Source organism: Urtica dioica, chromosome 5, assembly GCF_054948205.1.
Source record: "Urtica dioica subsp. dioica isolate 48M chromosome 5, U.dioica_male_clone48M_v1_H2, whole genome shotgun sequence".
Classification (NCBI taxonomy): Eukaryota; Viridiplantae; Streptophyta; class Magnoliopsida; order Rosales; family Urticaceae; genus Urtica; species Urtica dioica.
In genome coordinates, this window is record NC_142760.1 from 29,450,554 (window position 1) to 29,522,642 (window position 72,089).

Genomic DNA, 72,089 nt, shown 5'->3' on the forward strand with positions numbered 1-72,089 from the left:
CCTGAAGATGTTGATGCCATTCCTTCACCCGTTTACAAAAGACAAGCTGGAAGGCAAAAAATGAAAATGTATTGTTCCGAGTTTGAATTACTTCACCCATACCATTCATGATGCATCAGTTGTGGAAATGAGGACCACAACAAGAGAAGATGCAAGTCTTCAAGAAATGATTAAGGATTTTTTTTTTTTTTTTTCGTTTTAGAGTGTTATTTTTTTTATACAAGTTTTTCCTTCTCTGTTTCTCAGTTTGATTATATTTGTTTTCATTTTTACTAGTAGTCATTTTGCACTTGTCTCATTAGTCCTTTTTCCTATTCATACACATTAACATGCATTGAACATTATGAATTATAAATGTCACTTTCGTTTAGCACTTTGATTTTTTATTAGTTTTGCAATATCTTTAACTTTTTAACTTCTTACATAGAGTGCAAAATTCATAAACATTAACCTCTTTTGATACAATTGAATTTTGTATTCAATTTTTTTAGATTATTCATACATTAACTTTGTTTTTAAGGGACTCATTGCCGATTATAATCAAATATTAATAAATATATTTCAAGTTTAGAAGCGAAATTTTCACAATACTGAAATTTTCACAAATACTTTATTAATAAGAAAATGCCACCAATTCTGAGTTTCTTAAACAGGAAATTAAAAAACTATGATACCAAAAAAACATGAAAATAAGTACTAGAGGTTTTAGCATATTCTATATGCCCAATGAGAAGCAATACATAAAAAAAACATCTTGCAAATCATGCTATAGTACCAAAAAAACATGGGATAAAGTACTAAAAAATCATGCTATAGTACCAAAAAAACATGGGATAAAGTTTTGATTTTTTAGCATATTCTATATGCCTAAGTCGAAGTTGGGCTGGCTCCTGGTTTGGATTATCGGGGGGCTACTTGTTTGGCTTTTCGGCAGGCTGGGTGGGTGGGTTGTTAGGTTGTTCATCACTGTCTTTCTTTGCCTTTTTCCCTGTAACGTAAGGCTTTTTTGTAGCAGGTGACCTTTTGATTTCCTTTGAGGCGTCCATCTACTGTTGGTCCCGCAATAGTTGTTTTTACGGTTCCTTCACACTTCTTCCTGGCCAAACGTTGTTCGGCTTCCCCTTCTTGAACCACATGCATATGTTGGTTATCCATAGGATCATTATCATCAAAGTCTTCGATGTTTTCTACCAAAAACGCGACATCATTGTTGAGTCACTTTAATTGGATCGGACTATATTCCGAGTTCTTTAGGTTTTCTAATATCAGGGAAAATTCTTGTTTATATTCATACTTACAAAAATCATGTTCATATTTACAATTATTTACAGTAATTTATGTGACGAATAAATAAATACATTGATTTTTACGCACCACTTCTTTGACTATTATGTTGTTCCTTTTAGTACGACAGATCGATATTTTTTTGGGTCCTAATAATTACTAGTAGTGTTGGCAATTGGCTGGATTGAAGCCTACACATATAAATTTCAGTTTATTAGTACAGTCCTTGTTTGAAAATTGTAAACTAATTCACAAGTTAAACTAAGTTGTAACTATAACCATCACATAATAACAATCACATAAGTAATGATTTTTTGTGCACATTATTTATTGAAAATCTGTTCCGGAACTTTGGTTGTGTTGCCTGGCGAATAGCCGGTATTGAGGCTACACCATTAATAATCTTGGCAATAATTGGCAGGGCTAGAGGCTTCACATGGGAACAAAAGTTTAGTACATCACAAACTTAATGAATCTTAAAATAAAAAATTATTTTATGAGTACTTGTTTTGGAACTTTTGTTGCATTGCCATTAGTTAGGGATTTGTACATTGATGTTGTAGGCTGTATTTCCTGAAATTGAAAATCAACAAATTCAACCATTATAATTATTTTCAATAACTTATAAACTTACTGAATTTTCATCATCGTATATGTTCGACAAACTGTTTATAATGCATCTTATCTACAAATTTGAAAATTGAAAAGATAATTGCTATTTTTTTTATATATTATAATGACTTAAAGACGTTTACCATGGCTGTTAATTTATTTGCTTTTCCATCTTCTTTGCTTTTGCCATACTCACCTCTCGTTAACATTCACGAAATATTCCATTAATTAAGAGTAATTTCCATAAATTACTAGAAATTTGAAAATACCTTTACAGTTTCCATAGTTGTATCTAGAGGTGTAGCAATTGATGTTTCTATGACCGCCTGTGTATGTATAGTTGTTACAAAATGTTTTAATTAACATAAATTATTGATTTGTAATATCACCTGCTGCAGTGTTTTGTTTGCATTTGATTACCTTGTACGGCCTTCATTTTGATCATCATGTTACAAGTATGATTAAATTAGACTTTTACAATAATAATTGGGAGCACTGAAAAAATATTAAGAGCTTGTTACAAAAGTTACCATCATTGAAGGGTATGTCTCACGAATGGGCATTGTATAATTAGTATTTGGACTTTCCTCGCTTCTTGCATTGTTGCTATCTTTAATACACTTTGTAAAAAATATTTCAAACGACTCAAGCTTGCAGGTCACCATGCTAAGCTCATATTCTAGAGCTTCAATTCTAGATTTTGCGTCTCTTAGGTATGAAATTAGATCTTGAATTTGAGATTTCATTTCTGACTCTTCAAAGGTTGGTGATCTAGAGCTGTTGGCGACATCTTTTCCTTTTTGTGTCCACAATTTAACACATAAATATATAAGTAAAATATAGTCAATAATAGTAAATTATTGTCTATAAGTAAATTATTGACAATAATAGTAACAGACGTATCAAGTGTACCTTTGCTTATGGGCATTTCTTTTGTAGTTCAAGTCCCTTGATATTCCGGGATGACTAAATTTATTGTAGAATAACTCCCATTTTTACTCCTTGAACTCGTACTTTCATTACATTTCGCCCCCTGGACTCGAAAATGTTGCAAAACTCAACTCAGAACTCAAACACGTGTTACAAGGACCCACTTCCGTCAGTATTTGGACGTTAAGTTTCACGTTTTGATGACGTGGCAAAATTTAAAGGGTATAACAGTATTTTCTATTATTCTAAATACTTTTAATATATAAATATTGTTATCAGATTAAATAATTAAATATTTCTATTATTCTCTCTCTCTCTCTCTCTCTCTCTCTCTCTCTCTCTCTCTCTCTCTCTCCTTTCTTCTTCTTCTTTTCTTCTCTGCATCGAGTAGACTTCATAATGGGTGGCTCAAAATTTTGTAGCAACTCGGTAAACTCGATCAAAGCTCATCAGCGACGACTGATGAATAAGACCACCCGACCCGGGGTAGAACAAGATGTCCGAATCTCGTTCCCAGAAAGTGAAGCACCCGGGATAACAGACCCACACGACGATACGCTCATCATTACAATCAACGTGTCCAAATATGAGGTCGCCAGAGTCCTGATCGACGAAGGGAGTTCTGTGGATCTTATCTTCAAGGACACTTTAATGCGAATGGGGATAGAAGAGTCGGATTTCAAAAGGGAATAAACCCAACTCACATGTTTCAACGGGGTAACCACTCCTTCCATAGGAACCATTAAGCTACCCGTAAAGATAGAAGGAATAAAAAAACATTAGTAGAATTCCAGGTTCTGGAATGCCATTCCCCCTATAACATAACACTAGGAAGGCCGTGGATACACAGGATGAAAGCAGTGCCTTCAACGTTCCATTAGTGTATCCGGTTTCCTACATCCGAAGGGGTGAACGAAATCAGAGGGAACCAAGCAACTGCTCGCAGTTGCTACCTCACAAGCCACATGATAAAAACAAAGACGTCCGGTGAGAAACAATAGCGATTAATGAACATTGAGCTGGCTCACGAAGAAGACCCAAAAACCAGGGAGTTGGACTCCCCAAGCACCGAGATAACAGTACAAGTGCAGCTCGATGGCGTTGATCCCATCAAGTGCGTAGAGATCGGAGCCGGGCTCAAAGGAAATAAACGGTGGGAGTTGATTTGCTTTCTAAAACAAAACAAGTCCACCTTCGCCTGGATGACATAAGATATGCCGGGAATTAGCATCGAAGTTACATCTCACCAGCTCAACGTTGATCCTAGTTTCAAACCCGTTAAACAAAAAAGACGCAAGCTCGGCGCAGATAGAGCACGAGTAGTCAATGATGAGGTAGACATGCTCCTAGCCGCAGGCTCCATCCGTGAAGTAAAATACCCGGATTGGTTGGCCAACACCGTCGTCATAAAAAAGAAAAATGGAAAATGGAGGGTGTACATCTATTTCACCGATCTAAACATGGCATGACCAAAAGAAAGTTTCCCCTTGCCACACATCGATAGACTAGTCGAAGCAACAGCGGAACATAAAATCCTGTCGTTCATGGACGCATTCTCAGGATGCAACCAAATCTTGATGCATCCCGACGACCAAAAAAAACAGCATTCATAATAGACCGAGACACATATGGCTACAAGGTCATGTCATTCGGACTAAAAAATGCTGGCGCCACCTATCAAAGGCTAGTCAACGAAATGTTCACCGAAAAAATAGGAAAAACCATGGAAATATACATTGACGATATGCTCGGAAAATCCCTAAGGAAAAATGACCACATCAAAAATTTGGAAGAATGTTTCAAAGTACTCAACAACTATCAAATGAAGCTTAACCTAACCAAATGTTCATTCGGAGTCTCATTCGGTAAGTTCCTTGGGTACTTGGTGACCGAGCGAGGAATCGAGGCAAATCCGGATCAATTGCATGCCCTAAGAGAAATACCATCACCTCGCAATAGATGCGAGGTGTAAAGATTAACAGGCCGAATCGCCGCCCTCAATCGCTTCATCTATGCCTCCCATTTTATCGACTTCTTAAAGGAAATAAAAAGCTTGAATGGGATGAAAAATGCGAAGAAGCATTTAAAGAGTTAAAAATATACCTGTCGACTCCCCCCATCCTCGCAAAACCCGTCGAGGGAGAACCACTCTACCTATACATCGTCTTGTCCCAAGCGACAGTTAACGAAGTGCTTGTCAGGGAAGAGCAATGGACCAACGACCAATATTTTACGTAAGTAAGTCGTTAGTCGATGCAGAAACACTATACCCTATTATGGAAAAATTGGCGCTGGCCGTTGTTTACACTACACGGAAACTCCGACCATACTTCCAATCCTCCACCATAATAGTAATGACAACCTAACCGCTTAGGAGCTTCCAACACAGCTCCAATCAGTCGGGGAGACTGACCAAATGGGCCGTGGAACTAAGCGAATATGACATCGAGTATCGAATTACGACATGCACCATATCACAAGTTCTAGCAGATTTCCTAGTCGAACTCCCCAGAGAAAATCCCGCCGATGCAGAAATTGACGACACTTGGGTACTAAAAGTAGACGGGGCGTCATCAAAACAAGGGGTAGGAGTAGGAATCCACCTAACATCCCCTCACGGCGAAATAATCAAACAATCATTTAGACTCGACTTCATCCGTCTAACAACGAATCCGAATACGAAGCGTTAATAGCCAGGATATGATTAGCCACAACTGTCGGGCCAAAGCAAGTCCAAGCTCTCTGCGACTCGTAACTCGTAGCTAATCAATATTCCAGTTAATACGAAATGCAAGACGAGCGAATGGAAGTCTATCTGAAGGTCGTAAAAGACCACACGGCACAATTCAAGCAAGTCACTCTAACACGAATCCATCGGGGTGAAAATACCTCCGCAGACATTTTAGCCGCATTAGCATCCACTTCAGATCCAGACCTGAAAAGAGTTATACCAGTCGAGACAATCAAACAACCTTCTATAGCTACTATCGTCGCGGAAATAGTAACTATAGAAGAGGGGGATTAAAGAGATGAAATCATGCATTACATCACCACTGGTAGAACCTCGACTGAAAAAATGACGAAACGCAAGCTCATAATACGAAGTGCAAGAATTTGCATTATAAGCGGAAACTGTTCAAAAGAAGCTTCGCAGGACCATACCTCAAATGCGTCGGATTGGCTGAGTCTAAACGAATCCTCGAAGACACCCACGAGGGGGAATGCGGAAACCTTGCGGGTGGAAGAGCACTCGCCATAAAAATAAAATGATAGGGCTACTTCTGGCCCACAATGTTAGCCGATTGTGTGGCACATTCACGTTACTGTGACCAATGCCAACGAAACGCCCCTAACATAAACGACCGCGGAAGAGTTATCCTCTATCTCGGCTCCTTATCCATTCATGAAGTGGTCTATGGATATCGTTGGACCAATGCCAGTCGCCCTAGGCGCACTAAGATTCCTCTTAATCTTGACAGATTTATTTTTCAAAATGGGTGGAAGCAGGCGCCTTCGTCATAGTAAAAGACGTTGACGTGGAGGCCTTTATCTGGCAAAACATAATATGTTGGCATGGGACGCCTCACGAAATCGTGGCGGACAATGGCTCACAATTTATATCTAAAAGACTAAGGAAATTTTGATACAACAGCAAGTTGAACTGAGGATGTCGACACCACGGTATCCCCAAGAAAATGGACACACTGAAGCAGCAAACATGACAATCGTGAACTCCTTCAAGAAAAGGCTAACGGCTAAGAAAGGACGATGGGCGGAAGAGCGACCAGGCGTGCTCTGGGCCTACCAGACTAGCCCAATAAGGCCGACTGGGGAAACCCCGTTTTCTCTAACACATGGAGTCGAGTCAGTCATCCCGATCGAACACCAAGTGCAAACTCTTAGAGTAATGCACGCCCATGAAGATGAACAAAAGAACGAGCAGTCACGATGTGACGCATTGGATTTCATAGATGAAAAATGGGAGCTAGCGTTAACACGACTATCCCAATACAAACAGGCTATTGCTAGGTTCTATAACAAGAACGTCAATCCAAGAAAGTTTGCGATAAGAGACCTAGTTCTCCGAAAAATATTCCAGAGTAATGCCGAGGCAAACGCCGGAAAACTTAGTCGAACTGGGAAGGCCCCTATATGGTCATCAAAGTAGCACACCCTGGGGTCTATGAACTCGAAATGCTCAATGGAGTCCCCGTTATGAGATCATGGAACATGATCAACCTAAAAAAGTACTACTGTTAATCCGGTAAGAATTGAACTACGTCCGACTTGATCCCTACATAAGGGTACGTAAGCAGCCTTCCTTTGGTAGAGACACAGTCCCCAACCTCTTAGAACCCTCAACCTTCCTTTTGGAAAATAAAAGGCAAAAGGAAATATAAAAAAAAAAGGTTTTGAGCTACAGAGCTCGCACCTCGGCCAACAATCCCGACCCCGGACTAGGCCAGCAGTGCAAATACCTCACGACGTCTATGACAAGATCCGACATTTCACAACGTCATTCCTATAAAACACCTGAATTAGAGGTCGCACTCCGACAAGTTCGACCTCATCCAAGATTCTTAAAGGAAACTTTTTAGATCTCGAACGATCTGAAAGACTTAACAGAATCTTGATTAAATTCGTTTGTTTGCTTCGGCTTTAAATCTTAAGGGAAACGTTTTGGAACATCGGCGATCCAAAAACTTAACAGATTTTGAACAAAAGCCGCTACAAGACTTCGGCGTAAGGGAAGTTTTTTAGATTTCCGACGATCTAAAAGACTTAGAGAATTCTTTAAAAAAAATTCTCGTCCAAAGACACGTGTTCTTCGATCCACACTCCTCGCCAAGGCTGAAGTCGTCCGAGATCCGGTCTTCGCGGCGTGGTCTGCTCTTTGACTGACCGATCCTTCTGACCAGGAAGACGTGGCCGAGCTGGAGTTCTTCATCATGCCGAAGAGTATTGCTGGACTTGGGCCGATCTGCCGAGAGCGAACTAGGTCCATAATTGATTTTGTGGGCCGGTCTACAACTGGATTATGGGCTTTAGTCGAGCTAATATTAAATATTTGAATTTTTATACCCCCACAATTAGCCCCCAAATATTTTGAAAATATTTCGAATATTTTGAAAATATTTAGCGCAGAGAATTTGAACTATTCCGAATAAAAAGGGAGGAGATCGAAAATTCGGGACAATGTGGCATCGTGTCAGAGCGCGTCCTCTTCACACGTGGCGTGACGTAACCGTATTTCCCACGTCGAAGTCGAAGAGTCGGAGAATCTGTTATCTTTGTAGATATCGAGGGAAATATCTTAGATTTGATTCGATTTGATTTCCGAAATCATTAGATTTTTTTTCAGGATTTTGGGTAATAATGAAACATATAAATAAGCGGACCGAAGAGTCGCTTCTTCTCATTTATATTCTCGTCATCCGCGGTTAAAAAGGTAATTCCTCATCTCTTTCTAACTTCTCGCTTTCTTTCTGACTTCGAGTTCTCTCTCTAAGTTCTTTAGCTTACTTGCACTTCGGCTATTATCGACTATCAGTTCGACTAGCGAACTCAAACGAATTTATAGATTTAAACACTTCATCCGTAGAACACATTAGAACTAGATGTCGAACTCAGGACTTCGTCCATCGGGGTCTCAACCTCTCGGGAATGAGGATATTTTATTACCCTCTGCTGTGACCTCGACCGACCTTAAGAGGATCCGTGAAAAATACCAGATTCCCCCAGAAATTAATATCCTTCTTCCTCCTCCTGGGGCTACAGCCGATACCATAGTAGAGGGTTTCTGTTGTATATACGAGATCTGGCTAGAGAAATGTGGGCTAAGATTTCCTATTCACCCTCTCCTATTCGACTTCGCCCAGACTCTAGGGTTGACCATTCCCCAGATGTGTCCGAACTTCGTTAGGATGGTAATGGGTCTGATAGTCGTAGCCTATGAGGAAAAGGTCGAACTCACTCTGATGGATTTAGTCCGTTTCTGTGTAGTTAAGACAAATTCGAAACACGATCCGAAGTGTTTCTACCTCTCGAAAGCTGCAGGCAAGGGTGTGATCTCGGGTCTGCCTTCAAAGGACAAATTTTGGGGACGACGATATTTTTACTTCGCCGTAAACGAGCATTCACTCTAGGATCGAGCTCGTTCTTTCTCGTCCAAATGGGCGAGCTCGCCGAGTAAAAATTTTATTTACCCGTCTATTTATATTATGCGGGCAAATGAAATAGACTTTAACGCTTTTTTTATAGGAAAAATCAAAGCGCCATCCCAAGGAGTGGAGTTCGCTGAGAAGTTAACATTACTGCAGTTGGGGGAAGTATAGTGGTCGAGCTTTGCTCCTTACATATTCATATCGGCCAAAGTTTGGCCTTTCCCACCAAATTTTTCAGAACACTTAAAGGAAGGTTAGTTCGACAAATTCGATCTCATCTTCTTTTCTCTCTTTCAATACTAATTGTCTCCGTTTCTTACTATTAATTATTATTATTTTATTATTTTTTCTAATTTTTTTTTTAGTTGGAGACAATATGAACACTCCGATCAGTGCCCGGGAAGCGAGGAAACAGAAGAAGGGGGTTGTCGCTTCGACTTCGACCCCGACTCCAGCAGCTCCCGCGGACACTCCTGAGGTCGAAGTGACCGGGGTTCGCTTGGTATCTGAGATTCCGGTTGTTTTGGTGCCTTCTGACGAATTACCTGAGACAGCCGAGGATGCTCCAATAGGCGTCCATGGAGCCGGGGTTCCTGAAGACGAGGAAGATCAAGCCCTCGGGATCGAGGACGACTCCCCTGAGGGGGCCGAGAGAGTTCGAGTCCCAGAGAAGGCCGAGGTCGCGGGCGCGGCCAAGAAAAGGAAGACGCCAGCGAACCGAGCCCCTGAGGGGGGTGCTCCTGGAGAAAGGAAGAAGAAGAAGAGGAAAGAGCCGGCTTCAGAACTCGTCGGCCGGGACGGGGGAGAGCCCACCTCCGAGGCTCCTGTGACCGCGGTGACTCGGGCGGACAAAGGCAAAGCCGCAGCGGAAGGAAGCAAGTCTTCCTCGAAGTCGAGGTCCGGTGGCCGAGATGACTCCGCCCCACTCGCATCCCGGAAAAAGAAACACGTCGTCAACTTTCACTACGCGCGGGATCATCTGTTGTGCGACGATATTTACTCATCGGCGGGGTTTCTTCGTCAGGTGACGTGTTTCGGGATGGAACTCCCAAAGGTTCCTGAGCTCGCCGAAGCGGATTGGAATATTTTTTTTATATAACCGATATGTTATACTTGTGAAAAATGATTATTCTGTTATGATCGAACTGATGAGAGTTGGGTTGATTTCAGCTGTCCACCCAGCTGAACCGAGGTGTTTTTCGCTATGAAAAGCGCCTTCATGACGCCAAGGTCGAGCAGGAGAAACTTGCCGAGGTTCATAAGGGGACGGAATCTCTTCAAGCCGAGCTCCAGGGGATGAATGACAAGATCTCCACCCTTCAAGACGACCTCCTGGCCAAAGATGCCTTATTAGAGAAGTCGTACGGCAAGATTGAACGCCTTACCGGCAAAGTTCAATTCTTGTCCGTCGATCTCGATGAAATGAAGGAGAAGGTCAAAGGGTGGGCAGCTTGTTCTGGCGACTTCGAGAGGGAGAGAAATAAGCTAGCGGCCGACCTGGGGGCTCGGGATAAAGAGCTGAAGGACGCTATGGAGGAGATCGCCCGGATGAAGAGGACGACAAAGGCGGAGCGAGATCGGGTGGTGCATGCGGCGAGGAAGGCGACCTCGCTGAAGTATTGCGAGCAGATACTCAAGCACCGTGTGCAGAAAGAGAAGATGGACGAGGCCGTTCTCATTCTCAAAAAGCTCGAATAGTGTCGGGGGAACAAGGAATTGATCTCGGAGGCCTTGAAGGGCGAGATCTCGGACTGGACGGCCGAGATGAAAGATACTGAGGACGACATCGCTCAGTGCAAAGCCGATTACTCGGCCATCCCCATCCCCGAGATCGAAGACGTCCCTTTCACCCCGTACTCTGACCGATCTCCCGCCGATGCACCTACGACCGATGGGGAGACTTCTGTCATCAATGAGCACGGCTCCATGCTTGGCCGTGCCGACGAGGTCCTCAACTCTATCCCAGAGGGGAATGAAGAGGCGGCGGCGTTCACACCTACCCCGGAGCATCGAGATGCCGAGGTCGAACCCCGCGACCAAGCTTAAATCTTTTCGGCCCATTCTCTCGTCTTTTTGAATTTAATAAATTGTTTATTTTGTTTTTTTTTTCTTTTTTTTTTGGGCCCGTGTGATTTGGGCGAAGTTTTTATTGCTTTTGATACAATCACAGGGGGCTTCGGTACCTCTTATTTTATATTTGAATTCTTTTTCTTATCATTTTTAATGCAATTTTATGTTTTAGAATTTGTCTAAGCTGTTTAGCTCGTCAAATTTTCTTTTGCATGCACATATGCCTATGTTTCGTCTTTTATTCAGCCCGTCCCATCGATCCGAATACGTTCAAAGATATTATGTCGTTCACTCCTGAGATAGCTCGGATTCGTATAGTCTGCTAAGTCTTTTAGGTCGCCCATATTCGGCCTAAAATATTTCCCTTAAAGATTTCAGATAATTAGCCAAGTCTTTTAGATCGTCACAGAATCTAAAAATTTCCCTTTGGCCGAGGTTTTAAATTGGTTCGTCGTTCAGAATCTGTTAAGTTGTTCGGACTGTTGCCTGTCCGGAGCGTTTCCCTTTAGATATGAAGCCGAAGTCCGCAAATAAATTTGGCTAAAGTTCTGTTAAGTCTTTTAGATCGTCGGGGATCTAAAGAGTTTCCCTTAATCATTTATGGGCGAGGTCGATCTCCAATGTTGTTGTGAGATGTCGGTTCTCGCCCGAGACGTAGTGAGGTATTTGCACTGCTGGCCTAGTCCGAGTTCGGGGTTAGTGGCCGAGATGCGAGATCTGTAGCTCAAAAAGGTGGGGGACTGTGCCTTTGTGGTGAAAGGCTGCCTACGTACCCTTATGCAGGGATCAAGTCGGACGTAGTTCGATTCTTACTGGTTTCAACAGTAGTATTTTTTTAGGTTTGAGACGTTCCATGATCTTAAAACCGGGATTCCGTTGAGTGTTTCAAGTTCATAGACATCGGGGTAGGTTACTATGGTGACCCTGTAGGGGCATTCCCATTTCGCCCCGAGTTTTCCAGCATTTGCCACAGCAGTATTTTGGAAGATTTTTCGGAGGACCAAGTCCCCTACGTCGAATCTTCTTGTATTAACATCTTTGTTGTAGAATCTAGCGATGGATTACCTATAACGGGATAACCGTGCTAGGGCTGAATCTCGCTTTTCCTCCACAAGGTCTAAGGCATCGCATAGGGCCTCGTCATTTTTTGGCTCATCCTCATGTGCGTATGTTACCCTAAGGGTTTGCACCTGGTGCTCGATTGGGATGACAGATTCGACTCCATGGACGAGGGAAAACGGAGTTTCCCCCGTCGACCTCCGTGGGCTGGTTCGGTATGCCCATAGCACACCTGGCAACTCTTCTGCCCACCGCCCTTTCTTGGCATCGAGCCTTTTCGGTATGGAGTCAACTATGGTCTTATTTGTTGCTTCCGCGTGCCCATTTCCTTGAGGATATCGTGGTGTTGACATTCTTATCTCTATATTGTTATGGAAGCAAAACTTTCTGAACTTTTTCGATATGAACTGTGATCCGTTGTCCGTTATGATCTCGTGGGGAGTCCCATGCCGACAGATTATATTTTTCCAGATGAACGTTGTGACATCGACATCCTTTATCAAGACAAAGGCGCCCGCTTCCACCCACTTTCAAAAATAATCTGTTAAGATTAATAGAAATCTTAACCCGCCATGGGCGACCGGCATCGGTCCCACACTGTCTATAGACCATTTCATGAATGGGTACGGTGCTGAGATAGAGGAAAATTCCTCCGCGGGTCTTTTTACGTTGGGAGCATGGCGTTGACATTGATTGCAGCAGCGCGAGTGCGCCTCGCAGTCTGCCAGCATGGTCGGCCAAAAGTAGCCTTGCCTCTTTATTTTGATGGCAAGCGCTCGTCCGCCTGCGTGATTTCCGCATTCTCCTTTGTGTACGTCTTCCAAGATTCGTTTGGACTCCTCCATCCCGACGCACTTGAGGTAGGGTCCTGCGAAGCTTCTTTTAAACAGGCTTCTATCTATGATGCAAAATCTCGCGCTTCTCAGCACGAGCTTGTGTTTTTCCATCTTATCGGATGGGACCGTACCAGCCGTAATGTAATGTATTATTTCATCTCTCCAATCCCCCCCTTCTATTGTTATGACCGCGGTAGTGGTTATGGCAATGGAAGGTTGTTTGATTGTTTCGACTGGGATGATCCTTTTGAGGTCCGGATCCGAGGTAGATGCCAAGGCAGCCAATGCGTCGGCCGAAGTATTTTCACCCCGAGGAATCCTAGTCAGTGAGAATTCTTCGAATTGTTTCGTGAGATCTTTTACGACTTTCAGGTAAGCTTCCATTCGCTCGTCCCTAGCCTCGTATTCTCCGGAGTATTGGTTTGCCACGAGTTGGGAATCGCAGAAAGCTTCCACTTTCTTTGATCCAACTGCGGTAGCTAACCTAAGTCCGGCGATTAGTGCTTCATATTCGGCTTCGTTGTTTAATGCGACGAAGTCGAGCCTGAACGATTGTTCCATGGTCTCACCGTGGGGGGATGTCAGGTGTATTCCCATTCCTGCCCCTTGCTTCGATGATGCCCCGTCCACTTTAAGTGTCCAGGTGCCTTCGACTTCGGTCACAGTGGGAATTTCCCCCGGGAGTTCGATGATGAAATCCGCTAAGAATTGCGATTTTGCGGATGTCTTCACTCGGTACTCTATATTGTATTCGCTCAGCTCCACGGCCCACTTAGTTAATCTTCCTGATTGATTAGGGCTATGTAGGAAACTTTCTGAGCGGATGTGATGTCATTACTTTTATGGTGTGAGATTGGAAGTATGGTCGAAGTTTTCGCGCGGCGAAAATGACGGCCAAGGCCAACTTCTCCATAATAGGATATCGAGTTTCAGCATCGACTAACGACTTGCTTGTATAAAAGATTGGTCGTTGGTCCCCTTGCTCTTCTCTGACGAGTACTCCACTAACTGCTGCTTGAGACACTGCGACGTATAGATAGAGTGGCTCCCCCGCAACGGGTTTTGCCAAGATTGGGGGCGTCGATAGATACTCTTTCAATTTTTTGAACGCCTCTTCGCATTTGTCGTCCCATTCGAGCTTCTTGTTTCCTTTAAGGAGCCGGTAGAAAGGAAGACATTTATATGTGGACCGAGAAATGAAGCGGTTGAGGGCAGCGATGCGTCCCGTCAACCTTTGAACTTCACGCCTATTACGGGGTGAAGGCATTTCTCGCAAGGCGTGTAAATGATCCGGATTAGCCTCAATACCTCGTTGGGTAACTAAATACCCAAGGAACTTACCGGATGATACTCCGAATGAACATTTGGTGGGATTGAGTTTCATTTGATACTTATTCAGTACCTCGAAATATTCCTCCAAATGCCCTACGTGGTTGTTCTCCCTTAGAGATTTAACTAACATATCGTCGATATACACTTCCATCGTCTTCCCTATCTTTTCTTTGAACATTTCATTGACTAACCTTTGGTAGGTGGCGCCAGCGTTCTTTAGTCCAAATGGCATGACCTTATAGCAATACGTGCCTCGGTCGGTGATGAAAGCTGTTTTTTCTTGGTCATCCAGATGCATTAGGATTTGGTTATATCATGAGAATGCGTCCATGAATGAGAGGATTTTATGCCCCGCGGTTGCTTCGACTAGCTGATCGATGTGAGGCAGCGGGAAGCTGTCTTTGGGGCATGCTTTATTTAGATCGGTGAAATCGACGCATACCCTCCATTTCCCATTTTTTCTTTATGACGACGGTGTTTGCCAGCCAATACGGGTATTTCACTTCGCGGATTAAATATGCACTGAGCAGTCTTTCGACTTCGTCGTTGACCACCCGTGCCCTGTCAAGACCGAGCTTTCGTCTTTTTTGTTTTACAGGTTTAAAGCTGGGGTCAACATTAAGTTGGGGAGACGTAATGTCGATGCTTATTCCTGGCATATCTTCGGTTGACCAGGCGAAGGTAGATTAGTTTCGCTTTAAGAAGCAAATTAGTTCTCGCCGAATACTACTACTGAGCTTGGTCCCGATTTCGACGCACTTGGAAGGATCGGAGCCATAGAGCTGTACTTGGGTCGTTATTAAAGTACTTGGCGCATCAAGGGAGTCGGGTTCTTTTAGCGTAGAGATGCCCTCGTCCGATTCCACGTTCATTAATTGCTATTGTTCTTCTTTAGTTGTTTTAGCGCAATGTTTGTGGCTAGTGAGATAGCAGCTGCGGGAGGTCGCCTGATTACCTCAGATCTCTTTTATCCCCTCAGGCGTAGGGAAGCGAATACATTGATGAAAGGTTGAAGGCACAACCCGCATCCTATGTATCCACGGACTTCCCAATATAATATTGTATGGGGAGAGACAGTCTAGTACTTGGAATTCTACTATTTTATTCTTTCCATGTATTTTTACGGGCAACCTGATCGCTCCTAAGGACGGGGTAGTGGACCCATTGAAACCTGTCAAATGGGTTTGTTCCCTTTCAATCTCGTCTTTGTTGATTCCCATCCTGGCCAAGGTATCTTTGAAGATAAGATCTACAGAGCTACCTCCGTTGATTAGAACTCTCGCGACCTCGCAGTTAGACACGCCGATCATGATTACGAGTGCGTCGTCATGCGGTTAGGTTGTCCCTATTGCTTCTTTTTTGGAGAACGCGATTTGAACATCTTGTTCTAATCTGATTTTAGTGGTTTGGTTACTTAACCGATGTTGATGTGTTTTGATAGAGTTAACCGTTTCGTTGCAAAACTTTGAGCCGCCCATTATGAAGTCAACCCTGTGTTTCGCGACAGTCGGCGGGGAGTTTGGTTCCCCTTCCTCATCGGGTCTCGCTCTCTTGGGGGAGGGGTTGCCCCTTCCCCTGTTGTTGCTATTGAAGACCTTCTTCTTTGGCGGGGGTCCCAGATCAACATCTTTTAGTTCCCCCTTTGCATATTTCTCGGCTAAAGCCTTACGCATGGTCTCACAATTAACTGTGTCGTGGCCGTTAGCCTTGTGGAAACTGCAATACGCATTGGGGTCCCGTGTCCATTTCTTTGCCTGGGGACCTCCCTCCTTAATGTCATCACCGACATTGAACGTATAATTAGGAGGGGCGTGTTGCTTTTTGGTGTGAGGTGCGGCGTCGTGGGGATTAATTCTGCGAAGGTTATTCCCAACATTTGCGGGCATCACCCAAGTATTGGGGGGTGGTTTCTTTTCAACCGCGCGTTGCCTCTCGTAGGAAGCGAATTCTTCTTCGGCCTTTGCGTAATTCGCGGCTTTGTGAATTGCATCCTCCAGTGTGAGGGGGCGGTTAACAGTCATCTCCAATTTCAGCTTTGAGTCGTGCCTTAAACCGTTCCTTAGAGAGATTATGGCAGATTCGTGGCATACGTTAGAGATTTTCAAGAGTACGTCCTTTTAACGGATCATGAAATCCTTCAAGGATTCGTTCTCTCTCTGCTGGATACCCCATAAGTCTGCTATGGTCAGATCGTCCTCCACGAACATCGAATAGTGTTTTAGGAATGCGGCCGATAGCTTATCGAAACCATCAATGGAGTTTGGTTCGAGTTTGGAGAACCACTCTAAAGCGGGTCCGGACAAACTTTCAGCGAATAGTTGGCAGTATCCTGCCTCTAATTCTCTCTCAGCGAGCATAGCCCGTCCCATTGCCACTATGAAGGACAATATAAAAGCTTTCGGACTTGAAGTGCCACTGTACCGCAGAAGGCGAACCTTTCCGGTATCTCCCAGTTGCACTTCAGTGATATTTCTGGCGAAAGGAGTTCGCCTTGTTTCTTCAACGAGATGATCTATCTCGGGAGCCGAGCTGGTCGCAGAATGAAATTCTGAACGAACAGCTCTCAGCTCGGCCGTTATAGATTCCTTGAACCTGTCCAGTTCGGTCATGCTGGGTTGGCCACCACGAAAGAGGCGAGGTCCCGAGTATGCCGGACTGATCGCGATTGCACTTACCGGGCCAAGACGGGTCTGATTCATCCTGCCAAAACGCTGGGGGATGAATGTTTGATAGGTCGCTGGAGGGCGAGGTCTCGAATCAGTTGGGAAAGATCCGAACGGTGCTCCCCCGAGCGGAGGCGGAGGGAGTCCGAAAGGATCGATCGTGACTTCTGTTGCGACTTCGCCAGCAGTCCCCCCAAGCTGAAAGCTTGTGATGGGAGACTGGTCTGTTCCTTGGGCAACCTGTATCCCGGAGAAATCCAGACGGACTCCGGGAGGGATAGCTCAGCTTGTTTGCGCAACCGAGGTTGCTTGGCGAGCTGACTCAGAGGCGGTCATATCCCCGGGTCCCACTTGAGGATCCGGGGTGTTTTGAGGAGTCGATAGGGTATTTAACCGGTCGTTAATAGCACGGTTGGTCTCGGCTTGCTCGTCTAATTTTTTGGTCAGCATGTCCAGGATTACCCTGATCCCCGGAGGGATCTCCTCTCCGGATTCGTAATGAGTCGGAGTGGAAGACATGGTAATGGATTGCTTTTACGAACTGCTTCTTTCGAGGTTGGTCTTTCTGAGCTTTCCCACAGACGGCGCCAAATTGTTGACGTCGATTTTTACAAGGATCAACAATCACAAATAAAAATGGAATGATAAAATATTTTTAAAGGGGTTTAGAAAGACGTCGTATAAGAAACAATTTAATAATAAAGAACTATAATAGTATGCGAATATTAATTAATTTTATTGGTTAAGAGAAGGTTACAAATGGACGAGGTGACGAACTCAACTGGACGAGCTCAAGACTGTAAATATAAGAGCATAAAATATATTCAATTGAGAGCTGGGGTTCAAAACTAGCAAGTGCGAAAATTATCGTCTCCTCTTCTATTTATAGGCGAGATGGAACCTTCTGGCCAAAGACACGTGTTCTTTGATCCACACTACTCGCCAAGGCTGAAGTCGTCCGAGATCCGGTCTTCGCGACATGGTCTGCTCTTTGACTGATCGATCCTTCTGACCAGGAAGACGTGGCCGAGCTGAAGTTCTTCATCGGGCCGGAGAGTATTGCTGGACTTGGGCCGATCTGCCGAGAGCGAACTAGGTCCATAATTGATTTTGTGGGCCGGTCTACAACTGGATTATGGGCTTTAGTCGGGCCAAGGCCCATCCGAAATAATATTAAATATTTGAATGTTTATACCCCCACAAATATCAACAGACGCTCGTGACTCTTCGACTTCGACTTCTGAAGTACAATCATATCGCAGTACGTGTTAAGAAACGCGTCTCCACGCGACGCCACGTGTCAAAAAATATTTAATTTCCCTCCATAAATTCAAAGTAGTTCAAATTCTCTGCGGTAAATATTTTCAAAATATTCGGAATATTTTGGAAATATTTGGGGGCTAATTGTGGGGGTATAAAATTTTTCAAAAAATATTTATTATTTATCAGGCCTTGGTTCAGCCAAAGCCCAATAAATGATACAGCTTAGCTCTGAGCAAGAAGCCCAAGCCTAGGTCGCCGAAGAGAGCAGATCACCCGCGTTGAACCAGTCGAGTAGCGAAGTCGTGGTCAAGATGAAACTGAGTCGAGAAGACCGGATCTGAGAATTGACTAACCTACGACGTGGCAAAGACGAGCTGATCAACATGTGTCCGAGAGATTATCTTTTCTTCACATATAAATAAAAACTGTTGTATCCATTTTCACACACGTACAAGCTTCGACTCAATCTTTAATATCTGTATTCAAATTCTCTGGTCTTTGTTGAGTTCGCCTTCTCGACCTCGGCACTTCGCCCAACTGTAATTATTTTATTATTAATAAAAGCTTATTCCTCCTATATTTCGAATCAATATTCCTTTTTAATTAAATTGGGATTGCATTTATGTTTCTTATACAAAGTGTTCTGAGACCAATTATTAAATAAAGCAAATATATTATAGAAATATTTGTGATTGTTGACGATCCCGAAATCAGCATCAACAATAATCACAAAAATCATAAATCCTTAAAACAAAATATCCATATACTTGTAGAATGTAAAGCATCGAAACCCAAATTATAAAAACCCTAAATCTCTTTCTAAATAGACACATCCATAGAAATACCAAAACAATTAAATCTATAAATCAACACATCAACATAAATATATGAAAATACTTAAATAATTTTTTTATTTATGAAATCAGTTTTTGGGTTTATGGAAATAATTTTTTCTTTTTCGAAAATCACCCATAAATCATGAATCCCTAAGTTTTTCCATTGACGTTCCTGGAAACTACTTATTATTTCCATAACCCTAATGTCCTAATCAAGAATGAATTTTGCCATGAAAATATTTCGATTAAATACTTATGATTTCTAAAACCCCAGATTTCCAACATAGTAAATTCGTAAAAAAAAACCCCTAAAATCGTTGCTTCTGCGAGTACTTATTTCCAAAACTATAAAATCGTAAACAGAACTAGAGTTACTTACCGGCATGACACTCAGTTTTCTCTTAGTCTTCTTCCTTTGCATTTAAAATTTTAAAAGTAAAGACTTAGCTATGTTGGAAATAGTATCTCAAAGAAAGAGATAAAAATGTTGGATATGAACGATATTCGGAAAGGTCGCATGTATTGTTGTTAGAGTAATTCTAGAATTTCGCGTACCATTACACTGGTCTTTAATGGCCGAGTTTTTATTTATTTATTTATTTTTTTAATTTTATACGTTTTATTTCCATCAGTGAGTAGTGCCTAAACGTGCAGGTAGTTTTGTAAAAAATAATTGCCAGTTTGTGCCGTTTGACTATTTTCTCAAACGTTTGGAAACGTTGGCTAGAAACAAAAATTGTAGTTTATTTTTGGGAAAATAACACATTTATACCATGTGTTTTAGTGAAATGTCGAGTTTAACCTTCGATTTTAAAAAATGTCGAGTTCATACCCTCTGTTTAACTAAAATGATGAAATTATACCATCTGTTTAACTAAAATGACGAAATTATACCCTGAAATAGACAACAGTGTCACAAATATTATTTTTATTGACTTTTCATTGACGTTGACTGTAATATTTATATATAAACACGAATTATATTTATTCATTCACACCATATATGTAATTTATTTAAAAACTAAAAAATAAACAGCAGTCTCTTAATCGCGAAGAACACAGAAAGATACAAATGGGTAAACATTGATAGTTGATAGTCATCAAAATCGCATATTCATAAAGAGAATTCAGGATTTAGATGTAAATGAAATGGAGATTTGTGACGCTTTTATTCATTTCAGGGTATAATTTCGTCATTTTAGTTAAACAGAGGGTATAATTTCATTATTTTAGTTAAACAGAGGGTATGAACTCGACATTTTTGAAAACCGAAGGTTAAACTCGACATTTCACTAAAACACAGGGTATAAATATGTTATTTTCCCTTTATTTTTTGCCACAAAGCTACAATGCCCTTTATATATATTATAAACATATACACAACACAACCACATAAAAAAAAAACAGCGCATGCCCATATATATATATATATATTTGTGTATATGTTTATACAAGGAGAATAATAAAGAAGAACATGTGTGTATAATTGTGTATGTGTATGTGTGCACCAGGTGACGATTTTTGTCCTAGTGGATCATCTCCAACCCACTTTATAACCCTTAACATAGTTAATAAGAGGCACTCCCTCTTTAACTTCAATCCTGGTGCCGCCACGTGACGCCGCCAGGAGGCGACACGTGGCGGCCAGTTTTGTTTTTTGTTTTTTTTTTCTTCCGATTTTGGTTTTGAATTTTTCTTTTTTTCCTTCCAATTTTATTTTTTTTCCCCTTCCAAACATTAATTTTTTTATGTATGTTATAATCATAATTACTAATACTGTATTATACTATATCAATAACATACATTATCCTTTATTTTTTTTCCGACCTTAAATTTTTTTTCCCTCTCTCATCAATATATTTTGTATATCTTTTTATTTATATTATTTCCTTTTTTCTCCCTCTTTAATCAATATGTTTTGTATAATTTTTTTATGTATATTATAATCATGATTACTAATACTATATTATACTATAGCAATAACATACTATACCAATAACATACATTATTATGAGTGCATGTTATTATACTATACCAACTATATATATATATATATATATATATATATATATATATATAGTTGGAAAAACTTTAATTTCTTTTATCAGAATTCAACTTCGACTTTTACTTACCTAAAATTTCTTTTTCCCATAATACTTCTAAGAAATCTGACAAATAGGAAAACATTCAGTATTTTGAAACCTTTGAATCATAAAAGAATTTTTTTTTCTACCTTTTGTTATTTTTTAAACATCCTTGACAACGATTTTGCTAGATTTAATTTAATACAATTAAAAGTCTTCAACTTACTCTATTTTACTTATTTTTATTTTTGACTTAAAAAAAAATAAAAAATTGCTAACTCGCGCATCGCGCGTTTATAAAACTAGTGAAATGAGAAGTGACAAAATGAGGTTGGATTGCTCCAACCTAACTCTATTTCCCACTCCACTATAGAGTGAGTGAATAGAAAAACTTTAAATATGGAGTTTCTCTATTCATTTCACTCCATACTGAATTGAGAATTTAATCATATTATAATAATTTAAATAATTATAAAATGACCCAAAAATTTAATGTATTTGAATATTTTACATGTAGTTATATTAATGTATCACAAAATCATTTTAGTATATAAGAATATAGGATTTCTTATTTCTAAGTGAATTTGGTATAGAAGAAGTCCCTTGTTGTTATTGAGAAAAATATATCAACCAATAAGACTAAATAATAAGTAGTTTTTGTATTTTTGTTACCTAGTTTATGTTTTTTTTAAATTTTTTTTTTAGGTAAGTCTTAGTTAGTATTTTTGTCAACAATTGACTTTATAATTGTTTGCCGAGTATTTAAATGTTGTATGTAATGTGTGTTTTTTATTTTTAAAAATATTACTTTTTATTTTGTACTTATTGCAGAGTCATATAATTCTTTTAAATTTATATAATGTGTATAAAATTGTATAACATAATTGGATTCAAAAGATATAAGGTAAAAATATATGGACTGTAATGTAATAACTGGAAAGTTAAAATTATTAAAATATTAGAAAAAATGGGGATTGTGATTTTTTGGTGTAAAAAATAGAGTATTGAGTTGAAGATGAAATATTGATATAAATTGCATTTTGGAGTGTAAGAAACCGTATTGATAGAGTTTTGAGTTGGAGATGATCTTATATGTTTATGTGTTTTTTTTTTCATTATTATATGTGTGTGTTTATTTAAAGACCAGAGTTTTTATTTTTTTATTTTCTAATAAAATAAATATAAATTATATAGATAAATAATACACAAAGGAATTTCGATAATTTCATTTTTTTTAATGAGTCCTATGATAAAAATATGCCTATTTAATTGACGGCTTGAGTTTAAAATACACGAAATGATTAACGTGACATCCTTTTCTAAAAAAAAAAAATGATTAAGGTGACATAAATTATGATATCGACGAGCAAAAATCGATTTTTTACATTAAAAAAAGTGAGTTGTTATAAGGGGTGTAGTTTTTTTTTTTTTTTTGAAAACTATAAGGGGTGTAGTTAAGGGATAAAAAATGTCATTTATACAAATCTTAATTGCGAATTTATTGATGAACCAAATCTAATTTTAAAATTATTGGTGCGAATCCTTATAGGAGTTAGAAATTGGAACTAATTTGTATAGAAGATATATATATATATATATATATTTTCCTGACTTCCCTGATTATACGAGTTGTCGGTGCCGATCCTGTTGTTGACGTGGGTATGTGAAAAATGGAACAAAGCCAAAGAGCTTCGTCAGCTTCGAGGGCTTGCCAGTTCCACCCAGCCCGATCCTCTATCGTCAATCTCTTCGACCTCTACTTGGGAGTATATTTTCCCTCTCTTTCTTCTTCCATTTCTTTTCTTCTCCGCCGAAAATAATTCCACTGATTCCCTCTCTACCTTGTTGTTGTTGTTTAATCGCAGCGAACTTCCAACCAGAGACCTGAAGATGCAGTGCGCGAGCCTCCGTAAGTCCCTGATTGCTTCATTCTTTCATTTCATATATGTCATTGTTTGATGCTTCATAGGTTAAGAATATATATATAATTTTTTTAAATTTTTTTTCTGATTTGCCTATGTTCTGTTACGAGAATTTTGAACTATAATGAAAACCTTTTCGCCGTGCTTCTGAACTCTCATAGCAAAAACTAAGTAAATAAAAAAAATTACTGGCTCTGCACATATGGGTGGACTGAGCTTGAAGGATTAGTTTTTCCCGTTTACTTGTTTTTTTTTTTTTCAGTAATTTTATACGATGATACTTATGAACTGTAAGGTAAGCTTTTGACCATGTTTCTGAAACCATACAGAAACAAGACACAGAAGCGTGTTGTTGCTCTTAACAGAGATGAACCCCCTAGAGACGAGCAGTTCATTTTGGATTTCGAGCAAATTCAGAGGCAGATTTCTGTAAGCCACAATGCTATTTGAATTTCTTTTTCTGTTGATCTTTTCATTCTTTATTTATTACTTCCGTGTCCTTTATTTTGTAATATAACATCGAAAATCAACACGATCATGGTTCAGGACCGAGAGCAATTGCGTGCCGTGACGGAGTCCGTGATTATATCTCTGGTCGTGCAGTTCAGCGGTCACGGGCCACGGGCCGAGTTTCTTCTCTTCGCTCTGCACGGCTTGTGCAGCATCGGGTTCATCAACTGGGACACTTTTCTTCCGCCGCTCCTCTCTGCCGTCTCTGCGGCGGAGATGTCTCAGACAAGCGCCGCCGGAGCTTCGCTTCCGATTTCCAACCCCGTCGGTTTCCAGTCGAACCCGGCTTCGCCGTTGCCTTCCATTGAATCCGCTTCTGGTGTGGCTATGTCGCCGGCGAAGTCGTCTGACAATGCCATAAGCAGTCTACGGCAACTCTGCTGCAAGATTGTCTTGGTGGGTCTCGAGTTCAGCTTGAAACCGGTGACTGTCGCGGACGTTTTCTCTCAGATGTTGAATTGGCTGGTTAATTGGGATCATAGGCAACTCGGGGGCGAGGATTCTCGTGGACCCGACAAGGCTCTGACCGAGTGGCTGCATATCTGCTTGGATATCATATGGCTTCTGGTTGATGAGGAAAAGTGCCTGGTTCCGTTTTACGAGTTGCTTCGTGGTGGATTGCAATTCGTCGAAAATTTACCCGAGGACGAAGCCTTATTTACGCTTATTTTGGAGATCCATAGGAGGCGGGATATGATGGCTATCCACATGCAAATGTTGGACCAGCATCTTCATTGCCCTACTTTCGGGACTCAGCGTTTTATCTCAAACGTTGCTCCCACTACTCCAGGAGAAGCTGTTGCAAACTTGAGATATTCGCCGATAACATATCCAAGTGTTCTTGGTGAGCCATTGCACGGTGAGGTGATGACTTTTTCTCCAATATAATCCTGAATGAACCATGTCCTTTTTTTTCCCTTTCCATTTGATGAATGAATACGAAAAACTAATGAATGAGGTGTCATATACTTTAGCTTTTCCTGTTCATTTCATTGGGAAATTAGAATTGCACAACCATGTAATCTGTTCAGTCCAGCTTATCATGTGGGCTTGAAGATTTGTATGTCTCATCGGTATAAAAAAGAAAAGTGATCTCATATAATGAATATTTGATTCCACTTAGAACTGAGCACTTGGGACCATCGGTGGGCTTAGTCGGGCGAAGCCTTGATGGTATTGCTTGAATATGATCTCTTTTAGAACTGATCTTAATCAAATCACTTGAATGGTTGTCGGTGATATATTGTTATAGAGTTATATTTTTTTTATAACTTTATATATATATATATATATATATATATATATATATATATATATATATGTGTGTGTGTGTGTGTGTGTGTGTGTGTAAAATGCTATAGCATTATCTATCTAGGATAAAGTGAAAGTTATCCATTAGAATTTTATCTTATGTCCTTTTATTAATTTGTTTCCTCAGTTCAGATTCCTATTTTCATTAGCGTCTAGATAATATTTAGTTCAATATAATCAAATGCTATATACAGCAGAAAAAGTACTGTTTTACCAGTGCTTCTGGCAGAAGCTTCTCATCAATGCTAGAGAAGTTCATGGTTTTCTTACTTACGTTTAGGATACAGATGGTATTTCAATTTCATGCACCCTAAAATATAACGCCAAAGTGAAGCTATAGATGGATTGCTACTGGTTGAGATGCACATTGTTTGGCGAGCTCATGTGGCTGTGTTTGTGAAATAATAAAACTTCAGCATTCAGACATTCAGATTGGACTGTTTTTTTTATTTTATTTTTTTATGTTATTGGTATTTTATTTTTTGGGCTGTTGTAGGATCTTGCGAATTCTATACAAAGAGGAAGTTTGGATTGGGAGAGAGCCTTACGTTGCATTAGACACGCTTTTCGAACTACTCCGTCTCCTGATTGGTGGAAGCGTGTACTCCTTGCTGCTCCTTGCTATAGGTCTTCTTCTACCCGTGGATTTACTCCCGGTGCTGTATTTAGCTCTGAAATGATTTGCGAGGGAACAATTGATAGAATAGTTGAGCTGGTAGAGTTGACAAATTCAGGTAATTTTTTGTTTTATCTTTGTGGGAGGCTTTTTGTCTATGTCAAGATTCTTCTTTATCTTATCTCATTCGATTTTCGATGAATGTCTTGAAGGCTTATATTTTTTATTTAGAACTACTGCTTCTTACCCGTTTTATTTGATAAAAGATTTATTTTTATTGAAATAATTAAATAAAAATGGCAATCTACTTATGTTTTGTGTAAATTCACATCACACTATTATGCTACTCCAGTGTGGGGACGTTCGGTTTTCGTTGTTTAGCTGGCTGTGCCTCTTTTCGGGGGGTTCAGTTTTAATAAATAATTCTATTTCTTTCTATATAAAAAAAAAAAAATCATGCTACTCCAGCTTCTTACTCTGTCGGCATGAGGAGACAAGTTCATATGGTTCTGATTTCAGAAGTTAACATTGAGATATGTTTGTTTAGTAAGAATTAGAAGAACGCTGAGATGCTTGTTTGACTAAGCTATTTCTTGTACCTTTTTTCTTGCAGAGATGAATTACTGGCAGGAGTGGCGTTTCTTTACTGATATTTTTTTCTTTCTTGTAAAAAATGGCTGCATTGATTTTGTCGATTTCGTGGAGAAGCTTGTTTCACGCCTCAGAGATGACCAAATTCTTAGAACAAATCATGTTACATTGCTAATAGCAGATATTATCCGAGTTGAGCTTGTGATGAATGCTCTGAATACAGATGCCAGAAAGGTGGTTTTTAAATTGTGAATATTCATTCCCTTTCTTCTCTCTGCTTATTATTGTGACATTTTGCTTTGTTTTTTATATTATTTTTCGTACTTTCTTTTTAAGGTGGAGACAACGAGAAATATTTTATCGTTTCATAGGGAAGACAGAAGCTCTGATCCGAATAGTCCTCAAAGCATCTTGCTCGACTTCATCAGCAGTTGTCAGAATTTGCGTATTTGGTCATTGAATCCATCTACAAGAGAATATCTGAATAGTGAGCAACTTCAGAAAGGAAAACAAATAGATGAATGGTGGAGAAAGGCAAGCAAAGGTACATGCACATCTTCTGTCTGGCTGTACGTCAATCAAAAGTCTAGTGAACTTGTATAATCAGACTCGGTAGGTTCAAGGATATTTTCAAACATAGAATGTGTCACAGATAATCTTAAGTGTCTTTCTGATACGACCCTGGGTTTAGGATAATAAACCATGTTATTATACTTAGCCTTCTCGGGTTTTTGTCTTTGAGTTTGAGGTCTGAGTCTTGGGATGGTGTGTTGGTTTAGTGTTTGTTCCGGGCTCTGCGCCTTTCTCGTTGACTTGTTCTATAATCTTTTTCGGCATTGCCAGTTTCAATAAAACGTCCCGCTGTTGTTGTTGTTGTTTTTTTTTTTTTTTTTTTTTTTAAAGAATTATACTCAGTCAGAGGGTCTAGGCAGGGCATTCAGTGAATTAGTCTAGTTTGGGATTTTTTTTCCCATTAGAGAGCCCTGGTCCTCTCGAAAGGCCATTAACTATCTGTAAACACCATTTTATCTATACACAATATATTTTCCTTTTATTTCCTCATAGGGTTCTATCACATTCTCAAGCTAACGTCCGAATCGAATAGCTTCTTTTGACTATAATTCGTATCAACGCAGGTGATCGCATGATGGACTACATGAATTTGGATGATAGATCCATTGGAATGTTTTGGGTCGTGTCTTACACAATGGCTCAGCCAGCTTGCGAAACAGTAATGACTTGGTTATCCTCTGGTGGAGTTACAGAGCTATTACCAGGACCAAATTTACAGCCCAACGACAGAATAATGGTTATGAGGGAAGTAAATCCACTGCCAATGTCACTGTTGTCTGGATTTTCCATGAACATGTGTTTAAAGCTAGCATTTCTTATGGAAGAATCACTGTTTTCCGGACAGGTACACTCTCAGCTCTATTGTTTTAAGTTTTGCAGTTCATATTTAGTGTTCTGTAGTGTTGATATTGAATGAATTAAAACAGCATGCAAGTGAGAGATGATAAATTCTAGAAGCAAATAGTAATGCAATAGTCGAGGGAAATAGTTATTTAAGGAACCTCAGCTTAAGATGGGAACTTAGTCTAAATTTACGCAGTCATACATATCTGAAAGTTCAAAGAAAAATAAAATGCCTGTCAATTTGCTAGTCAGGAAGAGAGCAAATAAGAGGGAGGTGTGAATCTTGGAGGGAAAGTTATCAGATTTTTTTATATTTTTTTTTATTTGTTTTAGCTATCTTGGCTTGTGTTTTGTCACCTGGGTCTTCTGTTTGGTGATCGTCGTAGTTGGGTGGCATAATATTTTCAGGAACAATGTTTGATTTAGTTTGGTGGCATAAATGAAATTCAACATGGTAACGAATTCGAGTACTTCCTACTAGGGACGAGTTACGAGATCAAGATTCTGGGTTCATAACAGAACAATTATGGGTTTATGCTAAACATTTATCGCAAACATAGAAGTTCAATATCTATAAAAAAAAGGAAAAAAAAAAAATTAAAGAAAGCAATGATCTTCCACAGCTTGCATGTTCATCAAAGACAAGTTATGTTTAGCATCAGCAGTGGCATCGGAAATTATATTAATGGAGTGTATGCAAACAGTAATCATGTATATTTAATAAATTCACGTGGCTCTTTCTTTTTTTTTTTTTTTTTTTTTTTTTTTTTTTTTTAAATGATAGGTTGTGCCAAACATTGCAATGGTGGAAACATACACGCGTTTGCTGCTTCTCGCACCACATTCCCTATTCCGCTCTCATTTTAGCGTAATTTCATTTTTATAAGGCTTTTGTGCTTCTTTTGCTATTTTAATTATCTTTTTTGACCTAACAAGGCCCTTTTTAATGATTTACTTATAATGATGATTGATTACACACAAGCTTTCAAACTCCTACTGATTTGTTCGTATACTAAGAAATTATCTAAAAAAATAATTTGCTTCAGAGTCTAGCGCAAAGGAACCCTTCAGTATTGAGCAAGCCAAGTGTGACTCTTTTGGTGCTTGAAATTTTGAACTATCGCCTGCTTCCACTTTACAGGTATCGATTCTTACAATGCGTGGTGAGAAATAATCCATACTGCCTGCAAATTCAGAGTCTGAATTATATGGTGGTTCTATTTTAAATTTTTTTGTCAAATGTAACCATGGTATTCAATGATCCTTTTGGATGTCGCAAATCAAAGCACTGCGTATGTAATAATCACATCACCCATTGGAAGCGGTTTATAAGATGAGTCTAATTAAACAATGAACTAAGTTGCATTGAAACTGTCTTGTGTAGATATGAAGGAAAACACAAAAGCCTGATGTATGACGTTACGAAAATCATTTCAGCACTCAAAGGGAAACGTGGTGATCATCGTTCATTCAGATTGGCAGAAAACTTGTGCATGAACCTTCTTCTGTCACTCAGAGAGTTTTTCTTGGTCAAAAGGGAAGGGAAGGTTGTTTCTGAACTGAAACCCTTGTCTCTGTTATTTGTTTCTTTATTTTTATTATTTTTCCTCATATAATAGAATCATAAGCTTATTATATTTTTGTGTGTGTGTGTGTGGCAGGGTCCGACTGAATTTACAGAAACTTTGAATCGAGTAACTGTTGTTACCCTTGCCATTCTCATTAAAACACGCGGAATCGCTGAAGCTGAAAACCTTCTTTATATCCAACCCATGTTAGAACAAATAATGGGAGCTAGTCAACATACATGGTCAGAGAAAACTCTACGCTATTTCCCATCTGTTCTTCGTGATGTCTTGATTGGCCGGATGGATAAGAGGGGTCTTTCCATTCAAGCATGGCAGCAGGTTTTTTCCTTTCTCAAGAATCTCAATTTGAATATTGTTTTCTTAGAAAATAGAGAAATTTCAATTTCAGGTACACTATATTTTCTGCTCCGGCAATTGAAACATGCTGGCAGTTCTTTCCTTGAGTTACTGTTGGGTACACTCTAAGATGATCATAAAGAACATAATTATATCACATTCAAACGATTAATGCTGTAAGAAAAAAAAAAAATTTAACTTCAACAGAATCTGGTTGAAATGTCTCACCTGGGAGTATCAAATAATTCACGCTTTAGTTTGGATGATACACCATGAAGACATTAAGAATTTGAAGGAACAGCTATGGGATAAAAATTAAACATGTGGATGCATTGTGGCTTCACTGAATAAATATATTAAGCATATTTTGTTTTCAGATGTAGTCAGTTTCTCATGCATAATCTGTAAAAAAAATATTGGTTCTTGATGTAATTGACATGTTTTTTTGTGTACGGTCCACTATGAGTCACCTGGCTGTTCCCTCTATCTGTAGGCCGAAACAACTGTAATTAATCAGTGCACTCAGCTTCTCTCTCCCTCAGCTGATCCTACTTATGTCATGACATACATAAGTCATAGCTTTCCTCAACATCGCCAGTATCTATGTGCTGGTGCATGGATACTGATGCAAGGCCATCCGGAAAATATCAACAGCATAAACTTGGTACGTTTCTTATATTTAACAAGTGTTACAATACTATTTGCATGATACGCCCTTGATATTTCTTGTATTGATTGGAATAAGAACGAAAGTAATACAATGAGATATCAGACATTCAAGAGGTCCGCTCACTCCAAATTGGAAATCTGTTCCTTACAAAATACTTTTCAGATTTTTTTCGTGCGTTTTTCCTCGGAATCTCCTTTATTTATAGGCTAACTAACTTTCTAACATTCTATATCTGACCATCTATTTATCTAAAATTGTTGTTATACCCCAAATATCTCAAGACCTGACGTTGTAACATTTTTAGGATGGATATACTTTTGCTGTTATCTCTTTTCCTTTGCAGGGATTGTGATTCCCCATAAATCTGAATAAGTACTCTGTTTTCACAATTGAGTTCAGGCACGTGTCTTGAGAGAGTTTTCACCAGAGGAGGTGACATCAAATATTTACACGATGGTTGATGTATTGCTTCATCACATTCAATTAGAACTTTCACATGGACTTTCCTTGCAGGTGCGAGTGTTTTCCACCTATTTTCTTATAGTTACTTTTTTGTTGTTACTCTACCAAATCTCTTATAATTGTTAATAATATTCTAGTTTGTTTTTTAAAAGAAATTATGAGTGTTGTTTCCACGTGTAATGTTCAATGCATAGTTTCAGACTTTTCAAATTAATTTTCTATTTCAGGATCTCGTAATGAAAGCTTCAACAAACCTATCATTTTTCATTTGGACTCACGAGTTGCTTCCATTGGATATTTTGCTGTTAGCTCTTATGGACCGTGATGATGATCCTCATGCACTGCGTATTGTGGTATGCAATTACTTTGTTAATTCTACTACCGTGTTGCGGAAATGTCTATAAAAGTCATTTACCTTATAGATAATTCAGAAAGCTTTGTTGTCTATAAAGTTACTGAAGATGAGAAGTATTGCTGAATGTAAATGCTTACATGAAAAAAAAACTCTCTAGTTTAGCGTGCTATATATTTCTTATGGCAATGGAAACCAATTTTAAATTTATTTTTGGTAATCTATGTGGCTCTCTTTATCGCTTGGCCAAGATGCGGTGGTATTATCCGCTTGGATGAGTGCACCAATATAATTAAAGCCTTGTAGATACAAGATGTCGTCTTCTGATCTAGGAGTACCCTAAAAGTAAAATAAAAACGTAAAAAAAAAGTCCTGAAGCGATGAATTTTTTTTTTGAGGATTTAACAATTTGCTTGATGTAAATTTGAGGACATTGTGTCCGTAATTGATTAGCTTTGTGTGTATATATATATTTATAATATATTGATATATGTGTGTATATATCTATATTTAAACAATTTACAGATTTTACCATGGAAATTGGAAGTTTGAAGGAAAATCAAAATTCATTATTTTGTTTAGAAGTGTCTAGAAAATATTGAGCAAAAAGAAGGGTGAGTCTGAGAAGAGAGACACGTGTAGTGGCAGCTTTAATTTTTCACAGGATATTCCAAGGAAAATGGAATACCACGTCTTGATTTATATTTTCCCCAGGATTTTCTTTCCCTCAATTTTTCCTCAATATTCTCATTCTTTTCCCATCCTTTTTTCCAGGTTCCAAACATACCCGTCGAAAAAGAAAATACTTATTTTCGACTAATCTTAAAGGATTGTAAATAAATTATAAAGACGTCCTCACACAATCATTGGTGGTTTTTTTTTTAATTCTCTGAGTATATATACAATTTTTTCCTCAACATATACGGGGTGCTCTTTAGATTTGAAAACCAAATTACTAGTAAGGGCATTAATGATCGACTGTTCTGTCAAGCAGATTAGTCTACTTGATAGGCAAGAACTTCAACAAAAAGTGAAGTTGTACATAATGAATAGAGGGTCTTCCGAGCATTGGCTTTACAGTGGAATGTTCAAGCGAACTGATTTGCAGAAGGCCTTGGGGAACCATCTTTCATGGAAGGACAGGTGAGATATCTTGAACTGATGTATGCTTTGTACATTCAGATATGCAGTCTGATTATTACTTTTATTTTTCGAAAAAAAATAAAAAATAGACCGACAATGAATACGATTGAACTTGTCAAATGCATTTGTACAATGGGTAAGATTCATAATGGTCACTGACGTTGCTGTTACGATTCTACAGGTACCCCACGTTCTTTGATGATATTGCTGCCCGTTTGCTTCCAGTCATTCCGTTGTTGATTTATCGACTAATTGAAAACGATGCCATTGATCCGGCTGAGAGGATTCTAGTCATGTATTCACAGTTCCTTGCCTGTTACCCTCTAAGGTTTACATTTGTTCGTGACATACTTGCATATTTCTATGGCCATTTACCTGGAAAGCTCATAGTTCGAATACTAAATGTTCTCGACCTCAGTAAGGTAAGGAATGCGTCATTGAATTTTAAAAGCACGAAGTACTTTTGTATTTATTTTTTTTTCTCCGTTCAATTCCTGATTTGACATGAATTTATTCTATTTCAGATTCCGTTTTCCGAGTCATTTCCGCAGCACATTAGTTCAGCTAATCCTGTTATGTGCCCGCCTCCGGATTATTTTGCAATGCTCTTGTTAGGACTTGTTGATAATGTTATACCCCCATTACACAACAATGAATCCGGTCCAGTCGGTGATGGTTCAAGCAACTTGTTAAGGCCTACACACAGCAAAAATCCAACATCATCTCCACCCGATAGCCGAAAAGCCTTTCATCAAATTCAGGATCCCGGTACATATACTCAGCTGGTTCTCGAGACAGCAGTCATTGAGATTCTCTCTCTTCCCGTCTCAGCGTCCCAGATCGTGTCATCACTTGTGCAAGTGATTGTCAATGTACAAGCAACCTTAATCCAGTCGAGAAATGGCCAGCAAGGAGCTCCAAACAGTGCTGGGCAAGGTTCGGTATTACCAACATCGCCTTCTGGTGGAAGCACAGATTCTTTGGGTGCAAGCAGATCAACTACTCCGATTTCAGGCCTTAATAGTAATACCACTAACATGTTGTCAAGAAGTGGTTATAGCTGCCAACAATTGTCTTGCTTGATGATCCAAGCCTGTGGTCTTTTGTTGGCTCACCTTCCTACTGAGTTTCACATACAACTTTATATAGAAACGTCGAGAATAATTAAAGAAACTTGGTGGCTAACTGATTCGAAACGCCCTATGGGAGAGCTAGACTCTGCTGTCGGATATGCTTTATTGGATCCTACATGGGCTGCTCAAGATAACACCTCAACACCAATCGGTATTCTACAACCCCTCTTTATTTTCTGCTCAATATTTTTTTATTTTATTTAGTTCTTTCCAATAGCATCTTTAAATAACGTGCTATCTTTAGAGCTAAATTTTGTACTAAAATAAATTCCTGCATTCAAAGTATCGTTATTGTGTTTCATTTTCGTAAGAAGAGCATGAAAAGTCACTTACATTTGGCAAGCTATTTGCTAACTAATCCCGTATCTTTAACCAAACTATTTCCCTTTCTCGGGCTGGCGCGTTGGTTTAGCGTCGGGTCTGGGTCAGGAATGACAGTCCCGTCATTCCTTTTTCTGTAACAATATTTATTAAATATAACATTTTTTTTTGTTTCTTCTTAAAAAAATAGGAAGTCGTACAGAAATTCCTCTGCTTGTGATGTCTAAGGGATTCTTTATTGCAATAATGCTAAAGTCTTGTATCTGTAACACTATACCGTCAATAGCGACCTAGACTTAAAGGATAAACTGGTGTATTATAAAGAAACCATTGCTGTTAGTGATAAAATGCATAGTTATTTTTGTAAGTGTCATAATAATGGTAACAGTTAGTATACTATCGATTTTATTATTATACTTTCATTAATCTCAAGTCTGGAATTTCGACTAAGACTATACCTATTGTGGTTCCAGGTAACGTGGTAGCCTTGCTTCATTCTTTCTTCAGTAATCTCCCTCAGGAATGGCTTGAAGGGACCCACATGATCATCAACCATCTGCGGCCGATCACATCAGTTGCAATGTTGAGAGTAGCTTTCCGCATAATGAGTCCTTTGCTCCCAAGACTTGCCAATGCTCACTCACTTTTCACTAAGGTACTTTATTACGTCTACTTTTGGGCTTCACAAGATGTATCTTTTTCCCAGTGTGACTAGATAAAAGCATGCCAAACCACAATTTAGGAAGTTTTAACTTTGATTGGGCTAACGCTTATTTCCGATTTGATGCTATTATATGGCAGCGTGTGGTTTCCAAACTAATGTAGAAGCTGCTAAGAATCTTTGATTTTTCAAGAAAATATAGCTTCTGGAATTGGTTACACATGCGTGGGGTTTCTTTAGGGTACTTCTATATAATGCAGGTTTTAGGTTTTTATAATATAGTAACCTAGATATTTGTCAGTAAGGTTCCACTTCACACTACAGCTTTTTTGTTCTGACTTTCCTGGATTGCTGCCTCACAAATTTTGTATATTATTATTAAAAAAGATAAATAGAACTTCCCCTCAGTTCGTATACGAAATTTATTTTCTCGAAATTCTTTCAGACCCTCTCATTGCTGCTAAATATATTGGTGGACGTCTTTGGGAAGAACTCACAGCCGTCTTCAACTCCGGCTGAAGCATCCGAGATAATAGACCTAATTGATTTCCTGTAAGTGCTATCATCATCATCATCATCATCATCACCGTCATATTCGTCATGTATTAGGCACACACTGGTTTTAAATTTTAATAAAGACACTTTGAGTATCGGAATATATTTGTGTAATTTGTAGGCATCACGTGATCCATTATGAAGGGCAAGGAGGGCCGGTGCAGGCAAACAGCAAGCCTCGGCCGGAAGTTTTGGCTCTGTTTGGAAGGGCATCAGAGAGTCTGCGTCCCGATGTACAACATCTTCTCTCTCATTTGAGAGCAGACGTGACTGGTTCGATCTATGCCGCGACGCACCCAAAACTGGTTCAGAATCCATAGCCAAGATCTAATTCATGTATGCTAGTTGATGATTAATTACGTGGATTAGCATAGTGAGGAATGCTTTATTGCCTTGCATGGTTTCTTTGTGATGGGGTTTTCTTCTAACTATACTGCTTAGAAACCCTGATCAATCAGGAACGGAAGCGTTGTATGATTCCGGAACTTGAGCTTACTAGATATCTTTTAATGTTTTCTCTATTTCATGTCAAATTATCACTTTCGTCTAATGTATTATGTATATAATGAAAGTGGCATGCAACGAAAGTACCTTTTTTTTTTTCCTTCCAACAACTTCTATGTTGAATCATTGTGTTCTTTAGCATTTTGGTACATAAATCAATATCGAGTAAAATAGTTATTTCTTTTCTAGAATCTTAATCCTTCTAAGTATTTATTATTGTTGGTATTATTATTATTATTATTATTGTATATGAAATGTATCACATGAAAATATAGAAGACTGACAATTACAATAATAAAAAAAACCATAAAAATACTGAAATTTCAAACAATTTGGGGTCGATGGAGTGCAATTTTATTAGAGCTTCTAGAAATTATAAAGATATAAAAGCTTATAAATATATTCCAAGTTGTCCATGCGTTGAATATCATTTAAAAAACTTGTACATTTTTACAAAATCGATAATTTGAAGACCACGTCAAACCAATTCAGGAATCATAATTTCACATGTATGATACGATTTAATATAATTATTACCCATGCTGTATATATATATGTATATATATGTATATATATATGTATATATTTGATATAATTATTACCCATGCTGCATATATGTGTGTGCGCGCGCGCGCGCGCGTAAATGTATGGAAGTGTGATTTTTACTCATTTCCAAATTCTGAACAGGGGTATTTAGGACTAAGGGAGTAATATATAATATAACCAGAATGATTTAGGGGGTAAATAAAAAAAAAATCTATTTTGATATATCTCACAGACGTTGAAATAATGAGACTCATGTGTATGATGTGATTCCAATTTATGGAGAAGTCGTTTAATACAAGTATCCCACAAAAAAAATGATACTAACGAATATAACATATAGTAGAGCTGAAAAATATCACATTTATACCCTGTGTTTTAGTGAAATGTCGAGTTTAACCCTCGGTTTTCAAAAATGTCGAGTTCATACCCTCTGTTTAACTAAAATGACGAAATTATACCCTGAAATGAATAACAGCGTCACAAATCTCCCTTTTATTGATATTAACTCTTATATAAGAAAAGCCAAATCAAATCTAAATCAGTGCCATAACTTCCAAATTCTCAATTTTGAAATAAAAATAGCCTTAAATTGAAATTAAATAATAAAACTCATACCTCCTAATAAATGACTTCATTCCGTGTTCGAATTGTAACTCTAAATTCTGGATTCTCTTTTCGAATATGCGATTTTGATGACTATCAACTATCGATGTTTACCAATTTGCATCTTTCTGTGTTCTTCACGATTAAGAGACTGTTGTTTATTTTTTAGTTTTTAAATAAATTACATATATAGCGCGAATGAATAAAGATAATTGGTGTTTATATATATACATATTATAGTCAATGTCAATGAAAAGTCAATAAAAAGAATATTAGTGACACTGTTATCTATTTCAGGGTATAATTTCGTCATTTTAGTTAAACATGGGGTATAATTTCGTCATTTTAGTTAAACAGAGGGTATGAACTCGACATTTTTGAAAACCGAGGGTTAAACTCGATATTTCACTAAAACATAGGGTATAAATGTGTTATTTTCCCATTCGGTTTTGCCCATTTTTTATATCGGAATTCGAATTTTCAGTTTTTAAAAATTTGTTCGAATAATCAGTCCAATTTACTCCAAAACCGAAATTTGGTTATCCAATTTCTTAAATCCAGTATCCAATTTTATTATATGTTTTTCAAAATTTGATTATCTGGTTCATTAAAATTCGGATACGGCTACAAAATCGGTTTGAGAAAACTAGTTATCCAATTCTTAAAATCCATACTTATTTTGAAACTAGTTTTTAAATTTATACCCGGTTCCAAAATTATTACAATGATCAAAATTCAAGTAAAAAGGAGTCATACAATCTTAGCCAATGTTTAAAATTTCGGGGTATTTCGAGGAAATTGCGTGGAAATTTCGTTATTTTTGGGATTCCGGCACAAAAATGAACATTTGTCGTTTCGCGTATTTTTTTCGTCGGCATTCCCAGGAAAATCAACAATATTATTTCGACCGTGCCCACATTATTTCCACGTTGTCTGCAAAATCAACAATATTTCCGTCATTTCTTGGGAATGTCGCCGAAATTCCCATATTATTCCCACTGTTTTGTGCCGACAGTTTGAGTTTGTGATGAAATCGAATCGTTTTAATTTCTTTTGGAAAAATCTTGCTGAATGAAAGATGTGCATTTATGTTGTGTGGTTCACATATGTTTTTCTCAATTTATTTTTTAATAGAATCCAAATTTATTTGATATTTGAGACTTAGATTTCAAAGCTAGAATGTGTTTTGAACTTACTATTGAGTCTTTTTCTCTATGTTAAACTTAATATGTGTTTCAAACTTATCTTTGTTTTTTACCTATTAAGTGTTTTAGACCTTTTGTTTATGTTTTTTTTTTATGATATGTGAAATTATTACGCGTGTTGGAGACTTGAATTTGGAGTTTAAATTATTATGTGTGTGTTTGAAACTAATTTATTTGTTATATTAATAATTATGCAACATTATTTCTGTCGGCATTTTCGTATTTTATCGAAATTTCCGTCGGCACCGCAATTTCCGTCGATATTTTTTTAAGCAAATTTCCACCTTTTTTTCGTCGCAATTCCCATCGGCCACCGTAATTTCCGTTTTTTTAGATCATCGGCATGAAATCGGCCTTCGGCATTTCAATTCTTGATCCTAGCATACGAGATTATTTAGTTCTTATTTTTTTTAAAGAAAAAAATAATCGATTAAATATCCGGTATTTAATTCTTCTAAGATTAAAAATTGATATCTGGTTCATTTTTTGAAACTGTGACTCGGTTGGTTATCTGAATCTATGTGTTGATTATATGACGTGACAAAAACTATTTAAAATTAAAATTCTCATATAAATATAGGTTTTTGTGGAAAAGCCAAAGTCACTAACTAGTAACTACCACGTCCTCATCCATACGTATAATTAGATAGTCATTTTTTTTATCCATTATGCCATACAGAAATAATAGATCAAAAACGAATAGCTTAGTTGATGAATATGTAATGTAATGAGAATTTATTCCCAAATGTTTATGAGCCTATTACTAAAAGAGCGATCCGGCTATTTAATCATTTTTAAGTTTGAGTTTTGCAAAATAGCTAATTTTTCAAAATTGAGATAAAAGTGCCAAAATTTTAAAACCACCAATAATATCCTTGCGCGAAGTTCGCTCTGCTTCTTCTTCTTCACATGAAAACAGTCCATCGGTTTTGGCTCCGCTGAGACTGCCATGTCGATCTCAGCTTCTCCCTCGATTTCTCTGGCGAGTATCCCCGCCGTTGTGATCTCCTTCCACGCCTCGCCTCGTCGGACTGTGATGTGAAGCTTAAAGCTCTTCGCGAGCTCAAAAACCGAATCATTGGTAACTGAATGAAGAAGCTCGTGGTCATCAACCTTGGTCTCACCCCCGCTGTGGCTAGAGTCTTTGCCGGCGTCGATTGCGACTACTCCAACCTCCTCATGATTCGGAAGCTTCGTGCCTCATCTTCTTCTCCGACACGACACCCTAATTATTTGTGGAAATTGTCGTGAGTAGCCTAGGGTGTGGCAGCGTGTGGGCTTGGCGGTCTCTAGATCATCGTCGTGGATCTTTGTGCTCAATATCGTCGTCGATTGTCATCACCATCACTGTCTTCATCTTCTTCTTCTTCTTCTTCTTCATCGAAAAGTGAATTAAATTTTTTGAAAGTAAGATTGATATTCTGACATTTCATTGCTTTCTCGTTGCATATTATTAGACTTCAAACATTTGTTGCCATTTTAAGTGGGGGATTAAATATTTTGAAGACGATTGAAATTTTTGAACCTATTTTGTATATACAGAAAGTGCAACGGGTTAAATTTTCAACATTTAAATTAATTATTTTGATAATAATTAAGGATATATAAGTATTTTTATATTATAATTGGTTAAAATGCACTAACTTATGAAACCTTGATTATTGGCTAAACACTTAGTTTGAATGGAATATTATGTAAAAAAATAAATCATTACTAAAATAGGATAATCTACCTCAAAACGAGGGACCATTCTTCCACAACCAAAAGTCACTTTGTCAATAATAGAAACTCTCAAGAATTACAATGAACCCCTATACATCTAAACAATACCCAACGCCGTCAAGACCATTAGGCAATAATAAAATGAAATTGAAGAACCAAAACCCTAATCTCATCATCTATTTCTCGTTGATCACAACACAATGACTTATTTATAAGTGGGAAATCGACTTGGTCTCTTAGGATCTCTTAATTCTCAAGTTAAGATTTATGGACTCCTAGTTAAATATTTAGATAATTGATATCACAACATTAGGCATCACTTCATTTAAGCTCGTCCAAAGATAAACTCCAGAGAGCTGAATAATTCGAAGGTAAATTGTAGTCTTCAATTGAGGAAAAACGTATTGAGCAAAATAATAGTTCTCTCCTTTCATTGATAACAATAATTTTCGTTTTGATTTTTAAAGTTAGTACGTAGTTAATAACAATTAGTTGTGATCGCTATAATTTAGGAAAGTAAATACATAAAAACATCCAAAGGTGTTTCATTCACGTTAGTTAAATTTTTCACTGGAAAGAAAATGAGGGTTTTGATTTCAGTGTACATCAAAAACATCCCAAAAAAAAAAAAAAAATCGATTATTTATTTACGATTAAGTAAATCTTCTCAGTGATTTATTATGAAATAAGAGTTGGGGGCCAATATTTATACGGTTTTGATTCTGAAATCAATAATGGAAATATCCAGAATGTTTTACAAAAATAGTTGATGATGAAACGGTAATCATGACTTACAATTTGGTTCGTTAATGCTTGATTTGATAATTGAATAGATAATAGGAGAACAAAAAAAAACAAAAAGTGAAGTTATAATTTCATTTTTGGCATACGTGATGGAAATTATAGGAAATTGCCTATAGGGTATGGGGACTAATTATGGGTGTAGGAGTTAACCTCACCACTTAAAAATCATCAGTCGGGCCTAAGCCCACGAACTCGAGCCCAATGAACAGAAGATCGCGTGAGTTGAGAACTCAGCCCGATAACCTTGTCATAGGCCTAGGCCTGATCCGAGCTCACTCAGTCTTCTGTCAAGAAGAAGTCAAAACCATTCACACTTTCAATCCAGATGAAGAAGTCTTCAACTGATCTTTCCGCCACCTCGAATCAAGTTAGCACGCACGTAGCACCACATAATCCTCCAGGCTGACCACATGTCCTCCAGATCGACGGTAGGAGAGGCGATGACCTTAGCTAAAAATAGACGAAAATCAGGACTTCACATGGACGTGATTCATCACATTTATGTAAGCATAATTTAAACGATCATAAATAATTAAGATCTTAGAACTAGATGATTTTCACAAAACATTAGAGATCAAGAAAACCTACCTCGATCCATGATGAGAGCGAAGACGGTGGCGGAATCACCGGAATTGATTTCTCTCTCTTGACCCCTTAAGTCTTGATAGCTTTCTTGTGATGGCTCAGGAAAACTGCATAATGGGTTGAGAGATGACCAATCCCTAGGGTTAGCTTTATATAGACCCACCATCAGGGTATATAAGGAAGTTACCTTTATTTTAATTAACCAATAGGATTTAACCGGATTATATATTAAGCCCACTAATTGGTATTAACACTTGGGCCACACACATATATGGGCTTTATAAAATAAAGTCTAACATTCTCCCACTTGGCCCAAGTGTCATTAGATACCATATGCTTAATAATAAACGTAAGTGCACATAGTTAAGATAAATCCATCATAATATTGGTTACATCATAAAGTCCCGATTAAGCATGAAAACTAATAAGGATCATAGCGGTTGTACGTCAATTTGTCGACATAGTCCCTTCCATGTATCACAATACTAGCTTCACACTTAATATGACACATAATAAGGTATTCATAACGGTCCGACAATAATGTCTTTGTCAGGGACAAAACGAATCTTGATCACATAATGCATTCATGTATATACTTAATCATAAAACAAGATTCATTACTTCATATAAAAAAAAAAAATCGAGCTCAAAGTGTCAATCACATAAAACATACATTACGTCAAGGATGACATCCAAAGATCCTCATTCTTTCAACATGATCAGTAAATACCTTAGAGGGCAATCCTTTCGTTAATGGATCTGCAACCATAAGCTTTGTGCTAATGTGAATGATTGACACATTTTGTTTCCGAATTTCTTCTTTAACGACAGAGTATTCCTATTTTATAAGCTTAGCACCTTTCGAATACTTGTCTTTCTTAGAAAAGAAGTCTGCTACGAAATTATCACAGTAAATTTTTCAGCGGCTTGGCGATAATGTCGACAATTCCAAGTCCTGAAATAAAGTTCCGCAGCCATAAACCATAACTCGTAGCCTCAAAGCATGCTAAAAATTCAGCTTCAATAGTGGATGCAGCAATGACAAACTGCTTCACACTTACATGAAATCACTAATTTGGTTAAAAGAACAAATAGCCAAAAGTGGATTTTCTGTAATCCACGCATCCGACAAAATCTGAATCTGAATATCGAATCACTTCAAGGTCATCAGAGCTCTTATAAGTGAGCATATGATATTTCATTCATTGCAGATACTTAAGTACTTTCTTTGTAGCTTTCCAATGATCTATTCTAGGATTACTTTGATACCTACCCAGCATTCCATCAAAACTGATACATGGTCTGATATAAGTCTGTGCATACATCAAGCTTCCAACAATAGACGCATAAGGAATCTGTTCCATTTGCTTGTGTTCCAATTCATTCTTTGGACATTGATTGAGACTAAATTTGTCTCCCTTTGAATTGGAACCACACTTGCAGAGCATTTGTCCATCTTGAATCCCTCTAGAACTTTATAAATATATGCTTTCTAAGACAATCTCAACCATCCTTGTGATCTATCACGTGATATCTCTATCCTGATCACATAAGATGCCTCACCCATATCTTTCATTTCAAAGTTCTTACAGAGAAAATATTTGGTTTGACGTAATAAACTAAGATCATTAGTAGCAAGCAAGATGTCGTCAACATACAAAACCAGAATTATAAACTTACTCTCACTGATCTTCAGATATGTACATCGATCGACGATGTTTTCTTTAAATCCAAAAGATGTGATGGTATCATTGAACTTAAGGTATCATTGTCGGGACAATCCTCAGAAAGTCCTTTTTAGAGACAGGTGAAAAGGTCTTTTTGTAATCAACACTATCTTTCTTAGTAAAACCTTTGGCAACGAGTCAAGCCTTGTGTCTTTCGATCTTGCCATTTGAGTCGAGCTTAGTCTTGAAGACCTACTTGCACCCGACTCTTTTACCTTCAGGCAATTCAACAAGTTCCCAAACTTCGTTGTGATCCTTTGATTTTAGCTCTTCTTTCATGGCGTCTAACCACTTAATAGATATCTCACTTTCTATGCTTGTGAAAATGAAACTGGAGCATTAGCAATTCCTAAGTCGTATTCCGACTCTTGTAGATAAACCACATAATCATCAAAAATAGCGGATCTTCGTTCTCTTACAAATCTTCTTAATGCGACTTCTTGTGGCTCATCTATGATAGGTTCATTTGGCACGACATCATTCAGTGGTGCTTGGTCGTTAATTTATTGTTCTTGAAAATCATTATCATGGTCAACATGAACAGGAACAACGAATTGAGAAGAAGGTAGAGGCAAAGGTACTTGCACTCTAACTTCTTGGATTTCCGCATTACGTGGTTTAAACTCCCATTGACTTCACCGTTTTTGTACTATGGTTAGGACAATAGAATCGATACCCTTTATATTTTTCTGTATAACCAATCAAGAAATCACTGATTGTTCTCGAGTTCAGTTTCCTTTCATGTGGATTATAAATTCTTACTTCCGCTGGGCAACAAAAAACATACAGGTGCCTTAAACTAGGTTTTCTTCCCGTCCACAGTTCAAAAGGTGTCTTAGAACTGCCTTTCTGGGAACCCTGGTCAATTAATATACAACGATCTTTAAAGCATGCATCCACAAAGATTTGGGTAAAGAAGAATTGCTTAACATACTCATAACCATATCCATTAAAGTACGATTACGCCTTTTGCTACACCATTTTGTTGTGGTGTTCCTAGCATAGTGTGTTGAGCACATAAGCCACTGCTTTCTATGAACTTAGCAAATGGACTAGGGCGCTGTTCACTTTTATCATATCTTCCATAGTATTCACCACCTCTATTAGACCTGACAATTTTCACCTTTCTTTCTATCTAATTGTCTTTCAACTTCATTGATAAACATGTCTAGGGTATCTATCGATTGAGATTTTTCATGCAACAAATAGATATATCCACAACGTGAAAACTCATCGATAAAAGTGATAAAATACCTTTCTCCACCAAGTGATGGTACGTAAAAAGGCCCATAAATGTCGGTGTGTATGATTTCAAGGAGTTGTGAGCTTCTTGTGGCTGCTTTCTTAAGCGTGTGTCTTGTGTGCTTTTCCTTAATACATTTACGTTTCAGGCAGTTATTTTGATAGTGTCCAATCTTTCTACAGAAATGGCATGTATCTTTGGCTCGTTCCTTCTTGTGGATTTGGACAGGTGACTGATTAAGCTTTTGATAGTCCTTGCTTGCCCTTTCCATTATTCTTCCATGGTTTCTTTCCAGCTCCTTTATGACCAACGAGATTGGCCGAATGATTTCCAGGTTTCTTAAGCCTTGTTTCCTCTTGAATGAGCATACTTTGTAATTCATACACACTCCATTTATCCTTCAGAATATTGTAATGCACATGAAATGTGACATACTCAGAAGGTAAGGAATTAAGGGTGAACGTTACAAGAATTTTTTCATTCACTTCCATTCACATGGTCTTCAATCCTGCTGCAAGATTCGTCATTCAACGACATGCTCATGGACAGTACGAGAACCATCAAATTTCATGGTGGTTAACGTACCCATGTTAGTGCCACAGCACGCTTATTAGTAGAGTCGGACTGAGAGCTATCTTCCACAGATTTCATAGATTCCTTACATTTTCAATTTTCTTAAATGTGGACTTGATGTTGTTTTCTACAGTCATTCGCATAAACATTAAGCTCAGTCTGTTAGATCTTTCCCAAGATTTATGGAAAGATCTCTGCTCAACGCTGCTTTCTTAAGAAGGAGAAGCGGGTTTCTCACTTAAGATGGCTAAATCAGGATCCAGAACACTAAGATGAAACTGAATTTGTTCAGACAATTTAGAGAAATTGAGTCCGTTAAACTTAATAAAAGTCATAGTTTGCGAGTGATGAGAAACAAGAATAGAGGCTACAAAATACATAATATATGCTCACACATAAATGCTTTGATTAATAAACTTTAACTGTAATATAGATTCAAATACATAATAACATAAGGTATATATTGTAGTTACCTTTGGGCAAAACAACAATATATATACGATAAGGTAACATAATTGATGCTTAAAATAATATTTTTCACATAATAGGTAATTGACATACTTAAATTAGATATATTTGCAATCTTTGGATATACTAAACATACCTAACCAAACATATCAATTTACCACCATAATGTTCATGAATTATAAAACGAATAATCAACCTTTGGACGATCCGAAAAGTTTTATAACCATGAACTTCAATGTACTCATGATAAACTTTAAAAATATAATGTCATTAAACTTAAAAGCAACACATAAACATGAGTAATTGAATTTATTTAATTTGATACCCAAATAAAACTTTATAATTTGGCCACTTTGGTGACTAGCAAATTAATCATAATATGGATATCATAATAAATAAATAAAACTCTATTCTATAATTAATATCATCCTACAATTGGCAACATAAAACTTTTTAAAACCAAATCACTTTGGTGATCAGATTTAAGCTGATACAATTTCTAACTTGCCCAATAAATTATAAGCTTTATTCACATACTCAATGAGGATCAGATTTGAGTATAAACAAATATTGTAAACGATCTTATGAATTAAAACATTATGAATATAGCATTAAGAGGATCCTGATATTAATTAGCTTTAGGGTATAAAATTTGTGCGTTTGACATTATAAGCAAGCATGCAGAATATATCATTCCGTTCATACCAAGCGTACAATATATATATATATATATATATATATATATATATATTATATATATTTGATTCATAAACTGTGCATTTTATCTGACTAATACACATTGTCACGAATAATGATATCATAACAATTTCACACTTCAATTTTAAATCTGACACAATAAAACCTTAATGCTATAAACGTCATGCACATGATAATCGGCATACATAAACCTTACCAATTCTTACATAGATACATGATGAATACAGAACAAAAAATTGATGCACGTAACTCAATTAAAGCGCATCAAAAGTAGTAGTTGATCATTCATAATACAATAATATTTAAAGCACTATCTCTTACGAACATAATATCAATTTGATCTAATAATTCATTATCAAAACATACATAACGAAAAGGCAAAAAGGATTCATCAAATATCACTCCACGTGACAAAAGTCAATATGAATTTCTTAAAGCATGTGCGATTATAGATTTCATAATAAAGCAATTTAAGTGGCCATGGATTTGGCCCAATGATATTAATCGGTGAAGGCTTGATCGCAAACAAAGACAGCAGTAGACTCATAACGATTTAATAAATTAAGAAGGATTCATACTGCATCGTTGAACGGCGAATAAAACAAATGAAAAAAGGGTAATAATAGCCTCCCATATATAGACAGTTTTGGTTTTGGCCAACATTCTGTTAATTTCGGGTTAATAGTCAGTCCAATTTATTTACACATATAAAAATACCAAAATAGCCTCAACTGTTCCCGCCCATTAACATGCTGAAAATAAAAACATTTAATACAAAATATTCTGATATAACTGCTCGCGGTTATTACGGACGTCCATTAAGATCATTAATTAAGATCATTAAGAGAGAAGAAAGAAGAAATAAGAAAGAGAGCCGAGAGAGAGAGAGAACCGAGAAAGAGAGATCGAGGGAGTGGACTGGAAATCGGCGGCTATAGTAGCAGAATCCGGGAGGGGAGTGGTGATTCCACCGAGGCGCGAGGCTTTCGGTGACGCCGAGCTGGACTCCAGCGAGACATGCATCGTTGACAGCCTGGCGAGCCGCCGCGACACGCGGGTGATCCACATCGATCCCACCACCGGTGCGCTTGGCCTCGATCCCACCGGCGATTTCGAATCTGAGAAGGACGCTGTGGAAGAGGTGACGCGGGGATCGCGGTGGACGGCGACGAAGGCAGGGGCCATTTTGGGGTACGCGGCGGTGGGCGGCGTGGGGCTGCTGCTGGTGGCGACGAAGGTGGCGGCGACGATCCCGTGTCTCAAGGCAACGATCTATGATTTTGTTTTTCTCTCGACTAATTTTGGTTATCAGGAATTTTGTTTTCCTTTATAACCTGGTAATCAAGTTCATTCTTGTTCTTGGAACGCATGTGCAAATCGATAAGCTTCTTGCTGAGAGAAGTTTATGGTTTGTTTTAATACAGTATGTTCGTGTAAATAGATATCATATTTATAGTATGTTCGTGTAAATAGAAATCATATTTACAGTATATTCGTGTAAATACGAAGCCTATTTACAGTATATTCACTGTAAATACAAAGCTTATTTACTATATATTCGTGTAAATAAATTGAAAAAATTCTGGAAATATTTTGGGCACGAAAATTCTGGAAATTATGAATATATGGAAGTCAAAATAATATCAATGAATGACGAATATATATAGAGATTTTATCCATAATGAATTGCAACGAAAATAGAAACTAATTACCTAAAGTCAACGCTGAAATTTCTAAATACATAACAATTAATGGGCTGAGAACTTTCAAAATCTGCTCAAAATTCAAATTTCAAATTTGAAAACTTCCCTATTCGGTTTCAATATTTAATTCGAAATTAAAAAAAAAATGCCTTATTAAAATAGCGTAAGGGCAAAAAGGTAAAACTAATTCAATTAATAAGCTGCCACGTAAGCAAGATGGCTATTTACGGGAAATTAACGAAAGGTTGGCTAAAACCAAATTGTTAGTGTTTTAGATGGCTAAACAGCTAATTATTTGAAAAAAAATTCATATCAGTAGGGGCGATTTTATCACTCGATCAATTTCATGAATCCGAAAAACATTAGTGCGAAGCATAATATTATCAGACAAATTGAGCATCTCATATTAATAAAACAATGAACGGAAAATCAATAATTCACAATCAAGACTCTGATATCACATGTAAGCATAATTTAAACGATCCTAAATAACCAAGATCTTAGAACTAGATGATTTTCACAAAACATTAGAGATCAAGAAAACCTACCTCAATCCATGACGAGAGCGACGACGGTGGCGAAATCACCGGAATTGATTTCTCTCTCTTGACCCCTTAAGTGTTGATAGCTTTCTTGTGATGGCTCAGGAAAACTGCATAATGGGTTGAGAGAGGACCAATCCCTAGTGTTAGCTTTATATAGACATACCATCAGGGTATATAGGGAAGTTACCTTTATTTTAATTAACCAATAGGATTTAACCGGATTATATATTAAGCCCACTAATTGGTATTACACTTGGGCCACACACATATGTGGGCTTTATAAAATTAAGTCTAACAATTTATACTCTGAATTATTATATTTCTCTTTGATAATATCGTTGAGCTCGTTGATTCTCAGATCGAGCTCGACCCCATTTGTAATCAATCCGATCAGGTTGCAATATAATAATTCATTTCATTTCATCTTTATATTCAGCCTTCTATTTTTGATAAATTAGCTTATTTCAATTCTTATACGATAAAATCTTGAGATGTGCATAATATGAATACATACTATTATATTTAACATATAGTTTTGTGATTGTTGAGGGACCAAATCCGATACCAACAACGAATGACTATAAATTTCATGAAATTTTAGTAACGAAAGTGATATAATTGTATATAAACTTAAAAGTGCATATCAACGTATTTTTCCAAGAAAGTTTGAAATTTAAAACGGAAGTCATCATGAAATTCTGTATAATAGCTTGCTATATAAATGAGGAAAGATATCAAATAATTAAGAATAATTAATAACAAATATCATCAAATATATCAAAATAAAATTGCCTACCTAAATAATTGATATGCATGTTAATTTAAAAAAAGAAAACGCTAAAGGACAGGATTGGAACAAGAAATTGGTCACGTCATCTTTTGGCTAGATTTCTTAAAATCTTTAAACATTGGTTACATATATTAGAAATTATGTTTGTAGTGGCCCTAGATACTTACATTTTTGTAAATGAAGGCTATTTATAGACACAAAATTGATGGTTTCAATTTTGATTTATGTACATATAATTAATACAAATATCACATATAATAGTTAATATTACATATAGAGAAAAAGAAAGAGAAATTTCATTAAGTGGGCTTAATAAGCTATTAAATATCAAGATTAGACCCTAATATTTAAAAATATCTAAATATGGACTTTTGACCCAAAATCGGACAAAAATACCCCTCTGAACCCTATACATCTCTCACACTTCATTTTTATCATTTCAATCACACTCAAATCCACTCAAATCCACTCAAATCCTCTCTACTTAAGCGGGTTTCAAAAGAATCATGGGTAAGATTACTAACTTAATCATTTTTACAAAGTTTATGATTGTATATGATAGAATGTAGCAAAAAAAATCGATCAGATCTGAAAACAAAGTCCAAAATCTGGGTTTAACTTATTTGTACGATGGTATACGATGATGTACGATGAAATTTAAATTTTTGTACGATGAAATTTAGAATAAAAAGTGCGTTCTGTACGATGCTGTACGATTCTGTACGATGCCGTACGATGCCTTTCTGTAAGATGATGTACGATTCTGTACGATGGTGTACGATGGTATACGATGCTGTACGATGATGTACGATATAGAAGCTTATTTTGCATAGTTTGACTGTTTTTTGCAGTTTTTGTCATGATTAACGGCACTTGGGAGAAGGAAGGACACCAATGGGTTTTCACCAATGCAGAATTTCGTGCATTCGTAATTCCGAAAGAGGTAACGTACACGGAGTTAGTAGATTTCTTATACGAGAAGTTCCAGTTAGACAGATTCGCGTTCGACTTAAAACTCGAAGTCCCATACGCAGTCGGTACAATTCCAGTAGGTCCTGCCGTATTGAAGGACAATGGTGATGTTTCGCATTTTATGAAGCACAAATATCGTAATAGATTTCCACTCTGTGTAAGTTTGGTACCGAAACAGATCGAGGTCATTGCACCTATTGCGTATCGAGGAGTATGTAAAGGGAAAGATGTGGAAGTTGGAATGGTGTCTCGCAATGAACCGAAGAAGAGACGGAATACTCTTGTTATCGAGGATCGACAAAATGATCCTATAATTGAAAACAAAGATGGTGGCTGTGACGATAACTTGTTTAACGAGTACAAGGGTGCCGGAAACGGTGACGAAGTATACAGGCGTGATAGAGATTGTAATCACAACAGTGACGAATATGATGGACACAATGGTGATGAAAACGAAGGTAGCGATGGTGATGAAGAGAATAGTGATGGATATGACGGAGATAACAATGGTAGAGGTGAAGAATTTGAAGAATTCGCCAATCCCGAAGAATATGAAGAATTTGTGGAAACGTTTACGGTACCAACGGGTCATTATGAACCATCGAGTCAATGTCAGCGTGAGCCTCCGATGATCGGATCACCTATCGTTCCTTATTCATGGAAAGCACCCGAGTTCAGCGCCGATGATGTTGTGAAGGAAAACCCGAGTCATTATCCAAGTCATTCTTCTACAGGTAATTTAAGTGGATTCAAATGATATTCAAGTATAATATGAAACCACATATTGTTTAACTAACCTTTGAAAGTAACAGGTAGCTCAGAAGAAATATATATTGGGCAGCAATTTGAAAACAAGCATGAACTGAAGAAACATATCCACTTGTACGCGTTGAAACATAATTTCGAATTTAGAGTGAAATCTTCTTCGAAAAAGAGATGGTATGTTCTATGCAAAAACGAGAGATGCACATGGAGGTTGAGGGGTGTCGTGCAGTGGTCTGAGATGTGGGAGATTACGTCGTACGAGGGTAAACACTCATGTGGGCGTGTTGTTCGAACAGAGGGCCATCGAGGAGCGGCACCATGGGTCATTGGTCACGTATTTAAAGACAAGTACTCAATTAACTCTATGGCGGAGTATTCGGCGCATAACGTCAGGGAAGAAGTGAAGACAAGATGGGGTGTGAACATATCGTATTTGAAAGCTTGGAGATCCAGGGAGAAAGCTATTGGGTACGTGCGGGATACGCCGGAACAATCGTACCAGAAGTTACCGTCTTGGCTGTACATGTTGAAGCAAAAGAATCCTGGGACGTTAACAGACTTTGTGCAAGATGGTGACAAATTCAAGTATGCTTTCTTTTCCATTGGGGCGTGTCGTAGAGGCTTCAAAGCATGTCGGCCGGTCATAGCATTGGACGGTGCATTTCTGAAGACAAAATATGGGGGACAGTTGCTTTGCGCAATTGCAATGGATGCGAATTCACAATTATATCCACTTGCATTCGTAGTTGTAGATAGCGAGTGTCATGCTTCTTGGATTTGGTTTGTTAGAAGATTGCGAGAAGCTATCGGTGAAGACGTACCTAATTTGGCGTTCATATCTGATCGCCACGTTAGCATCATACATGGTGTCGAGGTTGTGTTTCCTGGTATCCCTCACGGAGCATGTTACCATCATTTACAACTGAATGTCCAACACAAGTTCAAGACAGACCATTGTCGCTTTGAACTTTACGATGCGGCTTACGCCTTCAGTAAAATAGCATTCGAAGCTAATTTTAGACAGTTGAGATGTAAGGATGTCGAGATGGCAAAGTATCTCGAAGAAGTTGGTGTCGATCGGTGGGCCAGAGCTTTCTTTCCTGGAAAACGGTAAGAGTGTAGAACTTCTTTTGTACTGAATTTTTTATGTCGTTGATTATATAAATCAAGTATGTTTTATATAGGTACGACCTAATGACGAGCAACAACGCAGAAAGCTTCAACAACAAAACAAGGAATGCGAGGACGTTTCCCATTACGACGTTGCTCGAGTTTATTCGATTCACACTCCAAACTTGGTTTTTTGAACGAGAAGAGATAGCGAACAAGTTGAACACAAAATTGACACCAACGTGGCAAAATGATCTCGCACAGCTAAATAATAAGGCACAGTTCGTCAATGCGTACGGACTTGGTCTATATGAATGTCATGTCAAAGACGTAAGAGGTGATTTCGATGTAGACCTTATGGCGAAGATATGCACTTGCGGACTACCACAACAATTGAATATCCCGTGCGAGCATTCTATCGCAGCAGCCCAACATCGAAGCGTGTACGTGTACTCGTTATGCAGTGACTTTTATTTGAAGGAGACGTGGATTGAGATGTACAAGGAAGCCATATATCCGGTTGGCAATGATGATCAATGGGATGTCCCGGATGAGATAAAAAACATGAAAGTTTCGGAACCCGTTGAAAAGAAGCAAGCCGGTCGACCGAAGAAAAGTAAACAAGGAAGAAGAAGAATTAATCGATACCCATCTCAAGGCGAAAAGATTGTCGTCCAGCGAAAATGCGGGAAATGTGGTGGTAGGGGACATAACAGAAAAACATGCACTTGGAGGGATTAAAACTTTAGACTTTGTGTTATTTTTATTTTTAAGTTTAAAACTTTAACGTTTATTTGAGTGACCTTTTTATCTTGTTTAATGGAGTGTCATCCGTCTCATGGACCTTTTCGCAATTCAACTCTGTGAGAACGACGAAGATCTCATCTCGCTTTTGTCCCAAGACTCGTTTTCGTCCACAAATGTCTCGAGTTCTAAACCCTTTGTGAATGTGTGAATTTTTTATTTTTTTTTTGTGAATCTCTTTCATTGAATTACATGTTTATAAGGTACAATAAAAAAACATATTCAATCAATAGTCAACAAATCATCTCGATAATATGTTTATAAGGTACTATTACATAGAAAACCAAAAACATAAAAAATAAACATCCGAAAATACAAAATCACGGGATAAGGTGGTTGTAGAATAAGTCCACGCACCATTTCTTCCTGAACGTTCTCATATTGACACTTTGAAGAGTGTCAAATGATTCGTTCAGTACTAGGTGCTTGACATACTTCAGTGCGAACATCCCGCAATCACCGCTACAACACAAGAATAAGTAAAAGAAATTGTCAAAAAAAGTTGAAACATAACTTGAAAAAAAAAGTTCAATTAACTAATTGTTTAAAAACATAAATTGTCAATATAAACATAATTGTTTAAAACTTGTCAAAAAAAGTTCAATTAAGTAGTCAAAAAAACTTTTTTAAAAGAACATGTTTACCTGTATGCACATTGTGGGACCTTGTCATCGACGATCCACGTCAGGTTAGTGAACTTAATTTCACCATGCTCAGTCTCCCGGTAAGAGTTGGGATGGTTCTTGAAGAAACCACCTATGGCCACAATCCTAGCAAATGCTCGACTCCAAGTCTGAATAATAAAAATTTTAACAATGTTAAGTAACCCTTATAATTTAATTAATTGTTGCTCTAAGGTAATAATTGTGAATAACATAACATTTTACGTACCTCCATCAGCTCAGTGAAGTCCTTTTGATGGTTCGACGACTGCATGAGATCCTTTTGGCAGTCGAGGACGGTAATGGTCCAGGCGTCGATGTCGATCCGAAATGTGAACCAATGAATGTTCTGGAAGTTCACGACGAACAGGATCTCGCGAGCACCATCCCAAGGCAAAATATCGGTGTCCCTATACCCAGTCATCGGGCTAATAGTTGCCCTCATGTCCCAGTCCACGGGTTCGGGCTCTGCTCCCAGCTCGATGGCCTTCTTGATGTTCGCTTCTTCCGTTCTGAATCGGCCGTACACGTGCTGGACCCACCGACAATCCATGATTCGGACGTCTTGCCGATATCCGTCGAGAGCTCGTTGGCGAGCTCGAACCATGTGAATCATAGCATCAATATGCTGAGACATTAGAAACATATAGCGTTATTTTAAATTGATAGGGAAAGTGAAATTATATAATAACGTACCGAATCATGTAGCCATCTGGTTTCTGTCAATATCGTGTCGAAGAAAATCGTGTCTCCGTCGCACGTCTTCAGTCGAACAGACTCCATGAACTTGTCGTCCCACTTTTTTATCCGCACCCACTTAACGAAATTATCAAACTCTGTTTGCTTCGCGTCCTTCAACGGCTTGAACTTGGGGATCGGCTTTTCCAAATACTAGGGCCTCGTCGGATCAGTGAATTCGGCCCAACGCGACGTCTTCTGTCGCACTTGCCGATCTGGACGTGCCGGAGTAAGCTGTGCCTTCTGTCTTTTCCTTAGAGGAGTTGTGAGCGGGCGTAGCTTATCCGAAATGTCTTCTCTACGAGGACTCGACGAAGACGTCGACAACCTGGGAGAAGTCACCGGCCTGATCTCCGATCGCTTCGACGACTCGCGATGCGTTGAAGACGGCTTCTTCGACTTCTTCGATGACTCGCGATGCGTAGAAGACGGCTCTAACTTCTTCGATGACTCGCGATGCGTAGAAGACGGCTCTGCCTCATGCGATGGATACGCCGGCTTTTGACTAGCCGCCGGAGGAGGAGGAGGAGGAGGAGGGGTCCGGCGTTTATGACCATCAGCTTGGGTCGTGGGAATTTTCACCCCCAGGCAAGCTCGTTGCGTCCTCGAACAAAATGTTCAGCCTCTTCCACATAGAAAGCTGAAAGTCAAAGTAATAAAATATGTCACAAAATTTAAACTTGTCACAAAAATTTAAACTTAACTCTAAAACGTTAAAATAAAATTTAAACTCAACTCTAAATTTTAAACTTAACTCTAAAACGTTAAATTATATTTAAACTTAACTCTAAAACGTTAAATTATATTTAAACTTAACTCTAAAACATTAAATTAAATTTAAACTCAACTTTAAAACGTTAAATTAAATTTAAACTCAACTCTAAAACGTTAAATTGATTTAAACTTGTCACAAAATCTAACCTGTCTAACACTCATGCGCTCAACTCTACGGCCGGTCGTGCAAAGAGAACGTAAGACTATCCCTTGTGACTGAATCATTCGTTTTTGGGATGCTAGCAGTTGTTCTTGAGATGCTCGCAATTGTTCTTGGGAAGCTCGCATTTCTTCCCACATTTCCCGTGTTATGACAAAGGCCTCGGGAATGTCGGCGCGAGAGGTCGCTGTGGGCCTCGATCCCATTGCGGGAGTGGTCGGACTAGCAAGACGAACACGTGGAGTGTCTGACACGTGTTCGTCGTCAGAGTCTCCGACGATGGCATCTTCTGCAACAGTCGCGACTCGATCTATTTCTTCTTCGATGTCTCGCGGCTCTGTCGCATCTTCTCCCTCGACATCTATGGGATACAGACATTTGCTCGTCTGTGTCTCGAGGAGAGTGAACATTTCTTTCTCTGGTGCCCTTGGTCTCAGCATTTGAAGAACACCCACCTACAATACATTAATAAACGTTACCAATATTCCAAAATAATGTAAAATACATTAATAAACGATAAATAATAAAAAGTTACCGTTTTTTTATTCAAGACCGCCTCGATGTCTTTGCCCATTATGAGCACATTACTAGACCACGAGTGCATCCTGGTCACCCGAATCCCCTGGTTCGACCCGAACCTCATCCCGATCTCTGGGATAGCCTCGTACGCCCAGTAATGAAGGGTATGGAGATTACCCGTCAATGTGTACTTGGCCTCTTTCTGTGCCACATCCGGCTTGTCCTTCAACTTCTTTTGCAGCGTCTCGTGATAACGCCGTAGGTTCACCGACAGGCTGGAATACGTCTCTGCCCAACTCAAATTTCCCCAAGGCATCTTGAAGAAGAAGGGGAGGTCTTGAACGATGTATAGAAATTTCTGCCATCTTTCTTCGATGGCTTTGTTGGCCGGCTACCCCAGAAGATACCCATAGACGAATACAAGCAGCCCGAGCTTGAACGCAGCGTCAGGGCTTCGACATATGGTGAACGCGTTGATCAACGCGCTCAACTTGCTTCCGGCAACGCCGTTCAAGTGATCCGTGATCAATCCATCGTTGTTTCGCTCGTCTTGTTCGGCTTTGGTCGGACCGTCTTCATAGGTCATCCCCGAGACGAGTGCGTACTCGAGGCGTCCAAATCGTACTCGTTTGCCTCCGATACCAAAATGTATATCCACCCGTACCGTCGTCTCGATCTTCTTCTGAAGGAGAGTATGTACGAGCACCGGTGAGAAACCAAGCTCGCTCTCCGTAAAAAATTGCTCGAACGGAGTCCCAAGGATTCGTTCTTTTATCCCGAGCTCATCGAATCTACTCCGTACAAGCTTCAAGATCCCGGTCCCACCGTAGGTGATACGCCCCGGGAATGAGACGTTGTACATGTAGTTCAAATTGTCCTAAAAAACAACAAAATTAAATCAGAATCACAATTCAAGAAATTAAATTTTTTAAAAACATCATCGTATAGCATCGTACAGCATCGTATATCATCGTAAAACAAGAAATTAAATTTTTTTAAAAACTCATCGTATAGCATCGTACAGCATCGTATATCATCGTAAAACAAGATATTAAATTTTTTAAAAAACTCATCGTATAGCATCGTACAGCATCGTATATCATCGTAAAACGAGAAATTAAATTTTTTTAAAAAATCATCGTATAGCATCGTACAGAATCGTATATCATCGTAAAACAAGAAATTAATTTTTTTAAAAAATCATCGTATAATCGTACGACATCGTACAGAATCGTACGACAATTTTTTGAGAAAACATAAACCTATCGTACACCATCGTATCGCATCGTAGAGCTCTATGAATTTCATCGTACGACATCGTACAACATCGTACGACATCGTACGATGCATCAATCTCATCGTACACTGGCCTTAATTTCAAACCCTAATATACTAAATCCGACCCAAATCACCTCAAATCAACTCAAATCAGAGAATAACTAAATCCTAAACCCTATTATAACTATTTTCAATGAAGTTTAACAAGAAATTACATGAAAACTTACCTTTTTACTTGGTTTTGAAGCTCGGGATTTCTGATCTCCACCGCCGCCCGAGATCGAACCTTTTCCATCGTACGCCATCGTATTCACTCGTACCAGATGGTATCACGTCGTACATGGTCGTACTGAATCGTACCGGAATTTTTTTGATTTTTTTTGTTGAGAGAAAGAGAGAGAGAGAGAGATGTCGAGTGAGACAGGAGGAGGGAAAGCTTATTCAAAATGTTTAAGGGGTATATTTGTCCGTTTTGGGTCCAAAAGTCCATTTCTAGATATTTTAAAAGGTTAGGGTCTAATCTTGATATTTAATCAATTTTTAAGCCCACTTAAAGAAATTTCTCAAAAAAAATATTGTATGATAGGATGGTGTGGTTGGAACTTGGGATGGGACTGAGGGGTTGGAAAATGTACGCGAGACTGAGTGTGAGGCTCATAAATGAAAAAAAAAAATAGGATCGAGACTTTATCGTGTGGAGACCGTAGAGAGATGGGGCCCATTTCCAGAAATGAAAACAGAAAGATAAAGAGAAATTTCATTTTCTAGACCCAAAAGTTATGGAAATATCTCAATTAGACCCGCTAGTTAAAAAATATCTAAAATTGGACTTTTGTACCAATTTTGGACGAAAATACCCTTAATTCAAAATAACTCATATTCTTCTCTCATTTTCAAATCATCTTCATCACAATTCTTGTCACTTTCGAATTGTTTGCGCTAGGATTAGAACTCTCGGTGGTCGAATTTTTTAGGAATTTGGGTATATGTTTAGCTTCGATTTTGAGGGTTTCGCATCGTTTTTGAAAAAAATTCCATAGTTTTTGAGGGTTTCGGAAACTCGTCAGAACGTGTCGGAATCCATCGGAACTCGTCGGAACGTGTCGGAATCCATCTTTGGAGGTGAATTTTTTTTTTTTTTTAAAACTGGGAATTTCCGATGAAGATCATCAGAATCCATCGGATTCCGACCGAATCCGATGGATTCCGATGGTCTTCGTCGGAATCCATCGGAAATTTCCGATGAAGACCATCGGAATCCATCGGATTCGGTCGGAATCCGATGGATTCCGATGATCTTCATCGGAAATTCCCAGTTTAAAAAAAAAAAAAAAAAAATCACCTCTAAATCTCATTCAAATCAACCTTAAAAAAAAAAAAAAATTAACCTCCAATTCGGTCGAATTTGGTGTGGTGGGCGTTGGAACTCGTCGGATTTGGTGTGGTTGGGCGTCGGAATGGGGCTCACGTCGGATTTGGTGTTCTTTGGTGTGGAGAGAAAATGAGAGTGAGAATGAAAGAGATGGAAAGAGATGGAGAGAGGGTTTATTTTTGAATTAAGGGTATTTTTGTCCAAAATTGGTACAAAAGTCCAATTTTGGATATTTTTTAACTAGCGGGTCTAATTGAGATATTTCCATAACTTTTGAGTCTAGAAAATGAAATTTCTCTTGTAAAAGGGGTTTTTATTGGAACACGTGTTGCATTTGCAGGAAGGGATCCGCTCTTTTAGGGTAAAGTATATATATAGATGCGAATAATAGCAGATTCGGCTTTCATTTCAGAAGTTTGTGAAAAGATTGCCTGATTCACAATCTGCTTATATTCGAGGTTCGTATTCTGCGAATGAATTTTTTTTTTTCTTCCGTTCTTTTATGCCGTGCTTTATTTGATGCTTTTTCAAATGTCGCCCACTTGTTCTTCAACTAACGGAGCTTTCCGGTGTAAGGTTTTTCCAATGTGGAAACCCTAGTTACATATTCGAATTTCAGTTCAACTTTTTTAGGGTTCTTCATTTCTTATACATATTCGATAGCACCTGTCTTTATGATCGATCCAATTTGCGTACACTGAAATAATATAATTGGTTCAAGAGTAAAAAGAAAAACGAATCAGATTTTTTGGGGTTTTTTTGTTAACCCGAATTGGCTTCCTATTGGTATCTATAAATGCACGGAAATGACTTCGTTATCGAATTTTATTTGACTTTCTGATTCCGAATTCTGCTAATATCATGTATATACAAGGGCAGTGTAGATTTTTAGTCATTTTTAAACTTAAAATTAAAATTGCATTTTAACCACCATTTAGGTAATTTATGTTTATTAGTCGGACGAATTAATTACCACTGAAAAAAGACTTCCTTACCCCTAAATAACTTCCAGCATATATAAGTGATATAATTAAAAAATAAAAAAGGAAAAAAATAATCTTGTAACTAATTCCTTAATTTAAGCAACTATTAATTAATTTTTTAATCTACACTCGGAAAGAAACAATAAAAAAAAAAACTACATAGAGCAAATTTAAAGCAAATCAAAATTGCAAAATTAAAAACCTGAGAACGCACAAAATATTAACGATTATTACTTAAAAAGAAAAACACCATAAACGATTATTAACGATTATTACCGAATATTACTTAAAAAAATAGCAGAAACGATTAGTACCGATTATTTAATGTATATTTTTGAATAAAAATCAGAAACGAAAATCAATCGATAATTGTTCAGTTTGTGATCCCCACCCACGACGTTGAAGCTGATGACGTGGCGCCAGGGCCGGCTAGACACGTTTGGAGACCTAAAGCGAATTTCAAAATATATGATACATTTTAACCCAAAAAAATTGAAGCATGTACAATTTGAATTTTATATATGATGATAATGATAATGATTTTATTAAATAATAATATAAGTCTAAATTTTTTTTTGTTTATGATAATAATAATGATTCTATTAAACAATAAAAGAAAGAGTTAGCAACTTTTTTTCCCTATACAATATAGAATCAATTTTTTTTTATGAAGAATTGGTGTTCAGATGTGAGCTTGTGCATGATAGCTTCTTTTTGGGAAACTTGATAAAGCAAGCTTGATAAAGCATGTGATTTGAAAACCAAACCATGTTTTGGTTCCCTTAGGAAAACCAAGCATATCACCATGTAAAAAGTCCAAATTACCCTTAAATGAATTTTTTTTTCAAAATCAATCCTTCACTCACTCCAGTTGTCTTTTTCAATTCAGAAACCAAAACAAAAGAAAAAAAAAACGTGCAGCCCACAGCCAAGCACGTTTCCCTTTCAAAAAAAAAAAGAAAAAAAGAAACCATCCTCAGAGCCACTCAGAGCCCTAGCCCGCAGCCGTCGTCGCCACTCAGCCGTCGTCGCCAGTCCAGCAATCTCGCGAACCAACATAGCCCTCCAGCCGAGTCGCGAACCAGCCGAGCCACAGCCAAGCACACCCATCTCCACGGTCGTCGCAAACCCCAACGCACGGCAAACCCGAAGATATATGGGTAAGTTTCGATCCCTAATTCGATGATATTTTGTAAGAGATTTGTTTGATTTCCTGAAAAAAAGAGTTTGAGTTCGTCATGTTGGATCCAGAAAAAAGTCCGAAATTGTTGTCTGTAATTTCGACGTTTATAGTTGTTATTTTGATTTCATTTCGAAGATTTCGATTCCCAGAAAAGATATCGTTTAAACTCAAATTTTTAATTTCGGAGTTTTCAGTTAGTTTATTTGCTTGATTTCAGACATTTAAGTTATTTTATGTGTTTGATTTCAGAGTTTTCAGATAATTTTTATAATGGATTTCAGACATTTCAGTTATTTTATGTGTTTGATTTCGGAGTTTTCAGTTATTTTATGTGCTTGATTTCAGACATTTCAGTTATTTTATGTGCTTGATTTCAGACATTTCAGTTATTTTATGTGTTTGATTTCAGAGTTTTCAGATAATTTTTATAATGGATTTCAGATATTTCAGTTATTTTGTATGTTTGATTTCAGAGTTGTCAGTTAGTTTATGTGATTAATTTCAGACATTTCAGTTATTTTATGTGTTTGATTTCGGAGTTTTCAGTTAGTGTATGTGCTTGATTTCAGACATTTCAGTTATTTTATGTGTTTGATTTCGGAGTTTTCAGTTAGTTTATTTGCTTGATTTCAGACATTTCAGTTATTTTATGTGTTTGATTTCGGAGTTTTCAGTTATTTTATGTGCTTGATTTCAGACATTTCAGTTATTTTATGTGTTTGATTTCAGAGTTTTCAGATAATTTTTATAATGGATTTCAGATATTTCAGTTATTTTGTATGTTTGATTTCAGAGTTTTCAGATAATTTTTATAATGGATTTCAGATATTTCAGTAATTTTTTGTGTTTGATTTCAGAGTTTTCAGTTAGTTTATGTGATTAATTTCAGACATTTCAGTTATTTTATGTGTTTGATTTCGGAGTTTTCAGTTAGTGTATGTGCTTGATTTCAGACATTTCAGTTATTTTATGTGTTTGATTTCGGAGTTTTCAGTTAGTGTATGTGCTTGATTTCAGACATTTCAGTAATTTTTTGTCAATGATTTCAGACATTTCAGTAATTTTTTGTCAAGGATTTCAGACATTTCGGGTTCATGTATACATTACAAACCAAAATATCATCCAAAAAACTAGTCTCCAAAACTACCAAAGTTATTATCAACAAACATTACAAACCCAATTTTCATCCAAAAAAACTAGTCTCCAACACTATCAAAGTAATGTTCATCACCCCTTTTTCAGGCTTTTCAGTTTGGCTGTGTTCAACGGAGTGTAATCATCATACTTTATGGGCCGCTTGCTCTTTCTCTTCGAAACTACACAATCCAACATAAAATAATTAAAAAGAACATAAACCATGAAATATAGGCAACAGTTTGAAAATTGAGAACTTACCATAGACACGGACAGATTCTTTCGCCGGAGGGTTGACGAAGTCGTCGTCGTCGTCATCGGGGGCTGCCACAGAGGTTTCCGTCGTGGGGGCTGCCACAGTTCTTGCCGTCTCTTTCGTCGGAGGGTTGACGAAGTCATCGTCGTCATCGGGGGCTGCCACGGTGGTTGCCGTCACGGGGGCGTTCACGGTGGTTGCCGTCTCGGTGGCTGCCACGGGGGCTTCCGCCTCGGGGGCTGCCGTCTCGCTTGCCGTCTCGGGGGCTGCCGTCTCGCTTGCCGTCTCGGGAGCTGCCACGGTGCTTGTCGTCTCCGGGGCTGCCACGTTGCTTGTCGTCTCGGGGGCTGCCATCCCTTCGTCATCATCGTCTTCATCTTCGTCGTTGTCATCATCTCCATCGTTGACATCCGGAGGGTCCAAAGTTTCATCATCTTCATCGTTGTCATCATCTTCATCGTCTTCCTCCTCACCATCTTCTTCTTCTTCACCATTACCGATATCATCATCCGGAGGGTCCAAAGTTTCATCATGAATATTAACAGCTTCGTCAGGGTCAAAAAATAAACCTTCATCATTCTCCACTGCCAAAAATTATGTCACAAAACACCAAAAATTAATAACTAATATTCGAAACAGTATATAAAAAAAGCCATAAAACTCCGAAATCATTAACAATATAAAACTAAAAACTTCGAAATTCACAGTTGAGAGAGATTACCATGTGGCGATGGTGACCTCCGCCGTGGAAACTTCTCCGATGGATACCTCTCTTCTTGTGTAGCGCTTCCCGGGACGACACTTACCAAATAATCGAGTTTCTCAGTCGTGTCTTTTTGCCACCTCATGATTTGCTTCCTCATGCGCTTCTGCTCCCTACACATTTTCTTAACATTCTGCTCCACATCACTCAAACGTCGTTCAAGTATTGAAAAATTCTCATCTCCACGCGGTGGGCCAACGTCCTCTTCATTCACGTACGCCGACTTCTTGTGCGCTACAACAGAATTGTAACCCGGATATTCTGGTATAGTAGATGGGTGTCTCTCGAGTATGGAGAGATACTTCTTCTCACCATCGGTAGGCTCAAGCGTCGGTGTTGCCTCCACCTATAAAACAAAACTTCGAAATTAATCATACATAATAGTTGGAAAACGTCGAAATGAAGCTGAAAATGTACAAAAAATCTCCGAAGAAAAAAAGTTAGAAAACATACGCTTTGTCGGATTAACTTTTTTGTGAACCCCTTCTGTCTTGCTTGTTTCATGCTCACCCATTTGAGCATTCTCGGAATGCTATTCTCGCTCAATTTCTTGCCATACTCTACACCGACAAACTCTATGGCCTCGTACGCCCAAAATTGAACCGCAGGGAGAAACCCTTGGACCGCATACTTTGCGTCTTGAACCTTCTTCTGCTTCTTACCTCGATTCTCGTATAAGGTACGCAGGTGTTTCGGGTCCGTCGCTAGCAACCCCTCGAGAGTGGCAGCCCAACTAACGTGGCCCCACGGAAACGCCATAAAGTATGGGAGCTCATCGACCATACTTAACAACTCCTCCCAAATACCTTGCCAACTATCCTTTCCTCGTATGATGCCTTCCACAATCAAACACAGTCCGAGCTTGTACAAGTCTTCTTTGTTCGTGCACGTGTTAAAAGCTGCCTCTAAATCAGCAACAGACGGTGCCTTGTGAAGTTTTTTGTCGTTGTCATCAACGTGTTCGGGGTCAGGAAAATACGTCTTCAACAGACGGTTGCTTGAAAGGTGCTTCTTGAATTCTTCCGTTGATGGAAGCGTACTAAACTTTAGTCCGGTCATCAAACCAAACTCATTTCTTCCGAAACGGATAGGATTCTTACCGATACCAAAGTAAATTGCATCCTGACATCTTTGCTGGATGCGTCGTTGGAGAAGTTGGTCTATAATCACACCATTAAAGTTGAAACCCGTAACGGAAGGGGAATCGATCCAACTAAATTGTGTGTCCTTCAACCTAGCATGTAATCCGAATACCATAAATCGTGTGCTTATTACCTTCAAGAACCCGCTGCCTCTGAAACTTATTTGACCACTGTACTCCTTACAGATGGGAACTAACAATTCATACTTCGGTGCCTACAAAAAAATGAGAAAAGTTCGAAATAAAGAATCAATCACATAAAACTTACTGAAAACTCTGAAATCCTGTACATAAACTAACTGAAAACTCTGAAATACATAAAAAAAGATAACTGCAAACTCTGAAGTCCTTTACATAAACTAACTGAAAACTTTGAAAATCATTATATAAACTAGCTGAAAACTCTGAAATCCATTACAAAAAATAACTGAAAACTCTGAAATCCATAAAAAAAATTAACTGAAAACTCTGAAATCATTTACAAAAGATAACTGAAAACTCTGAAATTTATTACATAACCTAACTGAAAACTCTGAAATTCATTACATAAACTAACTGAAAACTATGAAATCCATTACAAAAAATAACTGAAAACTAAATGAAATCCATTACAAAACATAACTGAAAACTCTGAAATCCATAAAAAAAAACATAACTGAAAACTCTGAAATCCTTTACATAACCTAACTGAAAACTCTGAAATCCATTCCATAAAATAACAGAAAACTCTGAACTCATTTACAAAAGATAACTGAAAACTCTGAAATCCTTTACATAACCTAACTGAAAACTCTGAAATTCATTACATAAACTAAATGAAAACTCTGAAATCATTTACAAAAAATAACTGAAAACTCTGAAATCCTTCACATAACCTAACTGAAAACTCTGAAATCCATTCCATAAAATAACAGAAAACTCTGAAATCATTTACAAAAAATAACTGAAAACTCTGAAATCCTTCACATAACCTAACTGAAAACTCTGAAATCCATTCCATAAAATAACAGAAAACTCTGAAATCATTTACAAAAAATACCTGAAAACTCTGAAATCCTTTACATAACCTAACTGAAAACTCTGAAATCCATTCCATAAAATAACTGAAAACTCTGAAATCATTTACAAAAACTAACTACAAACTATGAAATCCTTCACATAACCTAACTGAAAACTCTGAAATCCATTCCATAAAATAACTGAAAACTCTGAAAATCCATTACAAAAAATAACTGAAACGTCTGAAATCAAACACATAAACTAAATGAAAACTTTGAAATCGTTTACAAAAAATAAATCCATTACATAAACAAAGCAAACTTAAATCTTCGAAATCCCTTCAAACCGCTATGAACTTCATAGCCAAAAAATCCAAAATCTCTAATCAAAACTACATCCCATCCCAAAATTTCACACCGAAAATACCAAAGATTTCATATCAAAACAATCTTAATCACCAAAAATTCATCGAAAACTTCAAACCCTCATACCCAAAATCTTCGAAACATATTCTAAACAACCCTAACAAGTCATAATCGAAGATTCTCAAATAATGTCATCTAAATAATTATGAAACCATTTCAATTTAACAAACCCTAAAACAATGGGACCCAAAACAAACTCACCATTTTCGTTTGGTTCACGACTCGGCTGGACTGGCGAGGAGGGCTCGGCTGGTTCGCGAGGAGGGCTAGGGTGGTTCGCGACTCGGCTGGACTGGCGACCACGGAGCGAAATGGCGAGTAAGGCTGGACTGGCGAGGAGGGCTCTGATGGTTCGCGACTCGGCTGGACTGGCGACGAAGGACTGAAATGAATAGTAGGGCTGGACTGGTTTACGACGATGGGCGTGGGTGCATGAGGATGACCGACGGAGAGAAGAGAAGAGAACGAGGGATTTGGGGCGGGACGGGATGAGCGGGTTTTTTTTTTTTTGGGTTTTGAATTGAAATGGTTCGGGAATGGGAAAGGCACGCATGAAATGGGAAGGAATGGGAGTGCAGAGAAAATAAAGGATTGATTTTGAAAAGAATTTTAATTTAAGGGTAATTTGGACATTTTACATGGACAAATGCTTGGTTTCTCTAAAGGACCCAAAATATGGTTTGGTTTTCAAAACACATGCTACACTAAGCTTGGTTTATCAAGTTTCCCTTCTTTTTACTAGTTGAGTATGTAAATTTGGCAGCGTGCTAATTATTATTGTATTATTATCATTATTATATTATTATTATTTGTGTAAAAACAAGTCAAAGTGAGTAAAAAAAATGGGCCTTTTTTTATCAGTGGGCCTAAAGCCTTTGCTTTAGGTCCCTAAAGCAAGAACCGGGCCTGCGTGGCGCTCCACATCTAGTCTTTCCTCTTCGGTTTTTTTTTTTTTTTTTTTTTTTTTTCAGTTTATTTTGAATTCATAAAATCCAGATCCTATAATTAAGGATTTAAAGAATAATGATGATTTTTTAATACGAAAATCAATTTTATTAATTAACTAATAAGGGTATATTCGGTACAAAATAAGTGGTTTCACTTGCCACATCACCAATTTGGCTAATTATCAATTATTAACTAAACGTTGGTTAAAATAAAATTAATATGTTTTAAGTGGTTTATTTGTTAACAATTCTCTATATATAATCGTTGGATTACATAAACGGAGCTTGGTTTTCTTGTTTTTAATTTGTTTGTTGTTTTGTGACTATGATTTAAGTTGTTTGGATGGACATGAATAAATCGAGACCTATACAAAGTGGAGAACCACCGGTTATGGACACCGTAGATTGGCGGACACAGTTGCAACCGGATTTCCGACAGCAGATGGTCATCAACATGTGAGTCTTACTTTTGATTATTATTAATTATCCAGTTTATTTCTCTCTGTCACTGTGAAGGTTACAATTTTTTTTGGTTAAAACAAAACTCGTTTAGCAACTTATCTGACGATGTATTTCCTGTATAGGCTGGATTCATTAAAGAAGTGTCTACCACTCGGTACTCGAGAGGGATTGGTGGCACTGGAGAAACGTATAGAAGGGTGTGAAGAAAAAGCCTACAATGAAGCTAGGAGCGAGGTACTTTTTCTACACACAAATAAGTTGATGCAAATGCCAAAATCTTTGTCTCATATAAATATGTATATACAACAATATGTATTCATTGTACATTGAATGTTTCAGTGGAGTTATCTACTGAAAATTTCACATAAAATGCTTAAAGCAGACGACGTGTATCAGAAAGATACCCACAACCAAGTTGGCAATAGTGACCGACCACCGGATCAAGGTAAACCTTTAAAGTGTTTATGTGGTACAATGCCATGAATTTCTTCTTTGATTTTCCTGCCTATTAACCACATGGAGAGTGGCTTAGTTTGTATTTATAACCTTATTTTTTTTGTGTGACTATGGACACCGTAGATTGGAGGACACGGTTGCAACCCTACTCCTGGGAGCAGATCTACAGCAAGATGTGAGTTTAAATTTTGAAATCAGTATGCCAGAAAGTTAACATTCAAGGGCTTTGCAATGATCTATATATTACGTTTTGTGTCTCATAAATTAGCTTTGTTCAATCTCTCTGACGATGGATTTTTTTGTAAAGGATGGATACATGTAGAAAGTATCTACCATTATCTGGTGAACTCGAGAACATTTTTAAGGAGTATGAGGAAAATCTATATGTTTCAGCGACAAGCCAGGTACTTTTTCTAAACACGAACAAGTTGATGCAACTATGAAAATCCTCTGTTTCATATAAATAATATGTATATAATGATATGCATTTATTGGGTTTTGATTGTTCCAGTGGGATTATATGTGGCAAATTTCGCAAATGATGAGTAATATAGAGACAAAGTTTCAGAATACAATGCCCAGCCAAGTTGACAATAGTAATCGACTGTCGGATCAAGGTAAACCTTTGAAGTGTTTATGTGGTACAATGCTATGATTTTTTCTTCTTTGAGCTTCCTGCCTTTAAACAACATGGGAGTTTGTATTTATAGGCTTTCTTTGTGTGATTTTTACCTGACTAAAAGCTCTCACTAATTTTTGTAGTCTCGTCTGATAGAATTATAGCGCTTAATCTTTACGTTTTTTTTTGTAGGATCTCTGGGCATGCCATTGCCGCCTAATCAGACCCAAACCTGCCAACAGTTATTACCTCAAAAAATTCAGAATCCGGTCGGAGTTCAGAGCTCTTCTAGCCTATCATCTGGAGCAACCCCAAAATCCAACCTAACTCAGAGCTTTATTCTGAGCGTGCTTGGTCAGAAGCCGAGCATGCAAGGTTTCATGAGTTTGAGGAAATGGCCTACAAACGTGCTGGAAGCCAGGTAGTTTTTCTACACAAACAAGTTGATGCAAATATTAACATGCTTTGTTTCGTATAAATGTCTATAATGATATGCATTCATTGGATTTTGATGTTTCCAGTGGCATTATCTTCTCTTTGTAACTAAAACAATGGGTCAGATTGAGTTCAAGTGTCCAAATATAATTCAGAAATCTATGCTGAAAGTGGTTGGTCAGAAACCGAGCATGCAATGCGTCCCTGCTAGTTCAGAGAACTCCATAGAGAATCCCATGGATCTAGATGTACCCAATATGTGCACAAACTCTCCGAAGAAAATGGCAGAAAGGCAACAAGTCGTAAGCCAACAACAGCCCCATGGGTCAAGTATGTTATTTTTGTATTCAGGGGGGTTTTATTTTATTTTTGGGAATGCCCTGCCCGGAATTTTGTTTCTTGAGGATTGAGATAAGAAAGTTTTATTTATTTATTTTATTTTTGCACGTGCATTACTATATATACTAACATCACCGTGCCAACCACGTCTCATATAATTTATGCCTACTTATGTACTTGATCTTATGTAGAATCTCTTGACTCAACTGCTCAGACTGGACATGTGAATGGAGGTGATTTGCAAGAGGTGGAATGTAAGGTACTATCCCATGCTTTTCATGACCCTGAGCTCAGACAAGGCATGGGTTGATAGTGGCTTTGATAGAATCTGATAATAAATGTGGAAGCAACCGAGATGAGGGAGAAACATGCAGTTACTGAGTCTAGATCGGGATAAATTTGTAAACAGAAATGATGTAATGGTGTAGAGTGTCTTGTTTGTATTGCCAGTACATATTTGGAGAAGCAGAGACTAAAGTTGACAAATCTATAAACTTTTATTGCAGATCAAATTTATGGAAGATGAAGACGTACATGAACTCGGTGAAATGGATCAGGAAATCGTCACCAAATTACAACAGGTCTGTGTTGCGGACGCTTTCGATGGGATGTCATACCATTGAAAGACCCACAACCTCGGTTTCGATGCTGGGCCGCTGGCCAAGTAGTTACTTATATTTATCTATTTTTTTAATCAAGTCACTTTGTGTCTAGTTTTTTAAGATCTGGACACAGCCCGCTTGTAATTTGACGTACTTGTCTTTAATTAATGAAAACCGTGTTTCAGCCGACAATCTAAATTTATAGAGCAGTCACTCAGAGAGGCTGGAAAATGCCAAGAGAGAGTTGTGATGCCAACTCTTTCTCTATCTCTGGAAATGGGTTCGTCGAACATCAGAGACGTTTTGAATAAGGTTGAAATAAAATCCCATCTTTAGTTGATTCTTGATATCCATTTCTTCGCAGGGGTGTTAGTGCCGTATGGATGTTTGAAGAACATGTCGAGGGTTTACACCGTGGACATCGATGGAACGAGGTGTATATCGATTTTATAGTAGCTTGAAAAATATGTTATTGGCTAAATGACATCTTCTTCTTTATGAAGTCACTTCTCACTTTTATTGGGATGTGCACTTCCCATTTGGATGCCATCTGGATTCAATGATTGTTCCCCTTTTGCTGGAATTTAGAGTCTGGGAATTGGAGATACAACGGTGAGAATATGTGCATGTATGTGTGTGTGGGAATGGTGAGATACAATCATAAATTTATTGATTCATTAATCCCAAAGGCATAGCATAAATTCTGTTTAAAGGTCATGCTCTTTAAGTTGGCGTAAAAAGAAGTTATATAGCTTTGCATCGAATAGCTTACTTTTTGATTCTGCTTGGATTAAAGGTTGATGAAGAATTCTATAGAGAATGCAATTTGTTTTTGTAGTTGGTAACAAATTTATATACAGTTATGCTTATTAATGTTCAGGCGTCAATGGTTGGCTACAAGTATAGAGTCCTTAGATGGAGCAAAACGGGCACTTAGTTTCTTTCACATGTTCCATGACAAATTTATTTATTTGATTTATTTCTCACACTAAAGCGTCTCACAGTAATTTTTGCTGACATTGACTGTCAACTTGGCTGAGAAAACCATTGGAGGAACCGCAGCTAGTATCATATCCGTTTAGTGACAAGTTTGTCACTAATTCTAATGATTTAGCGAAATTAATTCCAATAGATTAGTTGCAAACTTGTAACTAATTCCAAATAATTATTTACAAAGTTGTACCTAAATTCTAAGAATTAAGAGTTCTTATATTAAAATGAGTTTTAAAATCAAAGAAGGTGATATTTGTATTGATGAAATCTATATAGATGATTACAAGTTGACTAGTAAATTGCATAACTTAATGATTTAGTAACATCTTGTTGTCACCAAATTCATAGTGTTTAGTTGTAAATTGTAACTATATACCATAAGTATTGCTGAAATGAGTCTAAATACCAAAGAAAGTGATATTTTCATTGATGGAATCTATATTGATGAAATTAGTGACAAGTTAGTAACTAAATCATTTGAATTACTTATAAGTTCGTTTCAAAATTTAGTGATTTAATGACAAAAATGTCACCAATTCTAAAGAATTAGTCACAAGTTTGTCACTAAGTTAGTGATTTAGCGACAAACATGTCACTAATTTCAGTGATTTATTCACAAACTTGACACTAAATTCATTGATTTAGTGACAATAACATGGTATCAAATCTCTTGTTTAATCGAGTTTATTGATCTTTAATTTTATAGCTATTGAAATGGAAAAAAGGAAATGAATTTAGTACTTTTTTTTATATCGTTTAGGAAAATGGATTTAATTGAATTGTCGGTACTTCCAATTACATATTCACTAAATCACTGTAATTATTGACAATATTCTCACAAAATTGTGACAAGTCTGTAATTAATTTAGTGTACTTATTGACAAACTTGTCACTAATTCACTTGTTTTAGTTTTAGTGAAAACATTGTCACTAATTCACTAGTGTTAGTGAAAAAATTTTCTTTAATTTCAATGGATTTATTGACATCAATGTCACTAATTTGCAAATTGTGAGTAACATGGGATTTAGTGATAAACATGTCACTAATTCACTGGTTGTAGTGACAAACTTGTTACTAATTTGTTTTTTTAATGACAAACATGTCACTGTCACATTGGTTATAGTGACAAACTTGTCGCTACTTTCATTTTTAGTACAAACTTGTCACTAACTACATAGTTTTAGTGATAAGTTTATCTCTAAAAATAGCGAATGAGTGAAAAATTTGTCGATACATTCTGTTTGTTATTCACGTATGCTCTTAACTAATTGTTGTCGGTCGTTTTCGGAAAACCCGGAACGCCGAGAAGACGCGCCGCTCAAAGGGCCGGTGGTCAGGCTGGAGGTCCTGAAAAGCGGCAAGCCTTCCCTCACAAGTCGCCGGAAAGTCCTCGCGCCAAGACTCTCAATCCTTCGGGTCGAGCTTCGCTCCTCGAGTCAAGCTTCGCTCCTCGAGTCGAGTCATTCTCCTCGAGTCGAGCCTTGTTCCTTGGACGAAACCAAGGGATATTCTCTTCGAGTCGAGTCTCAAGTCGAGCATCGCTCCTCGAGTCGAGCCTCGAGTCACGCTCCTCGAATCAAATCCCACTTGTCGAATAGGCGTCTTTCGTGTTTTGGGCGACAAACGCAATATCCGAAGCCCAAAACGGCCCAACGGGCCCGATAGAACAAAGGCCGCAAAGGCCCACGAAAATCCAGCCAGGTGCGTGCCGCGCCTGGCTGAGGTCACGCACTGCGCAGTGCGGCACATCCTGCGCGCCGCGGGTTACGCGCCGCGCCCACGCGAACCGATGCGGTCCACGCGCCGCATGTCGCACGCCACGCGTTGTGCGCCGCGCACACCTCCTTTCGACGGTGCGCGTGCCCCTAGTCCCACATGGACGAGGAAGGGACCTTCTACGGCCCTCAAACAACTATAAATACCCCCTCTCATTGAGGGGGAAGGAACGGAATCAATTCCAATCGATATGCTCAAATTCTCGCTCTCATTCGCTTCTTTTGATGCCATCTCTGGCCTGAAGCGCTCTCCACATGTCTCTCTCTCGTTCTCAGAGGTTCCGAAGCACTCTCGGGGACTCCCAGACATCGCTCCCTCTGATCGAACGCCGAGATTAGTGCCCATGCACGCTCCTAGGGTTTTCTACCAAAAATCCCCTACGCGCCTAACACACTAGACGCGTCCGCGATTTCCGAAGTTCTGAGACGTCGCCGAGGACTCCTCTGTGCCCCGTCTCCTTCGTTGAGAACGCCCACTCCCAGGCTCTGTGCCTCATTTAGCGTTACATACGCCCTGAACTACGTTCTGACCTGATCCCGCACACGGGTACGTAGACAACCTATACGAAAAAGGCACGGTCACTCCTCTTCCTCACCCCTTTCCTCCTCTGAGAGGTGGGTTGGTCGGAAAAAACCTAGCTCGAGACTTTCGAGTCCACACTTTTGGCCAAGATGCGATCACTTGGTCCGACCTTGGATCGAACCGCCCGAGGTAGATAATCGTTGTTCATTTTCGTGTGACAATATTTTGGCGCTAGAAGGAGGGGACTTCCCGACCTGTTCAGCCCGAAATCCCTTCTGTCCATCTTCTTCTTTTCTTCTGAAAACTCAACTTTCTCGGACTTGAGAAAAGATGAGTAGTCAGCCACCCGTACGTTCTGAGGGCGTTAACAACCCCGATAACGTCACTGGGACCAAAAAATATTTCTTGCGCTCCCAAGCGCATGGTGACGAAGAGAGTTCGAC

The 72,089-nt window shown here is 38.1% G+C and overlaps 4 protein-coding genes across 4 annotated transcripts; 3 read left to right on the forward strand and 1 right to left on the reverse strand.

Moving 5' to 3' along the window:
- Nucleotides 1–3,833: 3,833 nt before the first annotated feature.
- Nucleotides 3,834–6,994, forward strand: LOC149397778 (uncharacterized). The gene is made up of 3 exons (XM_089614350.1): nt 3,834–3,979; nt 5,201–5,375; nt 6,479–6,994. The coding sequence occupies exons 1-3, from the start codon at nt 3,834–3,836 to the stop codon at nt 6,992–6,994; spliced, it is 837 nt and encodes a 278-aa protein (XP_089470476.1).
- A 15,713-nt stretch (nt 6,995–22,707) lies between these two features.
- Nucleotides 22,708–35,264, forward strand: LOC149397779 (mediator of RNA polymerase II transcription subunit 23-like). Its single transcript, XM_089614868.1, has 21 exons — nt 22,708–22,899; nt 22,999–23,042; nt 23,385–23,484; nt 23,602–24,429; nt 25,373–25,610; nt 26,106–26,317; nt 26,420–26,627; nt 27,220–27,500; nt 28,284–28,367; nt 28,546–28,640; nt 28,884–29,046; nt 29,161–29,406; nt 29,918–30,088; nt 30,494–30,607; nt 30,784–30,909; nt 31,903–32,051; nt 32,233–32,473; nt 32,576–33,335; nt 33,979–34,160; nt 34,612–34,718; nt 34,843–35,264. Exons 1-21 carry the CDS (start codon nt 22,804–22,806, stop codon nt 35,039–35,041), a joined length of 4,644 nt encoding a protein of 1,547 aa, XP_089470994.1. The 5' UTR covers nt 22,708–22,803; the 3' UTR covers nt 35,042–35,264.
- A 25,587-nt stretch (nt 35,265–60,851) lies between these two features.
- On the reverse strand, nt 60,852–63,244 carry LOC149397780 (uncharacterized). Its single transcript, XM_089614694.1, has 5 exons — nt 63,205–63,244; nt 62,383–63,089; nt 61,888–62,275; nt 61,172–61,750; nt 60,852–61,092 (listed from the first exon to the last, which is right to left on the reverse strand). Exons 2-5 carry the CDS (start codon nt 62,986–62,988, stop codon nt 61,004–61,006), a joined length of 1,662 nt encoding a protein of 553 aa, XP_089470820.1. The 5' UTR covers nt 62,989–63,089; nt 63,205–63,244; the 3' UTR covers nt 60,852–61,003.
- Nucleotides 63,245–67,361: 4,117 nt separating this feature from the next.
- LOC149397781 (uncharacterized) lies at nt 67,362–68,545 on the forward strand. Its single transcript, XM_089615907.1, has 4 exons — nt 67,362–67,399; nt 67,500–67,743; nt 67,944–68,011; nt 68,259–68,545. The coding sequence occupies exons 1-4, from the start codon at nt 67,373–67,375 to the stop codon at nt 68,373–68,375; spliced, it is 456 nt and encodes a 151-aa protein (XP_089472033.1). The 5' UTR covers nt 67,362–67,372; the 3' UTR covers nt 68,376–68,545.
- Nucleotides 68,546–72,089: the final 3,544 nt, after the last annotated feature.

Excerpts from the sequence above, each read along its gene's own strand:
- LOC149397781 (XM_089615907.1), top strand. The coding sequence starts at position 67,373 with ATGGCCTACAAACGTGCTGGAAGCCAG. Across the intron at positions 67,400-67,499 it reads ACAAACGTGCTGGAAGCCAG|TGGCATTATCTTCTCTTTGT; the intron begins GTAGTTTTTCTA and ends TGATGTTTCCAG. Across the intron at positions 67,744-67,943 it reads ACAACAGCCCCATGGGTCAA|AATCTCTTGACTCAACTGCT; the intron begins GTATGTTATTTT and ends GATCTTATGTAG.
- LOC149397780 (XM_089614694.1), bottom strand. The coding sequence starts at position 62,988 with ATGACCGGACTAAAGTTTAGTACGCTTCCATCAACGGAAGAATTCAAG. Across the intron at positions 61,751-61,887 it reads GAGGTCACCATCGCCACATG|TGGAGAATGATGAAGGTTTA; the intron begins GTAATCTCTCTC and ends AATTTTTGGCAG. Across the intron at positions 61,093-61,171 it reads AGAATCTGTCCGTGTCTATG|TTTCGAAGAGAAAGAGCAAG; the intron begins GTAAGTTCTCAA and ends TGGATTGTGTAG.
- LOC149397779 (XM_089614868.1), top strand. The coding sequence starts at position 22,804 with ATGGAACAAAGCCAAAGAGCTTCGTCAGCTTCGAGGGCTTGCCAGTTC. Across the intron at positions 22,900-22,998 it reads TCTTCGACCTCTACTTGGGA|CGAACTTCCAACCAGAGACC; the intron begins GTATATTTTCCC and ends GTTTAATCGCAG. Across the intron at positions 30,910-31,902 it reads CTCATGCACTGCGTATTGTG|ATTAGTCTACTTGATAGGCA; the intron begins GTATGCAATTAC and ends TCTGTCAAGCAG.
- LOC149397778 (XM_089614350.1), top strand. The coding sequence starts at position 3,834 with ATGAACATTGAGCTGGCTCACGAAGAAGACCCAAAAACCAGGGAGTTG. Across the intron at positions 3,980-5,200 it reads GGGCTCAAAGGAAATAAACG|GAGCTTCCAACACAGCTCCA; the intron begins GTGGGAGTTGAT and ends CTAACCGCTTAG. Across the intron at positions 5,376-6,478 it reads CAGAAATTGACGACACTTGG|CAAGTTGAACTGAGGATGTC; the intron begins GTACTAAAAGTA and ends TTGATACAACAG.